We start from the raw sequence: 58,137 nt of genomic DNA on the forward strand, positions 1-58,137 counted from the left end.
ACTGATAAAAAATAAACTAAAATGAAGCATTTTACACACAAAAAAACGGAGTGGGACGCGAACCCGGGACCTTCTGCTTACAGGGCGAGCTAACCACTACACCATTCATTCAGTACGGTTCAACAGTGCAGAAATTTTACTAGTTTACACAAGTGTCAGCCAAGGAACTTCTGAGAATTTAAGACGGCCAATTGTCATTGCACTTTGGCATTGCAAATGTGAAGGATAATTGATTGCCTTGAATTCATTTGGACAGAACGTTTACTGATAAAGGCTACTTTTATCACTATCCTGCGAGCATGGAGGTCTCAGAGAAGGTGGGCGTGTGTTTAGTCCGCATAGGCGGCGCAGGGGTGGGTCCGCACCTGATGACGTCAGAGCAGAAGTGGGCAAACTTGGTCCTCGAGGGCCGAAGTCCTGCAGGTTTTTCCTCTTCCAACACAAGCGGATTCCAATCAACAGGATCGTTATCAGGCTTATGTAGAGCTTGCTGATGAGCTGATCGTATATCAGCAGCGTTGGAGAAGGGAAACATACAAAACCTGCAGGACTACGGCACGCGAGTGTGCCCACCCGTCATAAGAGGGAGCACCCGCTCGTTTTCTCGGGTTGGGTCGGGCTGGTGCTTGCAGAGCAGAATGACCTCGAATTTCTCATAGAGGGGCGAATGGAGGAAAACCCCACTTTGGTGATAGTTTTTAGTGAGGAACTAGCATTTTAACATGGCTAAAAGCTCCAAAACGTTGATTTTTCACATTACTGTCCCTTTAAAAATACATAAAAACTAATAAAAAGCAACAAACTTGCACTAAAACCTAATGACAACTGAATTTACAAAACAAAAATAAAAACGATATAAAAAAATCCTTAACTATTATAACCCTGGTACAACATATCAAACCATGTATGCACCAGTAACGCTACATTTATTTTATTTTATTTTTTTTGTAACTGAATTTTGGGGGGGAAACAGGGAAGATAAAATACAACTTGTTTTGTTTCCATTCCATTTCATTCTACATCAGAGAATATTTGCATTATATTGTATTGTTTTCTTTTACAAATGAATGAATTGAATGAAAATACTTTAAAGGCACCTTCGTGACTTTTCTCCCAGTTCGACAACATTTCCTCATGAAAACCGTTTTGTTTGCAATGATTTATTCACATTTTTTTCTACATGAGCAGATCAAACAATACAGCCAGGGGAGATCTCATAAAAAGGACAATGAAAAAAAAAAACATCTGCACATTTATCCATAAAACAAAACTTAATGTATAGTTTGGTTAAAAAATAAAAATCACAGTATACAGAATAGATTCCTCCCACAATTCGCACTTAACATTATGTTCACACAAAAGGGTCAACATAAAGCCAGGGATGCCAACAAAAGGAACAGGGGCAAAAAAACAAACAATAACAAAAAGGGGGTTGTCTTTTGTAAAGTACTGCTGATAACTACAACCGGAGGTAGCTTCCTAGAGTAGCATCCCAGTCTTGATAGTATTATTCAAATAATTTATAGACAGCTATAAAAATAGACATTAACACCTAGATTCTTAATACACATTCACCTACCTACAAAAAGACCTGTACATTTTCAACAGTTGTGATAGGAGATATGTCGAACAATCAAAGGACATTTTGGCAGGCGCGACAGACAACAAAATCTAGACCAGGGGTGCTCAAGTTCGGTCCTCGAGAGCCCCTATCCAGCCTGTTGTCCATGTTTCTCTTTACCAACACACCTGATTCATGATCAGGATCCGCAAAGCTTGCCGATTAGCCGACCATTAGATTCAGCTGTGCTGCAGGAGGGAAACATGGAAAACAGACTGGATAGGGGCTCTCGAGGACCGAACTTGAGAAGATTCACTTAAGGACACAAGATCTTGATGGTAGAGACAACGTTCATTGGCTACATTCCTGAGCACTTGCAGATACATGCTCTGAGGGTGGAACCCACTTAATGTGTAAAATGACTTCAGCCAAGTCCTCGCACAGTCGGTCACATTTGAAGATGTTTGGAAATGAGAGTACGCATAACACAGCAAGAGATGAGACAGAGTGGAAATAAGCTAAAAAAATTAATTTAAAAAATCCTACAGTATAATAATGTTGCTGGTACAGTGGAGTAGATTTGAAGAGCCTTGTTTGATTATTATTATTATTGTTCCTGTTCATTTAAAACTGCACGCCCCAAACAAATATTTAATTTTGTGTTGGCTGTAATTCACGTCTAATTAAGGAATTAGCTAATTATCTGTAGCTCTGTGTGATGAAAGCATTTAAACAGGGATTTGCCCAATGCAATTACACTTAGCTTTAATAAAAACTATTTTTTTTTTTTAAAGTGCCAACTGAGTTGAAAACAAAAGTGCACCTTACTCTGCAAAGCAATGAAACGTTCTGCATTAAAGCAACCTGATCTTAGCAAAAGGTCTTTAAGCATTTGGAAGCATCAGATGAGCAAACAAAACCTCTTTACATGTACCAGTTGATGTATTTTCAAAACACACCATTTGCAACAGCCTAACAAAAGCTGCTTATTCGTTACTGAACCAGTTCACACAAATGACACGACCTCCATCCAAACATTGCTGCCGCTCAAACAATAAATAAGGCAGACAAGCGAGGCTGTCGCGCAAAACAGTGATATCTGCTACTTGATCACATTCTTAGTCTTGCCGACTTAATACAAGCAAGTGTTGAGTAGAGAATGACAACCTCCCATACCATTTTTTCACACTGTACAGGCAAGCAGCACAGTCCAGACATTTTTCACTTTTAAGGTGGAGACCACCAGACGTATACATTCACAAACTTTACAATTGTTGGCTACGTTTATGTAAAAAAATAAAATGACAGTATCAAGCGAACATTGTGGAGGCGCACATTTAAAATAATTGAAAAGTCCACAAGTGCACATAGCGAAGTAGTCTCGTCAAAAAGCGAGAATCAGGCACATGTGGCGAGACGTCTTCCGCAACGTCCGTTTGTTGGCCGACACAATCTTCTCTTCCACATACGCTTAAAGTTCCCTTTAAATGATTGCTTGTGTCTGTTTATATCGACGACCAAAGCTGCCAACATTATATGAGTTGTCATTAAGAATGGAACATATTGTTTGTAATGTATGATAAAGGTGTTGATCCCTAAGTAAATAAACAATAAAAATCAATACAAAACGATATTCCCAAAAAATTTAAATATATGTTGAAATACAAAAATAAATATATAAATAGATATTAGAATTAAATATCAATCATAATCCTCACATTTATTTATTTCATGCTGCAGACACTTTGTCAGGTTGAAATCGTATTCAAATGAGAGGGCGGTCCTAAGCGCGTCTTACGTTAGACATTCTGCAGAATGAAATAAATAAATGTGAGAGCAGAGCGTTTTTGATTGATTTTTCATTCTATTTATTTTTGTATTTATTTTTATATATATTTTTTTAATCTTACGGATTTTTTAAACTTAATTTAGGGATTTATATATAGTATTTATTTTTTGACTTTTATTTTTATATCAGTTTTTATTTTCACTTTTATTCATTTATTTATTCATTCATTTTGAATTTTGGCAGTTTTGGTCCTCCATATGTTTACACTTTGAAAACAAACCTAAGTGCTTGCTGTAATCTTTCACCGAGGCCACCAATCGTTTGTCCCCTTGTGAACTGATGTTCCGAAGGCGGCCTTAGTCTTTGACTCGAGGTATGCTGTATGAGTAGTGTACTAGAGGGAGGCCTTTGCTCTGACAGAAGCAGGCTCTGCCGCACGCCTGAACTTGGTCCGAGCTGTCGGATACAAACGAGTCGCCCTCGTCGGCGTACTCTGACTGAGCGGACGGCGTGGCGCTCTCGGGCCAGAACCCCTCGGTGCGCTGGCACGCCGTGGCTCCCGTCAGGAGGGTGGGACAGCTGTGAGACTTGGCCAAGTGTCTGCAGACTGTGGAGGAAGAGCGGGAAGAACAGGTCTTGGCATGCAGCGTTGCCTCACACTCTTCGCACACGAGCATCTCTCCGCAAAGCTGAGAGTAAACTCCACAGTCAAAGTTTAATTGAGCGGAGGAGCCGCCGGCCGTGAGCTCAGAGTCTCCGCCTCCGTCGTCTGCGCGACTTTCGCCTCCTGTTTGCTTGGTCTCCCTGGTCAAACGCCCGCAGCTGCGTAACCTCAGCCAGTCCTCCTTGAAGGCCGGGCTGAAGAAAACATAGAGAACCGGGTTGAGGCACGCGGGCAGGGGGAAGAAAATGAGAGTGACGGACTTGGCGATCTCAGGGCCTCCGACGGCGGACCCCGTTAAAAGGGGGGCGAAGGAGAAAGCGGCCACAGGGCAAAAGAAGATGCAGTTGGTGAAGATGAGCCAAGCGACATGGCGCAGGGCACCCGTCTGCTCCGGGTCGACCAGCTCCACCCTCCCGAGCTGGCAGTACAGCTGAGTGTACACGGCTGCCGTGAACAGGTAAGCCAGCGCGTTGAGCAGCACCAGGACCACCGTGACGCTCAGGGCCGGACTCTCGGCGCCGGCGAAGGGCAGGCAGAGAGGAGAGGCGGACTGTAGGCTGAACTTCAGGAGAGGCAGGCAGGCGGCAGCGGCGGCAAACAGCCCCAACAGTCCCGCGGCCAGGCCGAAACGGCGATCTCGTCTCCAGCATCCCCTGCGGCCGAGGCTGCTCCTCGTCGATGACATCATCCCTTTGCCAAGAATATCCCGCACAGCCACACTGCGCTCCACCGCTGCCAGTAAGAGCAATAAAACGGCCCATTCTGATGAGAAAACTGCAAGAGAGCCCGCAAACTGGCAGCCAAGTCCCATTTCCCACCACACGCCGAACTCGGCGAAGGATCCCCAAGTGGCGATGTCAAGCACGGTCAACACGCCCACGTAGAGGCCTGTGAGCAGGTTGGCCAAGGCGAGAAGCCCCATCAGCAGCCGGGCTGGAGGGATGGATGGAGTCCACCAGTGGGCATGGCCTAAGGTGCAGCGTGTGGGGGAGAAAGTGGCAACCAGCACTAGACTGTTAAAAACCAGCGACACCAGGCAGATGAACCAGACGGTCAGGCGAATCATCCAGTTGCCTAAAAGATGCTCACAAGGCTTAAAGGCTCCTGAACACAGAAAGCGGAAACAGAGAAAGTGAACAAAAAAAAACAACTCAAAAATAGTTTTTACAATAATATGTTCTATGTGGCCCCACCAGTCGAAACACGGAGTGTTAATATTAATCATGCGTTTGTGGAATATGAATTGGCAAAATCTTGGGCTGGGTATCGATTCTAATTTCCTACATCGATTCAATTTTGATTCACAAGAGTTCGGTTAAATTCAATTTTGATTTTTTTTTTCAAATTCGGTTACAGTAGATTGACTTCAATTTAAGCAGATATTGATTAATGATCAATTCTTCTTACATATCTAGGCCATGATTAAAAAAAAAAAACTCCACAAACATTAAATTCCAAATAAAATTTTGCGGAAGCACTAACTAACTAATTTAGTTTATTAATGAAAGTAACAATTGTTATTATCACTTAAGTGTTACCTAAACATTGACATCAGCAAGAATGAGATGAAAATATTTCCATAATTCAAATTCAATCATTGTAAATCCAAATGAAAATGATTGTGAATTGTCTTAAAGACCAATGTCTGGTCTTTCATAAACGTAAGAAAATACTTTTAAATTCATGTGAACACTAAATTTCAAGAAAACCGTAAGATACAAAAAAAAAAAAAGACAGCTTTTCAAATTCTATTTTCTTGTGAATTTATGGCAAAAGATTTTATGAATCGATAGGCTCAAAAAGGAAATTCGATTTGATATCGATTATTTGATTTTTTTTAACCCAGCCCAAGCAAAATCCAGCCATTTTGATTCATCTCAACCAATTTTGTCACTTGCTGTCGACTGATAATGCCATTACAGTTGCTCAATGCTCAGGGAACAAGTAACAACCAGGCACGGCTCAGCTTGCAAACTTCACATGAGCAAACAGGTGAGCCATGATTGGTCGTTACCTGAACCCTCAGCAACTGTGATGCCGTTTTCAGTTGACAGCAAGTGACAAAATGGCTACCTCCTGAGATGGATAAAAACGGTTGGATTTTGCTGCTTAAATCATATTCTACAAACATAATCTTGATCAGATTACAGTGTTTAGACCAGTAGGGCCACATACAACATATTGATAAAAAAAAAGAAAGAAAAAAAAAGGCATTGGCACATTGAGGAAAAAGCTTAACTGGCTTGCCTGGTGACGGAGAGCAATGCATAATCATTGAAATTTGTTCCACCTCCTCTCCACCTAAAAGATAAGTAACAAATGTTACAATACAGACCCGCACAACTAGTTACATATTTAGATGCATACATATTTTAAATTTGCAGTTTACATGCCACATTTTGGAGGCGAAGGTTGTGACTGCAGCATTCTCACCTGCTGATCGCTTGACGTCACTTTCCTCACAAGAACTTGTCACTGAGTCACATCCCACAAATGCACAACATTGGTAGGCATACGGGACGGAAATGGATCTACAAAGCAGGCACAGAGGAATATTTGCTTTGCGAATAATATTTGCGTGTGAAGATATTTGGGGAAATTGTTTGTATCCAACTTTGTTCATTTTCAAATTGTGTCATTTACGTTTAAGCCACCGTGGTAAAATACAACTTGACACTGGTACACACAAACAAACATATTTGCATCCAAGTTGAGTGACATGAATTAAGCGTGAGAGTTTCCTCACCTGAGTTTGGGTAACTGGCTGACAGTCAGCACATTTTTCATCTGTGGGTTCCCTGAGAGTTTCAGTTGACTGAGGGCACTCAGGCCAGTCGTTGGAAGCATAGTCAAAAAGTTCATACTCAGATCTCTGCAGAGATTGTACACACGCCATATGATTTGATCATAAACAGAGTTGCAGTCTGGCTGTCATTAGGCAATCATTCATACTTACAGGTTAGTGAGAGCAGTGAGGGTGAGAAAAGCATCACTGTGGATGAATTGGATTTTATTTCTACTCAGGTCGCTGTGGAAAACCAGAACCATGAAGGTATGAAACATGTCATGGCATCCATCCATGTTTGCGAGACTGAAGTGACTTACAGTAAACGGAGAGCAGTAAGACCTTGAAAATGTTCCCTTCCTATTTGCTCAATTTGGTTGTGCTGAAAGCTTCTGTTGATTGAAACAAGAGGCCAGCAAGGCTTACATTGTTTTAACAAGATATGAATACATTTGTTCATTCTTAAGCAGATCCAAACTCACATCTCTTGCACTTGGACGCAGCCCTGAAGGGATGGTAACTCCTTGATCTCATTGAAGGACAAATCTCTAATGAGAGCAACGCAGACAGCTAATTAGCACACCGGGATCCTCTGAAATGAAGGCGTGACGACAAAGGCAAGTCAACACGCAAGGAATGGAAAAGGAAAGTTTCTTACAGCGTCCTTAGCAGCTTGAGATCGTCACACAAATCAACGGGGACAGATGATATCTTGGTCCCTGACAGCGTCCTGGGAATACAAAAACCTCATCAAGCACCACTGTGACGCACACAATCCAATGAGCGGCCATTATTCATTCAGGTTTCCTCACAGGCTCTCAATGTTGTTTGTCCACGTGAGGATTGGGAAGTCGTGCATCATGCCGGCCCCACGCAGCATCCTGGGAAACACACGGTGAGAAAATATACAATGTAGCAATAATTAGACCGCAGCAGAGTGCGGCAAGGGAAATTTTACTGAAACATGCGAACACAGTATCTCACAAAAGTGAGTAATACCCTGACTTTTTTTTGCAGATATTTAATGATATCTTTTCATGGGACAACACTGATGGACATGGACACATTGAAAAGTAGACTGTGCAGCTACATAAAATTTATTGTTCCCTCAAAATAGCTTGAAATGCAGTCATTAATATCTTAACCCCTAGTAACAAAAGCGAGTAACCACCCCCCAGTTTGCTTTTAATTGTCTTAGTTTAGTCTGCCCTGTAAAGTGTCCTTGGGTGTCATGAAAGGTGCTGATAAGTTAAATGTATTATTATTATTATTTAACTCATTAGTGTGACAAGGTATCAGGTGTGAATTGGGTATTACAGCTCTCACACCTCCAAGATGACCACTGTCTTGCTAAAGAGGCTGAGGGTAAGAGGCGATGGACTGGCCAAGCATGTCTCAAGACCTAAACCTCAAGAGGCAACCTTTGAAGCTCTGGTGAACTCCATGCCCAAGAGACACGTGCTGGAAAATAATGGCAGCCACACTAAATATTGACACTTTGAACAGTTTCACTTAAGGGTGTACTCATCTTTGTTGCCAAGGATGTAGCTATTAATGGCTGTTTTTTGAGGGAACAATAAATACATTTACACTGTTATATAAAGCCTCGTTTCCATTGCCGGTATCTACTACTCTACTCGATGTAAACCGACTACTTTTCATTATATTATAGTGCAATTTGTTAAGTGTTGTTCCATGAAAAGATATTGTTATACATTTGCAAAAATCTGAGGGGTTTACTCACTTTTGTGAGATACTTTATAACGCACACAAAATGACATGTATGCAAAACCCTCACAACACATTAACATTGACTAGATTTGACAGGGCTTTCTTTGTCAGGTTATGTGCGACTTACAGGGAGTGGAGGTCAGACAAATTCTGGAACGCCGAAGCACCCACAAACGACAGCGGGTTGTCATAAAAGTGTCTGCAATGAGGGACAAACATTTATTTCAACATGAATCCATCTTTTGGACAATGTCGGCACAAACTAAATAGTGGCATTTGTCTTTTCAGAGGTGGATGAGAGTGTGTGTTTAATCTTACATGGTTCTCAGCAGGGGGTTGTTATGGAAAGCCCCTTCTGGTATGGAAGCAATATTGTTGCTATGGAACCCCCTACAAGAAGAAGGCCAATTACATTGGATGTATTTTGAGACTTCGCATAAATGAATGCATACATGTCAGGTAAATAAAAAAACAAGGAAAGTCAAAAATAATGACCACAGTGATTTTACCATGCAATTCCACACCATAACAGCCAAGTTATGGTCAAGACACATTTACAATTCCCATGATATTTTACAACCACACTCATTAAAATGTAGATGTTTGGTCATAGGAGGGTTAAGCAGTCACGAAAATGCATGGATGGATGTTTTGTCATTAAATAACAGACATTTCAGGAAAAAAAAGAAGCTTAATTTGACACACGTTGGTAAGTGACACATTCAAGCTCCGTCTTGTGTAAGCATGTGCCAAAAACTGAAAGGACCTTGAGCCAAGAGCCACATTGACATTTTTGTTGTTATATTGTGCAGTATATACACAAATACTACCCTACTCACAGTCGACTACTAGTATTCTATTGTAGCCTCTCAATTATTTTCTAAACGTTTCTGGAAACTTTTCTGCTTGACTAACACACACATGGCACAAATTGGCACATTTCTTGAACCGGCGAAAAACTATAAAAAAAAAAAAGAAAAAAAAGGTACCAGGCGTTGACTGCAAAAGGTGAGGAGAAGGTAGGTAAGAGTGGTATCACTATTCCCGGCTGCCATCTTTGAACATGAACATGGAAACTTAATTCACAACATTCCCTGGACAAAAATCTTCATCTGGAGCTTTTCTTTTGTGTGGCCAGACAGTTGACTGCAGATGCCACATTCCACCTCAATTTAATTTCCCTATTATGACAATCTTTGTTTCCATTGAGATTGTTTGGCGGTTCTTAGCACTGCCACTATCATCACTTGCAATTAGTCCTGATGGATGATGATGATGATTTTAATCACAAAAACAAAACAAAAAAAAGTTACAAACAGCTAGCGCATTTGTTAGCAAACTGACGCTGTGGGTAAGCCGTGGTATCCATTTAGCTGGCATGGATTGCGACAAAATGGCGTACTACACTGAAGGAATGCATTTAAAAAATTCAGACTTGCATAACCATTACCAACAAACACCACAGTGTGTTCATATGCCTTGATGTTCGTAAGTAAGCTAGTGTCTGTATAGTGAAAGAAACATTGGACTTGGCAGAGTTTAGAGACATGTCCCAAAAAATCTGAGCACTAATAAAAAATTATAATAATAAAAAAGATATACTTACAGTTCTTTCAGTTTGGGCAGGGCTTGTATTGCTTTGGGGAAAACAATCAGGTTGTTGAAGTTAAGATCCCTTCAGTGAGAGAAGACATAGAAAAGCAAACAGTTACTCAACATTTTTAAGTGACAGAATCTTTATCTTTAAGTACAATGACATTTTACAACTTGTTGAAAAGCAAATCACTTGTGGAGATATACTTAAAGGGGAAGTCAAACTTAAACATTTCTTGTCAATGTGGAATATGAGCTATGAAGCACAATCCAGCCATTTTTATCCATCTCGGGGGCGGCCATTTTGCCACCTGTTGTCAACTGAAGATGACATCACTGTTCCTCAGGGATCTGGCTACGATCTAGCACAGCTCACCTGTTTTCTGAAGCTGAGCTGTGATTGGTCGTTAGCTGAGAAACTGTGATCTTATTTTCCACTCGACAGCATGTAACAAAATAGCCGCCTTCTGATAGTGATAAAAGCAGATAGATTTTGCTGCTTAACTCATATTCCACAAACACAATATTAACCAGAATACCGTATTTAGGCTGGTGGGGCTGCATAGAACATATTCTTGTCAAGAAAGAAATGATGGGTTGACTTCCCCTTTAATAGTTTGGAAAAAGATGCTACTCTCTGTGGGAAAACAAATCTGATTAAAAAGTTTACAGCAGTGTTGTAAAAACATGCAAAGGCACCCCAATTGGCTCATCATTATACAGCGCAGCTAACAGTTGAACAATACAGTAATAAAATAGAGCCCGTTAGCAAACTTTGAGATGATAAATCTAGGGGTAGTAAACATTCCTGTGACATTCTTGGACCACTATCAGCAATAAATCACACAATTTAAAACACAACTGACAAACATAACTGCAAATGTATTAGATTTAACAAAGGCTGATATGAGGTCAAGAGAGAATTCTGTGATGCACCGATATGTAGGAAAATGCAGTTAGCACCAACTGACACACAAGAGAGTCATTGTGACTTCTCAGTTCACCAGTAAAGGAGGTTGCCATGCAATAAGGGGCCGTGGCGGTCATTAAAGCATTTTCATGGCTGTGTGGCAGGAAGAAGCAAACAGTGGGAGGGCAGATTTGATAAGAATCATGTACTTTGCTCTATTTATCCTCAGCAATTACAGGAGGAAGTGGAGACAATGATGTCTGGAGGACCAGAGCAAAGGTTGGGGTCGGGGGCGGGGGGTGGCGGGTTATTAACACATGCACACGCATACACCTGAGAACTTACAGTGTTTCCAGGTTCACAAGACCAGTGAAGCAGTTGTTGCCAATCTCCTTAATTTTGTTGTTGTGAAGATGCCTGAGCAAGACGGAAAAAGTTGGAATCACGTTCAAAGACCTTGTCATGCAGTACACATAAGGCAAATGTGCTTTGCCAGCCGGTTGTATGCAATTTATTTATGTGGTTTTGCATTTTCTGGTCCACTGTCTTTTCTTTCAGATTATATAAAGACATGTTCACGATTGATTTTGAAAACTCAACAGATTAACAAAGATATGAAACGTATCACTGTACAGTATTTTAATAGGCTGTTTATTTATTTTTACACTTTAAAGACAAAGTTATGAAAATGTAATACTAACTAACTGTTAGTTAGCTGAACTCAGAGGCCTTTACCCGCTTCAGGACATTTTATTAAAGCATAGAATGTTCTTAGTCACTTTGTCTCCTTAATTAATGTTAACCAAAGTACACAAGCAGGTTGATCCTGTTGTGTCTATTATCGTATACTGACTGGAAAGTTCCCTAGCTCTGCTAAGAACGATAAAAAGATTGCTTAAATTAGGTGTCAGGTGTCACATTATAATAAAAGCACAATCCGTACGTTTTGTATACCACTTGACCTCTTTAGGGTCATGGGTAATGATTACAATATAGAATATGCTGTTTAACATGAGGTTAAAATATGTTACCTGTAAATTCCTTCATTAACATTTATTAACAGGTTTGACTGTAACATGCTTTTGATTATTTTTGTCAGTTTCCTTTATTTAAGACATGAATGTAAATAATGAAAGGTGTTTTGCTATCAATTGTAAAGGTTTGAGAGCTTCACAGTGCGAAGGACGACTGAATTGAATACAGTATAGTTATATACTAACCAAGGGAAGGTAAAACGCCATGATGGTCAAAACCTTACGTTTGTTTACTTTGTACCTCAATTTAACATAACAATTTTAACAGTTGCATGATAAAACTTACAGTACAACTAGACTGGTGAGGTTTGCAAAGGCGTTGTCTGGTATGTACAAGATGCGGTTCAGTGCCAAAGTCAGCGCTTGAAGGTTTGCCTGGTGCCGCAGAGACCCAACTGGGACCTCTGTTAGGTTGTTGTCATCCAACCATAGATGCCGCAGTTGCTGAAGATCCTCAAAACTGTTATCTGGTACTGTGGTAATATGGTTGGCATCTAGGCGGCTAAAGGAGAGAGGAGACGGGAGGAAAATAATTAAGACAAGAATTAGATAAAATACTATATTTGGGGTGATGACCATCCAATGGATGGTTAATGCCAGATGCGAAACTTGAAATATTAACTTGCATTTGCGAACAGACAAATTCACTTTAGGGGTTAAATTGTGCTTAATTAATTTCTGACTTTCTCAGAGAAGCCCAGTGAGTTGGCTAAAATTTGGAATTTGACATTCCCAACAGATTATTATTTTTTTGAATATGTACAGGTAAGTGTTTTAACACCATCACCGAACTGTTTTCTTCCCGATATCCTCCCTCTCACTGTGTGTCTCACCCTCCCTCAAAATTCCTCAAGTGTCTGGGCTGGAAGGAAAAACAGTCTTGATTGACATTTAGCTCTCTGGGGGGCTTTATGCAAAGTGAGTCCTGGCTCCACAAAAGCATATTACTTCAGCAAGAGACACTTTTAACCCTCACAGTGAAGAGAGACTAAAAGAAGACGGGAAAACACAGGACAATGGGATCATGGAGAGAGCCGTTAATGGATAAATGTTACATTTTTAGCATGTTTTTCCTGATGGACCCGTTCGTACATTAATCAATGTCAAACACAAAAAGGGGTAAATAAAACTTAAGTACAGCACTCAATACAAAGCCCATGAGCTAATTGGCAAATAGTTCAAAAATTCGTACAAATTAAAACACATGTTGCTAGGAATTACACAAAATAGCCAAGAAGTTATGTAAAGTGGAGCTGAAGGATACTGACATTTTGGCAGGGATTTTGATGAATAAAACTGCAGCATGACTAAAACTACAGGAACGAAAACCCGCCAATGATAGAAATGTCTTAGTTTATAACTTTCACACCACAAAAACATTCAAAATAAAACAAAGTGTCAGGCAGCAGTAGTGGCATTACTAGCTTGAAGGTAGATACTGTCCAACATTTTTCCGTTGCTGTTTTATTTGCTCGCCACCTTCAGCCTGATAATGAATGAATGCTTTAACATGACAATAGTCATATTCTTATTAGAACTATTATTCTTATTGTTGAAACATGGAATTATTATAGGTTGCCTGTAAAAAATGAAATTGAGTCAGTTGAATTTACAGAATACATGCACGTCTTGGCGCATGGTCAGGATTACGGATGTTCAATACCACTTTTTGTTTCCAACCGATATGCAACTCTTTAGTAGTCACCGCAATTTACCATTAGTTAATGAAATTCCCCACCCATAAATCACAGATCATTTTAAAGAAAGACTTATATATCCCAATATATTATTTGTACTTAAAATTGCATGAAGTTAATGGCAACTTGTATTCATATAATTTCTAATTTCTTGTCCCTGATCTTAACGCGAGTACCGATACCTTAAAATAAAACTGGTATTGGCACGAATACTGATACCTGGTATCGGTAGTCAGCAATTACAGTCAGGATGATACCACATCCGCTTTAATTTGAGCAAGGAAACACCCTGAAAGCCAACTGAAAATCGAAATAAATTGTTTTATATGGATTTAATATCAGTCATCAGTTTTTTCAAAAGGCCGATACCGATATTCATCAAAATGCCAGATATCGGCGCCGAGCCGATAATCGGTCTATCCCCATTCAAAACTGAGGGCTTGAGGAGGCCGAGGACACCAGCTAACCAGAAACAGGCCTAAAACCAATCCACCAATCGGGATCGAGGGTTCGCAGACTTCGCACAGCAAAATTTGCATATGCCACTGATAGTAGCTTGCTTCCGCGGCTTGGCTGGAAGGAAAACGTTGAGGCTCCGCACAAACGTCTCGGACACGCCAAAAACAAATCCTTCGGAATATACCTCTAACCACACTTTTGGTAGTGTTGGGGTTGGTCGGTGTTTGTATTAATTTTTTCAAGGCGAGCCTACCACATTGATACAAATGTTAGATCGGTGACACAGAACAAAAATACTCCTAAGGTTCAACATTACTAAACTAGAATCTATAAGGATAACAACTCTAATTGATAAATGAAGCCCCTCTTTATTGTGTTTGTGTGTGCATGCAAGTAAAAAGGTTTTAGTAACTCACAGAGACTGAAGAAAATGAAGATTCTTCAGGGCAGCGCTAGGTACGGTCTTAAGTTGATTATTCTGGAGCATCCTGATGATAAAAAGCATATCCATGTTTTTAATCAAACTCAAACCAATTGGTTTACCAGATCAAATATACAACCAAATCTAACTGTATTGGTAAGATTTGTAAGCTCTCTTCAATTTGTTGACACTTATAATAACTTCATAACTAATTCTTTATGATATACAAAATTACTCTTAACAGACAAATAGATGCAAAATATCTTAAAGGTTTCATAATATAGCTTACCTCTTGGTTCAAACTCATAGTGCTGTGTGATGTAAAATATTACACTGCTATATTCCAAATAACATACTGCTTGTTGCAAAATTATGGGATATATAATTTGTCAATATACAGGACTACCATTAACATGTACAGCATTAATTTATTCATTAATGCATATATACAAGATGCAATGTACTTTGGACACTACAGGCACACTACCTTGAGGGCCTTGAGCAAAGAGCTCACTTGCATATCAACCATAGCGCTAGGACTTTGCACGCATGTGTATATAATAGTGTACCTTTCAGTGCGAGAGCATATAAAAGAAAACTACAATGTGAAGCCAAATATTAAGTAATATTATTAGTAATATATTAATTAATATTAAGAACTAATCTTTACACAAGGTGTGTTAGCAAAAACATGTGTGGACCAGGGACATAAAATAGCTTTTTACTGAATTAATATTAATATGTTAACAGAGCCACAAAGTTGCACCACAACATAGTGAAATATTTACTTTTCCCCCACCCCATGGGTGGAAAACTTCACACTGTCACAGTGTGTGTTTGTATCCACATGAGAGTGTTGACAGTGGTGGCGGCAAGGAGGGTGCATGCTTACAGGACTTTGAGCTGATGCAGTCCAGACAGGGCTTCGGGGTGGATGAAGGATAAGTCATTCCCTGCAAGTCTCCTGAACAAGACAAAACGAGTGTAAATCTACAGTTATATCAAACAACATTTTAATGTTAAATGTTGACACATGCAGTTTATTTCTGAGAAAAAATAATGGGTCGGACGCCTTAAACTGAAAAGCTCTCCGTGTCAGCACCTCAGATGGGTTCAAGCAATCACACTGAACATGGGGGCCAGGGGTGTCAAAGACACATTTGTCATGGCCTGCTGTCACTTTGTCTGTCACCCAAGCAAGATTAGAACTACTTCCAGATATACCCTCCCCAAATTGCTTTCTGGTCCTCACACCAAGAGTAGTCCATTTGTTTTAGAAGTGAATGAAACAATTGTATATCTCTTAATGATTGGAAGGCCAGCTTGTGAATATAACTGTAGCCATTCATTTCCCTGAAACAGATTTTTTGTTTTGTTTTTAAACTTAGCCTCAGTGTACCCATAAAAGTGGTCGGGCACCTCCCTTTCCTGTTGCCAAAAAAAAGTTGTTCAGAAAGTGTGTGTGTGTATGGACAAGGTTGACTGGGACACATAGTCAAAGTACACCATCAGGCCTGAGAGATTAGCAACAGATTTATCACCCTGCAATATGACCAGACTAAAACCCACTGCTGGGTGTGAGCCCCAAAATCAAGGCCGACTGTGTTAGAGGAACACATACATACATGCCTTTCAGGTCCCAGAGGAGAGGAACAGTCAAAATAAGATCTTTTCCCAGGCATTTTCGGATGTCAATACAAATGGTATATTTCATTCTAAATTCCTTCAAATTACTTATCTTTCCTGCTGCTACAGTGTAATCACATTACGTATTGGGGGAGGGGCCCAATCTGTGCTTTGCTGAACTACACCATCATGTGAGATAATAGTTTTAAAAGTGGAAACAACTTTGGAATTCAATTATCTCTAAATAACACTGTTTGCATTTGATTAGACAGTAATGTTTTCGGACCAGAACTACACATTTTCTCTAAGGAGTTAATGAGGTGAAATAATTGATAACAGATTGAATGAATGAAACATGAAAATTAGAGCACGTGCATAATACCTTTATGTGATATATAATTTCTATTGTTTGTGTTCATTCTAGAATTAAGGCCAAAACCAGGTATTATGTGGTTTCTGTGAATTTGACCATAAATCACCAAAACCAGACCAAATCACCAAAGGGGATTGAGCATTAGGTCACCAACCTGCAGAAATTCAGCCAATTATATATATCGTATATACATTAGGCATGGGCTGATATTAAATGATGGTATGATAACCGTGTAGAAACTGCTCTAAAATGACTTCTTTTTTATTTTTATTTTATATTTGGATACATTTCCCCATTGAAGAAAATATATTGTATTTAGGGCTGGGTATCGATTCAGATTTCCAAAATCGATTCAATTAGATTCAGAAGGGCCCAATTCGATTCGATTCACATTGATTTTCAATTCAGTTAAGGATTTTATGCAGTACCAATTTGACTTTTATTTGGAAGACATTTTCACAAGTACCAATGTTGAAAATAGTGGTAACTTCTTTCTCTTACTTGGAGCCTTAGTTAAAATATGAATATTTACATTTATAATTGAATCCAATGCAATCATGTATACTTTATTGAACATGACCTGATCAAAACAATAAATAATAATTCAAATCAGTTACAACTACAGCGCTATGTAAATAAAGTGGGGGGGGGGGAAAACACTCTGGCAAATTACGACATTCACATTACTGTGACAATTTTTATGTGACGGTTTTTATGCTAAGGTTCCAGTGGTTAATAAAGAAATACAAACAAATTGACATAAGAGACACAGTCATAGCATAATTATGCATCCACATTTTGTGTTTTTATGTCCAATTTTTTACCTTACTTTTTTGGGGGGTTATTTGTGTTCAGTCTTTCGCTTTTTCTTTCATTTAATGTACAGTTAAATTACTGCCACATGCATGCACTCCGTTTAATAATGTGGCAGTAATGCACCAAAAGCACCTGCCAACCGCGTATCTATGCTAAGGAAGGGGGCGCTAATGAACCAAAAGTATTTGACAAAAATCAAATGGAAGTAGAAGAAGTAGTCCGTAGTCTTGTGTAAGTTATAGTGTAGTATGACTTATTTACTTTTTAGAGCAGCAAGATGCACAGTAAACGATCAGAATTATATTTTTGGCTCCAATGTGACGCATAATTTTAGTTAAGGTAAGCCATTTAAAACTACTGCTAAAGGAAAAGCTGTCTAAACAGTGTGTGTTTGCGTGTGTGTATTTTTCGAGAGGGAGACCCACGATATGATCCGCTTGCATTAAAACGTTTCCTTTCTTTGTAAGCACTGGGCTCCTTTTGGGGTACTCTGAATAACAGAAGGGCACATTTGAACAACGCTAAATTAAATGGGGGCAATTAACTTCAACAGCTAGTCATATTGAGCCCTGCTTATACATTCCCTCAAAAAAGAAAAACAGAGATCATTACCTTGACAGACAGTATTAGCGGATATTGAAACCTTAACATTTTAAAATCACAGTAAAACGTCAAACCGGTAATCAGCCCACGCCTTATACATATCAGTATAAGTACAAACTATGCAGGTGACACTGACCAAAAAAAAAAAAAAAAACACACATCTGACAAAAATGGCCGCTTTATTGTGTACCTTTCCAATTCAGGTTACTTAAAAAATAAATTAAAAAAACAAGTTTAAGGAGACAGGGCATATCTGTCATCATGGGTTGTTTTTTTTAGCGTAATTTGTGCATTTGGCAAGGAGGAATAGAACAGAGCAAAGTTGCGTGACAACGGAAAAGGGAATAATCCTTCTTGTTGTCAGTGCCTGTCTTGCACGGGTATGACCTGCCTTCTTTTCTTTCCCTGATCGTCTTTTCTGTCAACTCTTGAGCCCTCAGGGCCGCCGCTCTGGTTCATTGACACTGCAGCAGCCCTAAAGCAAAGAGGCTCTCCACCAATGTTCAGTAAGACGAGTCGTCAGTCAGGTTAACTATACATGCACAATCTGACATCATGTCATCCAAGTTACATTTCTTAGAAAAAGGACACGGCAACAAATAGTTTGTTGGTTTACTTTAAGAAAGAAGTACTGCTTAGAAAAGGTAGGTTGTTATGGAAACAATTGTTTTCTCAATTCATTTATCCAATGTACTGCTGCAGCTATGAAACATTTTGACATCAAGACATTCTTAGATCTCATCAAGACAATATTTTAAGACTATAAAAAAAACCTGTGAAAGCAGTGTCAGTTTAATGACGGGATCAAAACAAACAAACGTGTAGTCCACACCCCGTCTCATTTTCAATATGACGGAAATCCGTCGCCACAACAGAGAACTTAATTGAACATGATTTCGGGAGGACGTTGAGTTGATGGGGACAGTTTGTAAGGGCAATGTAAACTCCAACTATCCCGTCACAGGTCAAGTCAGCCACCACGCACTGACAAGAACAACATCAAAATGCAAGCGTACCATGGCGTTGACATCCATGTATTATTTGCAGAGGTGTTCTGATCAGAGTTTTATGCTGCCGATTCCAATTATCCATGAGTGAGATCTGCCAGGTTGGCCTTCTCACAGTGTTAGCAATGCGTTGCCGTCTTGCATGGCGCAAGTCGTGATCGGCTATTTTGCACACGATGGCTGAACCAGAAGATGCTAACCTGTGTGAAGCTAGCCTCCACCACGCGCAAAATGTGGGCGAGGTAATCTGTTTCGTTCGTTTGTGCTGCTGCCATTTAATATATATTACACAGTTGAATTTAATAACTGATCAAGACCATAAAGAAGCCTTTTTATGAAATAAATAGCAGCACCAAGCTCAGCAGCAGTTCCTAAGATACCTAAATAACACTGCAAAAAATGTGTGAAATTGCTAACTTAGATGGCATTTTGACCACACAAAGAGGAAATAAATATGGATTGTACAAACGTGTAAAGCCTTTGTATGATCACATTTGCAAGCACTCACCAGTGTAAGTGAGGGGGACATTCCACATACCAGTGTAGCCGAATTGAAAACAAGCACTCCTGGCACTTCATAGGCAACAGTAATATCCTCCAACCTGTCCGTCTTGTGCATGTTTATATCCTATCCTTTTCATCAAAGTGAGTGTGAATTGTCTTGGACGGAAAGTTGACGGATAAACGCGAGTACGCCCATTGCAAGGAATAGGCTTCTATCCTGGCAGAGGGGTGCATGTTCGGGGAATAGTCACGTGACGTCCGGATCTCTATTTATTAACAAAGCAGATTGAAGTGGTGGATGAAAACAGAGGGTGACGACTTGCTGCAAGATCCAAAAGAGCTAAATTTAAAAAAAAGCATATCCGCAAAAGCCATTTAGTCATTTCGCTTTCTCAGGTAGACTGATGCTATCACCAACTCCCTCCAGCATTGAGCCAGAACGAGAAGCATTTAACAAACACTCATAGAGATTAGATGTTTGCCACTTTAAAAAGCCCAAGATTACACACAGGATGTCACATACTTTATTATGGATTCAAGCCCTCACTTAATCGTTTTTAATTGTATTTTATCTGCTTATCTTTGCTCGGTGAAGTGCATATTTTAAACTTGTTTATTTTTTTAACCAGGCGAGGTAAACACAGTATTGCCCGCCATAGTATACTGGAACTCAAAGAAGCAGTTCCATACCATAAGACCCAATCCTCAAGTCAACATTTTGGTGTGTTCAACATACCACTAATGAAAGAAAAGAAGGCATGCACTCACAGCTCTTCCAGATAAGGGAAGTTCTTGAAAACATTCGCTGGAAGCTCAGTGATGTTGTTCATGCTCAGATCTCTGTAACAAAAGAAATGAAAACAATATCAGTTTACAATTTTGTCTGATACTTTTTGGCGACTGTAGACAAAAAATGCATTGACATGGCCATGTTTTAAAATACACAAAACAACTGTTTGCAGGTCACTAGCAGTCAGAGAAGGATTGTTTTCAGTATGTTTTCAAATGCATTGCATTAAGGCAATTTGTACATCTCAGTGACCTTCTGTTTCCAATTCAGTCCTGATTGAAAAGGACTGGCGGTGATTTGAACTGTCAAATTTTAATCACCTTTGTTTAGCTGACGCACAAGCGACAACACTGGCTATAAAAAAAAAAGTACACAAGGCATGAAAAAAAACATGTAGGCCTACATGAGCCATAGGATTTAGTTGGAATGGTGTCAGTCATGAAACTACTGCAACTGAGTGGAGGCCGCCAAAATTATTTTCAGAACTGATAGATACACTTAATGAACTTGTGCAGACTAGACAGACTACTAAACATAATATAAATATAAATAATTTAAAATGGGGGTACTCAAATCTTAAAGGGCCACAAATGTTTCTCTCCAATGAGTCAAAGATCCATTTATTTGGATTGGTCAGGGCAATTGGATATGTGAAGACGATAACAGGCGTGTGCTGACTGGATTATTTGACAGAAGAAAATGTCATAAATTAACCAATTACTAAATGGTGTGTTCCTTTATTTTGTAAAAATGCTGATCACGTTTTTGTGAAAACATGAAACAACTTGACTAGAATTGATTATTTCTACCATGTTTTGCATGAGGAAAATCACAAAAGCTTTGTCGAGAAAAAGTTTTTACTTCACTTCAGCCCCAGGGATCTTCACTTTTCAATCCACCTTCAAGATAAGCATGTAGCAGCATGACAAATATGCACTTAGGACTTGATTTGCTTCCATACAAAAGCTAATATCAGGGCAGGTGTTTAATGGTCGCAGATGCATGCAATTGTTCCAGAAATGAAACCAAGAGAACTGACAAAACAAAGTACCCTATATTCACATAAAACGGTCCGAACTACTGAGAAGGCAAACATGATCATTTTTACTTGGGATCCACAAAACAGTTTTAGAGAAAAGTCACCAAACATAACATGAATTACAAAGAAATAAAGCAGCAGCCTGCACCCCTCCTTCATTTTCACTCTCCAATTGGTCATCTTGAATTTCATTGCCAGATCTCTCTATGACCTGTGTGGGCCCCTGAAATCCAACAAGGATCATATTGCTCTTCCTCTGCATTCCCAACTACACTCATATACACACGGCAGCATTACATGGCGGACCCTTGCCAGAACGCTCAGCGTCCGTACGATCAACGTCCTGTCCACATGTACCCAGTTACTTTATAGAAAACAGCCCGATTGCGGTTGCTCCCGACTGAGGTAGTGCAAACATTACTGTGGATCTGCCACCACTTGTAATAGTCCAGACTCATTCCTGAGCAAATTTTAGTATGTCCAGTGAGTTAATTTGCAGGTTTTTGTAATCACACACAGAAAACGAGTGTATGGGAGGGCTGTATAACCATCCGGCTTCCTCCCTTCCTCACTTTCTGGCTGCTTTACTCATCAAGGTCCTTGGCCTGTCCCTGCTAAGATAGATTGAAGCGGACACTCAAAATGCAGCTGTGATAAATGATGACAAGCATAAATGGTTATACAATCTGGAATTGCTAAATATCAATCCCATGTGATGTTTATTCATGTAGAGAGGAAGTCCTAAAATTAGCAGACCTATTTGAGAAAATAGAACTGTCACATTCCTCGTATCAAACTAACACGGTAATTTAATACTGTATAGTAGACCTATTTGGAAAAAAATGGAACTGTCACATTCCTAGCATCAAACTAATAATTTAATACTGTATCTTAAATCTGAGGATGTTAGCTAGCCGGCATGGTTTTACTTTATTTTAAAAAACTGTGACAAACTGTGGTCCTAACACTTTGTAATGGGAAAATATGCTCAGAACTTAATTCCTGGCGGTAAACGTGTTGAATGCAATGTCACAGCCGAATTCCCGTCAAACACTTGCCATTGTTCTTGAAAACAAAAGGAAGCACTGTGTGATCCGGCCAAGCTATTAAAATGATCGACTAAGCGGTTCAGAAAATGTTTGAATGAATGAGTGCCTTTCAAGAAGTGTGTGATAGTGAATTCATTAAGATTTTAAAACAAATTTTTGTTGAATTAAAAAAAGTTACAAAAGAGGTACAGTAATCCAAAAGAATGCAAAAACAAGAATGCACAATAATTCAAGGGCATTGTAGACAAAAGAAGAATACCTCAAATTCATAGTTCATAGACTTGGGCTCTTCTACCACAGGTAAGTATGTTTTGTGATTAAATAGTGTTATTTTGTCATATTTAAAGGGATACTTGACCCATTGAGCCATTTTCAGCAGTAAAAAGTTAGTATTTTGTCCAGAATTAATTTAATAACTACATTATTTTTTTGTATACAAGTAATACCTTTAAAAACTAATGTTTTCACTTGCTGTCGACTGCAGATGACATCACCTGTGCTGAGGAAGTAGGTAACGACCAATCATGGCTCACCTGTTTTCTGGGTTTGACCAGCAAACTGAGCTATGATTGGTCGTTACTTCCTCAGCACAGGTGATGTCATCTTCAGACTCAAATTATTTATTTTACTTGTGGCGTCCATACAGAGCCCGTTCCGTATCTGTTTCACAGTCGGTGTGAACTGGGTGTTAAAAAAAAATTATTGGGACATCACTACACACCGCCAGACAAAAGTGTCACAGTAGGAATATACATTGCACTTGCGTTATGATGGCTACACAGGTCGACAGCATTTAACGGTTTTGCCTATCAAGTGAATTTGGATCATTTCCCACGGCAAATCTGACAATCTCTTGCTGCAACTAATGTGACACGGAAGTGGTTGGCAATCATTGCACGAACATAATTTGATGTGTGGTGGTGTCTGCGCGGTTGCTGATGATTAGTGATTAATGTTTAACGTCACACACTGGTCGTAATCTGCTACGACTGATATGACAGGAGCAAGTCAATTTCTGGGTCAACTTCGACTCCCATCCTGCATTGGCCGCTTACAGAGGACAGCAACAAACTTTAGCTGGTTTAGATGGCCATCTGTAACTTAAAGATGGCCATCAGCGTACGAGGCTGTCAGTACATCAACAAAGATTAGTCAAGATAAACAACAGCAAAGCTAGCTGATGACTACTGCGAGACAAGTATTGATGAGCAATGGACCTAGAGAAGGAACAATTTTGGCAATAATTGCTGTATTCCTTTTGAATATTTGACATGTTTAGCACATTATAGTAACTGTATCACCTACATTTTAAAAAGTAAAATTCCAAACATTTGTCAGCCAAAAGAAACTTCACAATAGTGGTGACAAAATACAAATTATCATACTAATTGACATCTATTTTAATTATCGAGTACAGTAATTCCTGGACTAAAAAGCGCACCTGATTATAAGCCGCGCTAGCTAAATTTGGGGAATACTCGAGCTTGTTACACATATAAACTGCACCCGACTGTTACCGTAATGAGGGTGCAAATTGTCTTGTGCCTTTGTATTAGCCTCAGGGTCAAATGCAAGTGAAAAAAGTAGCGGCTTATAGTCCAGAAATTGTAAATTGTCAAACTAATTATTTTCTGATTTCTGTAGTCCTTTGTGTAAGCAGAACAGATTGATTATCTTGTGTGTTTAATCCAAATAAGACATTTGCAAACATGTGCCTTTATTTTAGAAAACTAATTTAACTGAATCATTTTCAAAAACGTTGGTGAATACATCAATTATGATAGATAGATAGATAGAGTTATACTGCTTAATAGTTTAGTTCTTAAAAAAACCCCATCAATAATTGGTTTGAGAAGAAAAAAGCAATTGGGGTGGGGGAAACTCAAATGTTCCTTCATTTGTATTATCCATATGAGCATTCCTACAACATGGAAAGTGTCATAAAGCACGTACTTTTTTTATTGACCAACCTCTTAGCAGCTGTTAAAACACTGCCAAGACCTCAATCTTAACTTCTCAGTATCAGCCACTGTTTTAACAGTGATAAAAACGTGAACTTACCATGCTATGCAATTTTGTGGTTCAAGTTGAAAGAGAACATAAACAGCTGGCACAAGAAGGAAATTAACAAGGTAGATGATGCATACAAAGTGTTCGGAAGTCAGAGGCTACTGCAAGACTGCTAATATTTTTCTTTCACAAGTCCTCCTCTTTTTTTCACCTCCGCAGACCAAGGACAAATGTATCATTCATTTAAAAAAAGTACAGCGGTCACGTGTGGTGATGCAGGCAAGCTGCATGGGCAAAATACAGGACGACTTGTACCATAATTCCTCCCCCTCCTCAATCTTAACCTTGGTCAAGAGAAGGCCCGGTTTTTGCTATGGGCGACCACCCAGGGTGCAATCAATGTCAGGGCACATGGGCGCCCTCAAAATAAAAATAAAAATAAATAAAACTCGCTAGTTTTCTAGACTACCGCACATTTCCATGTCAAGTTAGTGGAGTAGGTTCTGGAGCCGTCACCCTCGTCACATCAACTTGCTGTGGAGACTCAAATTGGAAGAGGCAAGGGGGAGGGAGAGTGAGAAAGAGGTCAATTTGTGACTGTAGAGGTAGACAAGGGGAGGGGTGATGGATAAACAAACTGCTTTAAAATACGGTATGTTATATTTCATAATTAACGTGGACCTATATTCTACACGTAATGGTTAGGTTTATGTGAAAAAATATATTTTTTAAACAAAATACAAAGAAATCATCTACATAAATAGAGTTTTTGTTCTATTCATTCAGAAGTGGCGCATGGATGATGAAAAAGATGACAAGACATCATCGGGAACATCGCCGGTCTGTTTTCTTCAGCCACCCGCCCCTCTGCCCTTCCACCGTCGACAAATATTAATCGGCACGTCGATGGCCGCAGTGCACAGTTCACATGGCCTCGAACGAGAATCGTAATCGCTGAAAGCAGACATGCAATTGACACGTCGTGTAAATATCCAGGACTCGACACTGCGAGCAACTTGACAGTGTTTGCGGTTTAAAAAATCAAATAAAATAAAAAATTGATGTGGTCGCATGGCGTGAGTGCATGTTTTAATTTGTGGTGCCGTTAGCCGTGATACGTTTGGCTCAAGTGCGAGGATAATTCAAGATAGCCGTAACGCCAAGGCCAACTTCAAAATAAAAGCCTCCCAAACAATACATGGATGTCAATGCAATAGCCTTGGTGGGCTTGTATTTTGAAGTTGACTCACGCAGCGTGATGGCCTGGCAACAAGCTTGACTCGTCTTCTGCCGACAAGCGAAATCAACTTAGCGCCATCCCGAAATCATATTCAATCGCTAATTAAGAATGCCAAGAAGCCGCTAGTTTATTACGCTGTCATTGTATGATACGGCACAAGTCTCCGGGTTGGCTGGCAAGCACTCAGCGGACCAGGCTTACAGAAATGGTTCTTGTACGCTCTAAACAATACGTGTGCTTAAAATTTAATCTTACGCGCTTGTAATTGTGCCACAAATCTAACACTTAGCCTCTGCCTGCATGCCACAGATTGCCTTGCAAATCAGAATCTGGTTTTCTACCTATTTTGTATCTAACATCGTATTGAACAGTCTATCAAATGTATTTTTTTATTGATAGTGACCACGTGTCTATTGCTATACATTCACTGACAGTCACAACGTAAAGCAGTTTTGTCGAGTTCAGAACATATATATGCATTTGCGTGTGAATCGTGTCTGTTAAAACGAAGGAATGAGACCCACTTTTGCAATTGTTCTTCCTGGTGAGAATCTCTCAGAGATCATTTTAAAGGGCTTCTCATGGGACAAGAACCAAAAACAGATTCTTGTTTACTGAGCCATTGTGCTGGTGCGGTTCTTTATTTAAGACTAATCAAAAGACATTAAGATGCATATTATGATCCTACTCCATCTGACAGTTTCTATTCATGCCCACATCAGGTTGCATTATGAGTTAATCATTTACAGAGTTGAATTTTAGAGGCAGCAGACCATGAAATCAGCTAAATAAAATGTCAGTCTCTTGGATTGAGAGGCAATTGAAGTTGTGAGAGCTGAATAGAGACTTTTAATAACGCATAATCTCCGCTTTTCTGTACATGACCACTTACACCAACAGGACATTAAAAAACTGCCGCTTGGGGTTATGTGGGCTTATGATGGACAAGTGGATCACTTTGAAATATGACATAACCACAGCCACAAAATTGATGCAGGCACAGGATAACAACAATCTGTGCGTATGTTTATGTACTATTCATGCACAAAGCTGAGTAAATCATTTTGTGAACCATTTCAATCTGTTAAATGCTGACGTGTGAAACTTTAACAAATACAAAAAGCAAGACAAGAGTGAATAGGGCCCATGACAGGATAATATGTCTAAGATGACAAACAAAACGTGCAATTTAACCATCACATATGAGCAAATGATTGTTGGAGGCATTAGCCCAGACAGAAGGAGCTCTTGCAGCTGCAAAATGTCTCACTAATCCATCACGATCCCCAAACCCCAGCACTCCACATACAATAGGCATAGGGAGTGGTAGAGGACAACTAAAGTTCAAGACACTGGGAGAACAAATGAGGAAAGACAGCGAGTGGGGACAAACAACCTTTCACAGTGCTAAAATAGTTTCTTCTGCATTTTTAAGTAGCTTAGTGTTAAATCTGCCAAACTGTGGCGAAATAGCCATGACTATGCACATAAGAAGTTCACATAACCATGCAAACAACATCAGCAAGACAAAACAAACAGTTGAGTGCTTGAAAACACAGTGATATCATGTGAAAACTCTGCTTCTTGTTAAGATTGCAATGCAAGACTGAATAATACACAGTCGGGAGCCTTTTCAAAAAGCAAAAACTGTGGAAAAGAACTTTAACTCTAATGAGTGTGCCTACTGTGATATCATGTCTTAATGGACGAGTGTATAAATTCACTTCCTCTGTTTACTTTTCTGAAAACATTCCTAACAATGGTGACTTCAATTAGCCTAGTTGTTGGTTCTGCTGAAGAGGGACAAAAGCTGCATTTCTTGTAAGTAATGTTAAGCAGCATCCATATCTATATCTATGTCTAATAGGGCTGTAACTAATGATCATTTTAATAATTAATGTAATTATTTTGGTGATTAATTAATTAATCAAATTTAATTTTAAAAACATGTTTTATTTTCCATCAATATGACATTATTTAAAGTTGTCAATGCAGAAAATGCACAAACTTAATTACAATTCATTTATTGCTTTTAGGCCGTAACTTGTCAGAAAACAGGCAAAAATGTTGATCAAGTAAAAATAACACAAAAATAATCAGTCTGCTTTAATGGAGGACTGAAATCGCCCCAGCGTTTTATTTGGGTGGAGGGCCGCCAGGCTTTCCTGCATGTTTGTTTCTTGCACTGGTTGCACTCTAGACTGTAGTGTGAAATATGGCAATCGCGCAGCCAATAGGTGCATTAAATGCCATTATTTATGGCATTGTTTTGAATTTGAACACTCCAAACAATTTTTGATTTTGAATCTTTTCGGGGTGTACAAAGTACGGCCATTCGTTTTTAGTGGCTCACAGTACAGACAAAAATAACATTAGGCCCATGTCATTTACCTGCATTGTACATACCGGTAATTACCTTATACACTGACTGGCAAGTCAGGACAACAGAAGAGTTTGCTCAGTGTGGCAACATAAAAAAAACACAAAAAGAAGAGTTTGCTCTGTCATCATTTGATAGGGCCGCCAGCCACGCCGAAACCTTGAAAAATCATTGATGTTTTGCTTTATTACCTCAGTGATTCTCCAACTACGCTGCTCTCCTACTGATCAGCTAATTGTTAGCTGTTGTGTCGACAGACAATATATTGTAAAGGAAGCATAAATGCAAATAAATGCATTAAAGTAATGGCCCTGCATTTTTGGAATTTTCCCAGAATCACTAGTAATTGGTTTATGAGGTACATTCCTAACCTCAGCAATGCCAAGTGTTCTCAATGCACCTACCAAGGTAGTTAAACAAGTTAATGAATAACAGCGAGAAGTTGTGAAACAAACTGGAAAACTTCCTTCCTGGAGCAATCATCAATAGTGTCTTTGGTGTTGTGTAAAACAGACCTGCCAGCTGTGCTGCTTTTTACCAACATGAGTTCTCTATCAAGTTATAAGTGCTAAAATGCGAGAGAGAAAAAGGCTGGTGGTGAGCATGACGACACAAGTTTGAATTTTGGTCAAATGCACATGTAATACATTGAAACTGCACTTGCTGAATTCTGATAATCAAACATCTAAATTAAATCAAACATTCCCAGCATATTCAATAAAGTAGTAACAGGTGTTACTGTAAATACCATGGTAAATCAAAGGATTTATTAAATTGTATTTCCTGAAAATACACCAATCACTAAGATTTTCCATAATAATAATATAGTAGTTAGCATGGTTACTATAGGGTTGGACTGGGCTGGATCTAACTTTGAGACCTGTTTCCCCAATGTTAACCATCTGACACAGCTAAATCAGGTAGGCGGTGATTATGTTGCCGGCAACTCTCCTGCTTGCGTTATTTTTGCCACGAACAGCTCTGATTGATCAATCTCCAGAGTAATGACAGTAGGCACTAGGGGTTGGCCGTGAATAGATTATTTTAGCGTGATAATGTCACGCTAAAATAATCTGTTGTGTTACAGTTTAACTGGCTTCCCGATTAACTGGCTTCCGATTCCAGCTTTGGCCATTTGGGCTATTTCAGTGCAGTGGTTTTGGGTTTCCTGTCTGCAGAATTGAAATTGTTCAACTGCATATCTGTTCAATTCTTCTCACAACGACTTGTTTACAATTCCTGACTGGCTGCAATAAATTGTAAACCTATAATTAATTAATTCATTAGGTACAGATTTGAACTAGTGACTGAGGAATAAAGCAGCACCCTCAAGGCCACTACACTATGAGCTAGTACACCATGGGCTAGTACACCATGAGCTAGTACACCATGAGCTAGTACACCATGAGCTAGTACACCATGAGCTAGTACACATTCACTGCCGCAGAATTTGTACTTGTAGTTCACTGCAAAATATCGCAAGATGGCGAGTTGCCGATTACTGCAAAATAGCCACTGTAAGTAAGGTAACCAAAATAATAGCAGCACCTGTCAGTGTTGCCATATGGTATAGAATAATTAACACTATTAGCATTATCATATTTGAATATTTATTATTATTATTAATCAAGTCTTACAATGAACCACAATAGCTTGTGCAAGTTCACCCAATGTTGTCACGTGTATGCTTATGGGAGGGAGCATTTTAAACTAAATGATGACACATTTTGCATAATTATATTATTTTCTTTTTTTGTATCCTCCCTAACCACAATAATTGCAAATACGAGCATGAAAACTACTTCCTCAATGCTCTTGCGGTGGAAAGTTGCCAGTTCAACAACTTCACTCAGTGAACCCCGAAGACGTGAAACAGACTAAATAATCGATACACAACCACAATCAGTGAAGCTTTCTGTCAATTGTATCCCGAATATTGCGCGTTGCCTGTGCTTGCGGTGTCTATCATACGTGATTGGGTCACGAAATTCTGTGTGGACTTGGGGCGAAAACTTACAGGTAGTAGGTGAAAGCACTGAGGCCAGACGGGACGGTGGTCAGTCCTCTCCCGGAGCAGTCAGCACCTCCATCTTCATCGCAGCTGCATGAGGGGGAACAAACAGCCGAAGTCGACTGTCCTTGGCCGGTGGCTCCAGGACGAAGAAAGCACCACAAACACATCCAGAACAAACCCAAAGGCATTTCCAACCACGTAGATTCAGGTGGCTCCAATACAAAATAAAAAAAAGAGGGGAGCTTTGTTTGTAGTCTTATCGACGTCGACCTCTCATGTAGTGGTTCGGCATGAAAGCGAGGAAGCCTGATCGAAGTTAAGCGCTCGCGCGCTTTGTACTTAAATAATGCACGTTAAATGAGAAGACTCTGTTTAAAAAAACAACATGGTCCTCGTAGACGTGCGATTTGTCTTGCCGAGAGACAACTACACACTGCCTGTGCGTCGCATTATTCCGTGAAGATAAAGTTGTAATGCTGGCGACAGCCGCGGTAGCCTACCTTGCTGCTCCATTAAATAACCACAAACCGCACAGCGCTGGTTCGTGCCAAATGCTAAAAGCCTCGCTCAAGTGATTCTGGAAGCTTCAGTAGAGCGGAGCAAACAATCATTTGCTGTCCTGCTTTGCCTTTGCACCGCGAGCCGCGGATTCCCTTCCTCACGCTCCTGAATCCTGATATCAACAGTCTGCGTGAAGCTCTACAGGCACCCTGCCGGACAACCTGGAGCACTGGGCCTTGCCTTGCCTTGCCTGCCAGCCTGCCTGCTTGCTTGTGTCACACTCAAAGCTGCACCGTGTGCCTGCGCGTTCCTTTTAAGCGGCTTCAATCCTAACACTCTGGTGCAAGTTCACTGTTAGAAATATTACACATATGCCACATCAGGGGGGCAGTCTAAAACGCTTCATGTAAATAAAATAAAAATAACATCTTCCTCTCGATAGGCCAATATGTCAAACTTAAGGCCCGGGGTCCAGACCTGGCCCCACATCATTTTGTTTGGCCCGTGTAAGCAAATCAAACATGTCGAATTCCATAAAGTTGATCAAATCTGTCCAAGCCGGGAAAATCTACAAACCACGGAGGCAAGCGATTATCACTGGCATATGCAAATGTTATTGTGTGAACACCCGCTCCTAATTGGTGGACTGTTTCGGCGGTCCTTGAGCATCAGTTTTGAATGTTGTTTTTACAAACAGCAACAGAAAATCTTCGGACCATGCCATTAAAGGCAGCAGCATGGTACCACTATGCGACCACTACATGAACTTGTTTTATAATTTATCCCATGCTAACCCTATCGTTGGGCTACGTTTATATGATGACCCAGTGCAAAAAAAAAAAGGGAGGGGGGGGGGGAATGATGACCCAGTGCAGGAGTGTCCAAATTCCGGGCCCAGGGGCTATTTGTGGCCTGTGTCCATTTATTAGCAGCTCACAGCATACACTGCACTTAACAACAAGGCCACAGGGATGGTGCTTGAGTTTTTCAATTATCTAAAGGCTGGCTTTTCTGCGAGTCACAATTTCTGGGTCTGATGGTACAGTTTTACGCAGGTTGAGCACTCTGGTCAAGTTAATAGATTTGATAGATTTCCAATTTTACCAACATTTCGTTTTACACTTGTGGTGCTCTCCCAAAATTTCTATGGTGACAACCATCGGGTCTACCTTTAAGCACAGAATCACATTGCAGTGGTCACCTGCACAATCTTTGAGTGAGGGGACACATTCATTTAGAACCCGGTATTTTGGATGAAAGGTCACATTCTTAGCAGATGACACAATATGCCAACTCTAGTACCAACAGCGTGCACAATCTGTTAAAGTGAACAAGCAATTTAGATCAATTTATTTTATATCTGTTTTCTATTCAGATGTATCTAATTTAGAACAAATTATTTGTGATTTTTGTAAATAAAAGAAGTGTATTTATCTTTGATACGTTGACGATATTATTTATTTATTTATTTATTTGCAGGTGTAGCTCTCACACCTGTGTCAATTAACCCTCTGGCCTCTGTATGGGTTTTGTTTTGTTTTGCTTCTGTCTCTGATTGAAAATGTACCTATAACTGTTCAAAGACCAACGGATGCATGTTTCTATGTGCACCTGTGCAAATATGGTGGGAGCAAAACATTTTGGGGATTTTTTCAAACTTCTCTTAGAGGACCGTCCCCAGTGTCAAGTTAAATTGAACATATAGCTGTACATAGCTTGCACTCTTCTACTTTTGCAAAACCCTCCATGATTCTTCAAAGACCAACAGATGCATGTCTACTGTGGGAGCCTGTGCAAATGTGGTGGAAACACAAATGTTTCAAGCTCCCTCAGTTTCTTTATTCCCACCATAACTACCATTTTCCTTGATTTAACACACTGGTAAACTGAAAATCCATTTTAGTTGACACAAGTCAAGTTTGACAGGGAATAGCCTCAATGTATACAAACTTTATAGCCCCTGTCCAAACAATGACATTTTCTCTTTTTTTAACCAACCAATTGTTTTCTTTTCGAAAGCGGAGAAAATGTGCATCTGACTTTTGATTCTTAGCCTGGTCTGTAAGAGGTTGAAATAACAGGGGGGGAGGGGGGGGGTGACAACTAACCTTACAAGCCTATTGGCAGGTGTGTAATCTTCCTTTTGTGATCTGTCCAGACATTAAATGGCTTATACTTCAACCCGAGCCAATGGCACTACTTCTCTAGGGTGAGTTTGCCAAAAGTTGAAGCCTGCTTATGTCATCATGTCTATCCGCAGATGAATTGGAAAGACAAATCTATGCTAGCAAGCATGGGAGCTGATTTGATCACACTTTAAGGCCCTGCAGGCACTACAGTGTCTCCTTCAAACACAAGAATGGAATCTTGTAAAAGCTGAGGGTTCAGGGTCAGTTTGTGCTGTGTTCAGTTGGAAGTGACAATTTTTGGACTGCAGGATCAAACTCCATCTGTCAAGAAACTACAAGAAAGTCAACTTTAAGAACATGAAATTCAGATTTCTGGCAAAATGTCAGAAAAATACAATGATAGACATGGTTGAAATGCTCTATCTGAGACCACACATCACAGAACCTTTCGTCACTAACTACACAGCCCTTTAGACTCTTATAAAGCCAAACTGAATGGGGAAAAAAAGAAAAAGAAAATAACCCGTAACATCACTTAATAGAGCAAAAACTTCTGTTCACCCACTTGGCTAGTGGCAAACATCTTAAACTGGCATGAGGCTTAAATACTCGTTATGATGCTCAACAAAAGTACACCAGAGCCCCATAGTAGGCCACTGTGCTGCCAGCACTGCCACCAGTTGTTGTAAAAAGAAACACAATGGGTCCAAGAGTTTGGCCATCCATCCATCCATCCATCCATTTTCTCTCAGTCAAGAGATAGTCTCTCCAGTGTGTTCTGGGTTCGTCCTCGGGGCCTCCTCCCGGTGGGACGCGCCCAGAACACCTCACCAGGGAGGCATCCAGAAGGCATTCCTAACTAGAGCCAAATTCACGAGCCAACTCATTTGCCTCCACCTGACGTAGAGCAGCAGCGGCTGGACTCTGAGCCCTTCCCGCTTGACAGAGCTTCTCATTTTCATTATTCTCCTATCACTTGTAAACAAGACCGCAGATACTCAAACTCCTCGTGACCTACACTTGGGCAAGGTCTCTACCTTATCCCGGAGAAGGCACTCTATCCTTTTCAAATTGACTACAAGTGCCTCAGATTTGGAGGTGCTGATTTTCATCTCAACGGTTTCACACTCGGCTGTGAGTAGGGTTGAATATCCCAACTCAATGAAGTCAACAGAACCACATTATCTGCAAAAACCAGAGGCGTGATACTGAGGTCACCAAACCAGACAACCTCAACACATTGGCTGCACCTAGAAACAGACAAAGGGCAGCCTTGGAAATGAATCCAACTTACTGCCAGCAACGCAACCCAAACTCTGAAAACTGGTTGTACACGGATAGAACAGTCTATATCAAAAGCTCCGATACTCCATATTCCCGGAGCACTCGCCACAGAACCTACAAAGCCACGTAGTCTGGGACAGCGAACTCCATGCAACCTTGAGGACTCCGTTCAGGGTGTAGAGCTGGTCCATTGTTCCACGGCCAGGACGCAAGCTACACTGCTCCTCCTTAATCTGAAATTTAACTTCTCGACTGGCCCTTGTCTCAGAAACCCCAGAATAAGAACCCTCTATAGTTGGAGCACATCCCAGACTGTTAATCCAGAGGCACTGTCTCTGATACCCATTTGATACCCATTTGATGTCGTAGTGGTATGTCAATCATTGCAGCCCGACAACATCCAGTGCCTTTAGGAATTCCAGGCAGATTCCATCCACCCTCAGAGCCCTGCCAGGGTACCACCAAGGAACTTTTTAACCACCATGGTGAATTCAAACAAAGAGACAGGAAAGTCCAGCGTTCATTGTTCAGTTGAATTGATAAGGTTTTCAAAAATTTCTCCCCACTCCTCTATTCAGCCCTGAGTCAAGGTCAACAGTGACCCGTTCCCACTAAACACAGTGTTGATGGTGCACTGCTATTTCTCCTAAGACATCAGTAGGTGACCAGAATTTCCTCAAAGCCATCCGGAAGTGGTTAAATTGGCCCACCAAACTACTCCCCTTCTGACTTTTTGCCTTAGCGACCACCAAAGTTGCGTTCCCACTTAGTCTGCTGGTACTCGTCAGCTGTTTCCAGAGTCCCACAGGCCAAAAGGACTCCTTTTTCAGCTTAATAACGGCCACACCACTGGTTACCACTAACAGGTTTGCGGGTTACCACCATAACTGGCAACTTACAGCCTCAGCTCTGGTTGGCCACCTCAACAATTCAATTCAATCCAATTCAATATTGCAAAAACACATTCAAAAGGACGAATCACAATAAAAGTTGTCTCATGGCACTTTAAAACATGGAGGAGGTAGGTCAAAGACCACACTCCTCGCTTATCAAAAGACTAACTGAGCCCCAACTGAATCCCACATGAACAAACACTAGGTGACGGCGGCAAGCAAAAATTCCCTCATGGGAAGAAACCTCGAGTAGAACTGAGACTCAATGTGAGGCGGCCATCTGCCTCGGCGGGATTGGAAAGTAGAAAAGGAGAAACACAGAGAGAAACGTGAGAGAGAAAGCCAGAGAGAGAGAGAGAGAGATTGGGGCGGGGCGGGGGGAGCTGTTCAAGGCATTATGCCACAAAAATGAATAGGGCTATAAATCATCCCTGACCATGTGCTTTATAGAAGAGAAATTATTTAAATGTGCTTTTAAACAATGAATGTAACAGCCTTCCTGATCAAATTAGTGAGCTGGTTCCATAGAACAGGTGCCTGATAAGCGAAAGTCCTACCTCCTCTTCTATTATTGCAGATTCTGGGAACCAAAGTTTGGCAGCGAAGCGCTGTAGTAGGTTCATAGGGCACCAGGAATTGTTTAATCTATAATTGTGCTTGATCATTTAACATTTTATAGGCAGTGTTGGGGAATCCAGGTCCAGAAAGTAAAATTCATGAAACTGTTTGGCTTTAGCTGCTTATACTCGACAGGTGGTGATGAGCATAGGTCAGCAGAAGGACTTAAATTAAATTCTAAATTTTATGGAGATTTAATGGAGGCACAGAACAAGGTCCACTCGGACTCAACGTCCCTCACTTTCCCCAGGACATGGTCAAAGTTCTGTTGGAGGTCGGTGTTGAAGCTCCTTTTGAGACGGGACTTTGCTAGACATTACCAGCAGTGCCTCATAATATGTTTGGGTCTGTCAGGTCGGAATGGCATTTTCAGAGCCAACACACCAACAGGTGGTGATTGGTTGACAGTTCTGCTCCTTTCTTCACCCGACTGTCCAAGACATGCAGCCACAAGTCGGATAACATGACCGCAAAGTCCATCATCAAAACATGACCTAATACGTCCTGGTGCTAAGTACATGTATGAACACCCTTTAACATATTGTTCGTGACGGACTGTCTCTGATGGGCACAGAAGTCCAAAGCACTGCTAAGGTTCAAATCGGGGGGCTCTTCTTCCCATTCATGCCGTTTCCTTCCTTAGTCCCTTAACAGAACAAGGGAGTCCCCAGAGGGAGCATTCTACAGCACTACCTCCAAGGACTTCAAGAAGCATGGGAACCCTGAACTGCTGTTTGGTGCATGGACATAAACAACAGGGGGAGAGAGTCTCCCCTCTCGTCCATTGGGGTGAACCCCAACGTACAGGCCCCCGAGCCAGGGGAAATAAGTATGCCCATACCTGTTCGGCCCCTCTCACCATGGGCAACTCAAGAGTGGAAGAGAATCCAAAATTGTAGCTTACCATCCACAATGAGCCTTATATTTTGGTTTTACAAACACATGAACAAGCTTGCCTCATAATCCTTTAATTGATTGAATTGACTCTCTGTACCTGCCTTTTTGACCTAGTTACAAATATTTTTTACAATAATTAAGGAGGAATAATAATAGAACATTAGCAACGCCTTGAGCAGTGTAGCTAACTTATACATCAACAATGTTTGGGTTAGAGGAGAGGTGCATAGTGAACTGATCGCCAGCCAATCACAGGGTGCTAAGACAAACAACCATTCACACCACAGGACAATTTAAACTTTAAAATTGAAGACGTTAAATTTGAACATCTTCAGTTAACCTAAGAACCATGTTTTTGGATTGTGGAATGAAGTACTCTGAGATAACCCACATAAACGCGGGGAGAACATTCAAAAGCCAGAGCCCAGATTAAAACTTCCAACCTCAGAACTGTGAGGCGCATCTGCTAGCTACAACCCCCTTTTTTATTTTCATTTATTGCAATTAAATTAATTTAATGCAAAATTTGTACGTGAGTGGCAGGCAACATGTTTGTTGATCTTTTAGTACCAGGTCCTTCTACCTATAAAGAGGTAATAGTATAATCTACCTACATTTTATGTATGCATTTATTACTTTGATATAGTATTATATATGTGACTACAGTATGTATAAAAGGTAATGGGAATGATTAGTATGAACAACAACAAAAAAACGTCAATTTTTTTCTGTGTCAGTTTTGAAAGGCAGAATCCCAAAAAGTAGTAATCAAGATGTAAGTCAGTGCTTCTCAACCTTTTTTTCAGAGATGTACGGAAATATATATCTTTTTTCAGCCAACTACCAGGGCAAAGCATTTTTGGTTGAAAAAAAAATAAACAAGACAAGAGTGATGTGCCATCATTGTCTAATTGAATAAACATTGGAACTTCATTTGTACAGTTGTCTCTCTTGAACAATTTGGAAAATCTAAATATATAACTCAAAAAAAGGAATTAAAGCTGCCCAATGCAGAAAATTTAATTTTGAATCTCTACTGCTATGTGTGGCCAAAAAATGAAACTGCACACTTACTTCTAAAGTACACAATCCGCACATAACATCGCTTCCGCAGACAGAGGATGGGAAATTCAAACCCAAATCCAGTCTGAAAACTATTGACCAAAGGCTTGCAGGCGTACCCATTGTGAACAGCTAAGGCGTTAATCTACTAATTAGAAGAACAATCAGATGTAAATGGCCAAATAAAAAGGCTATGCAAATATTTGTTGTTGTTGTCAAATTGCTAGATAGGGCATCTTTAAATTAATTACAAATAAAGTGTCGTCCTTTGGGATCATAGTAAACATATGTTCTCAATAAGAAATTATTAACTTAATTTGAAATGCAATTTTCAAATGATTGACAGTTGATGCTAGGTGGCATATGACAGGTTGGATCGAACCATTCTGGTTTGCGGACTGGGTTTTTAGGACAATGAAATAGCCTACTGAATATAAAATTAATTTTGTGTTCTTATATTTTCCTGAAATATTTACATAATTTAATAGTTATTTTAAAGTATTTTTGTATGGATGCTGCTTTTTAAAATTATTCTTTAAATGGCACGTACCCCCTCGAGTGCCTTCACATACTCCCAGGGGTACACATACCCTGATTTGAGAACAACTGATCTCAGTAATGCACACTGTGTAATGGAAAACCGGTATACTGCTCTGTAATATGCACTTAATATAAAAGTGGGCTTTTAAAATGTTGTTGCCGTTTCTTGACACATTTGCAGATGTAGCTGGATTTGTATGAAGGGAAACACTACCCCACAGTGGTTAGAGTTTCTCAGTGCTTCACACTGTTTTTCTTCTCTCGTGCTCATTCAACTTAAGTCCACATGGAGTCCTCCTGCACAGCATCGGCCTTTTGACCCTGTTCCCAACTGGAGGTTAAATATACATAAAATCGTTTATTTATTTATTTTTTAAATCTCTCTTTTGAACATCTTGTTCAACTCTGGCCCTGGTATTGTATTTGCAGTAGGCCTCACTAGGTGATTTCCAACACATTTAACTGCAATTTAAATAATGTTGTCATGTTTTGGTGCAAATTATTAGCTTTTTTTGCTTTAATTTGTTATATGACACAGCAATTTATTCAACAAGATTGTACTTTTAGTAAAGCAACAACATTTTTATGTTTATTTTTTTATTTCAAGTTAATGAAGGTAAGGTTTGCAGAGTTTTTTGTTAACACCTTTTTATTATTTTATGTAGTTTAAATTGGTTATTGTAAGGTTGGGTTGATGTTTATGATTCTTAAATTATTTTGACAAAGTAATTTTCCATTGTACAACTAATATTAGAGCAGAGCACTAAAAACTAGCTCATGAATGCGCTGAATGAAGTAGTCGTTATTTAAATGGGAGACTTGCTTTCCATAAATCAGCCAACTGGCAGACGCAAACACTTGAATCCAAAATGAGCAGTTGCAAACCCTCAAGGGGTTTGTGACTATTTCACAGTCCTCAAGGGAAATGTTCCACGATTAGACTCACTGTTAGAGAAGATTTTGTGGAAATGGCACACTGTTTTGCTAATTTAACGTGAGTTATATAAGCCTAACTATTATTTAGCTAGAGGTGGCTATTTCATATATAATATAATATAATATAATATAATTTAATATTTTTTTAGAAATCAATGTTCCTGAATGTGTCACCTAAATAATTTATTGCTGCGCATTCTGCATATAATTGCTGTTTTGTTTCCTATTACTGTCCCAGCGTCACGTGCACAGGTAAATATTTTGAGATCAGCCCTCAATAATAAATTGATTTTTTCTAGTTATAAAGTTTTCTTCTCATACCAAGATATACTGTACAGTATCTGCTCTCTCACCATAGAAACTTCATACCCAGCCATTTTGGCTAGGACTGAAATTAGCGTAGGTTTAAAAACAACCTTTCTAAATCTGCTACATCTCCAGTAAAATTGCCTTACAATTTTCATTTTCTTGGCCTTTCTCTACCCGCTTGTTACTTTTTGCTGGTAAATAGGACCATAAAAGTCCATGAACCAATGTGAGGCAAAGGCTTGTTTGTACACGTTATTCATTATTAGCCATTAGGTTATTCCGACAATAACAGAAGATAGAGCTGTCTGTCTGTCCATACATATGTCATACATATATTGGTCACCTTCAAATCCATCAACCTTGATGATTTTTTTTCCCAGTAAGTAATAAAGATCTTTTTTTTTTCTGATGACAAAAACAAGCATCTCAGGTAAGAAGATCAGTGCATCAAAGAGGGCCACCGTCAATGAAGGAAAATGAAGACTTCATTGTTTCAGGGCAATCAAGTGCTATTTTGTATTTCTGTATTTACATAACCTTTGGATAATGCTGTGATCTTGAGCCAGTGAAAGAGCCTTCGAGGACAATACAGTACATCGCCATGCAGTCCAGTCTCAATGTGCTGTTGTTGCGCATAGGTGTCATTTACACCAATTTCATATCTCGCAAATGAGAGTCTCTAGTCAAAACTAAACAGACTTTAATAGAAATTGGAACAGGGTGTACTGACTCAGATAACGCTTGTGAACATGGTGACCCAGAAATTGAAAATATTAAGGCCTTCAGCTAACTTGATCATTTTAAAGATTACTCATGGATGTAGGGCTGACACAAACAATTATTTTGCTAGTCGACTAATCACCAACAGTAGTCTCGATTAGTCGACCAATCGGAACATTAATGTAAATTCTTTAAAAATATATATGTAAAAATTGATAATGAAGACCATTAAGATTAAAGCACTTTGATTAGATTTTAAAGCTTGTACTTGTGCTTCATTCCTGGCATGTTTATAAAGGAAGGAGCAACTTCAATTGGTGGCGATGCTGTGGCTTTAGAATTTATAAACATATTTCACTCTTCCTGGGGACTAAGCCTTTTTAAATGTAGAAACTAGAGAAATCAGATGAGTAAAATTAGGAAAATACTCTGTTCAAAACGCAACTAAAATGAACACTTTTAGTGAGTTTTATTTTGTTTTATTTAAGCTTTATCCAAAATATTTTATTTTACTTCACTAGTATGTGTAATTTAAAAATAGTAAATTGATCTACACAAACAAAATGTGGTGCACCTGAAATGAAAAAATAAATAAATCCTTAAAGATTAGGAAGAATTTATTATTTTTTAGCAGTATAAATGACTAGTACTGCATATCATAACCAGGGTTGGGGAATCCAGGTCCAGAAAGTAAAAACCCTGCCACTGATTGGCTTTAGCCACAGGTACAAACTATTTCTACTACGAACTATTTTGGGTGTGTGTTTTTTTTTTTAGGGCTTACAGCAAATATGTCATGTTTTGTTGAGTCTTGCTATGTCTAAGTTCATAAACGCAACACTGTGGGTGGTCGTGACTTGTCAGTGACTGGAAAGAGACTCTCCTTGAGGGAGCGCGTTCAATGTCAACATGGGCAAACAAAACCTGTTTCGGTTATTAATAGAGCTGTCAAACGATTATTATTTTTTTGTCAGATTAATCACATTTTAGAATTTTGATTAATCACGATTAATCACTTAATTCTTTCAACATTTAATGTTATGAGGACATCTTCAACATTCTTTTATCCACTGCACACACGAATCCTCCCCTTTTTATAATCAGCTAATTACTTGCATAATTTAAAATGGGGGGGGGAGTAGTTTGACATGAACAAATATTCTGAATATCATACACAAACATTTTATTAAATGCTTTACTTAAATGCATGTAGTTATATTTATTGCTTCTTTGTGAGCCTTCTCCAACTGATCAATTGCAGCTTCCAAAATGTCAAACATTGTGTGCCTTGATTTTAACAGGAATGATGGGAGCTGCTTCGATTGGCCGTGAGTTGGCCGTGTTCCATCCCACAACGGTGCAAAGCACCCTATTCTGTCTCCGTTAGTCAAGCAAAAATTCCAATAGAAAGACTAGACTTGCGCTGAGCATGGAAATAGGGTCCATAGAGATGTCACATTAGCGGGAAATGAGGACAGATGATTCCATGTGTTTGAAATACAAATGTGTTTCGCAATAATTAAGACACATGCTGTATATGAATTTCAGATGTGATTTTTCCTCAGCCAAAAGGTAAAAATTTTGAGTCACAAATTACCCCTATGGTGTTGCATGACGGTCCATTGGCCCTGTCATTCATCCTTTCTGCCTGTATACTGTAAATGCACGTTGTGAAATTGTGCCCTCAAGCTATGTTCTTGTATTGGCAATTGCGTCAGCACAATGTCCCCCAGTTCATTCTCACTATTCCGAGACGTATGTCTGATGTCCTGCAGATGAAGACCAAGTGCCTGATTGAGACCATCTGTCCCTCAAAAAGTACTTTCTCCGCAGTAAAGTGCAGAAACATCCAGAGTTGGTGAACTTCCAAGTCCAGGTGGGCCCAAAATCTGAATTTGCTATTCTTGTTCACATTAATGAGCAAGTCCTGAAGTCAAAATCGGTTACTGATTGAACTTTTTCCGAAAAAGGCTTCATAGTCCAACAAATGAAAAAAAATCCAATTTAATACAAATTAAATGGGAAACGAAGTGGATTTATATGGCACTTTATTTTCATCACATGTTTACAAAGCAAATATTATAATTAATATAACAAATCTTCATGTGAGTGTAGCCTTAGCCTACACTGGCTTGTTGACACAACATTTCAACCAAGGGAAAGGTTTTCCTTTTCAGTTTAAAATACCTTACCATAGCCTCCAGGATCCCGCACCATACCTTGGCCAATAGCAGAGACTTGGATGTTATTTCTCTTTGGTCTCATTTTAAATCCATCCCCAATGTGTTGTAGCCTACTACAAGCTAGAGCTAAGCTATTTCATCTTTCAGGTCTTGCAAACTGCAAACTCCCTTTCGCTTGTTGCTTGAATGGCGTGAGAGACCAACAGTGAGGCGTTAGCCATAGATGGCCAACAGCAACGCGTTAACCAGCCAAATATTCGCTTTGCAACAATGGCTTTAGCCAAATATTCCCCAACACTCACGACGACTTCCTGCCAACCACTCAAATATAGCGCTTCTGCACATATGCAATCCCCACATAGAAAGCGAAAGGGACGACCCATCTCTGACGACATCGATTTTTTTTTTCATTTTTGTTTTTAACTTCTACCTCTAAGTTCCCCCATGTTAAAAATACATAAGAATGGTGTGAAATCATTTCTTTTTTGAGTGAACAAGTCAGTGAGTGAACATGTTGCTATTTCCAGTTCAGGAAAGATTCAGTGAATGAACGTGTTGCCATTTCTGTTTCGCGAACAAGTCAGTACTCGTGAACGACGTGCCACCATTTTCCGTTCGCGTGCGATTCATTGAGGGTATTACTGCCAGTTCCGGAAGTGAGCGTAGTCTTGCATTGAGTGATTCAATATTGAACCAATATTTTGATGAGTTATTTTTAATGAACTGATTCTAATGAGCCAGTTCATGCCCATCATTAACGGACATGTGGCGATTACTACTCGTCAATGTGGGGGAGGACAAGACGGACAAGCGCCTAATCCCATTCGTCGACCAGGGACGGCAGGAGGGGGTAGGCTTTGCTTGCCTTGTGCCCCAAATGACTAGCTACGGCCCTGGACGTAGCCAGCAATGTCAACGTTTAATTAGCGGCTGGTGCATTGCTGAATAAGGCAGCTTCGTAGCTGCGAGAACGCATGTAAATTGATTAAAGCGTTTTACAACTGTGCATGAGAGATTTGTACTCACGTCTGAAAGAAAAAAAAGAAAAAAGGTGTCTCACGTGTGGCTGTGATAGTAAAAAATGTCGATTGTGTGTATGATAACGTCTCATTAAGAAAATAACATTTCATTATAATGTATGCTGCATAATGTTCCTCTTCATACTAATGAGCGCCTGAAGCGTTCAGTTTGACTCTTGGTGGATGGTAGCACCTCAACAACTCTCATCAATTGATATTTTACACCCACTGATCTGCCTGTATCTAACTTGAGGATGCAATAATTGATGTTTGGGAGTATACTGCCCTCCACCGAAATAGATTAGATTTTTCTGATGCTCCACAGGTTTTCAATGGGGTTCGTATCAGGGGATGATTGTGTCCACATCATGATTTTTTTTTTCTACTACAGGTGTCAAACAAATTTTTGTCATATTGTAGTTACTGTTTTCCTCGGAGGGTCCTTATAACTATAACAATATGATTTCATATCCTGTACATAATTGCCCCGACAATGGATTGCTACATGCATTGTCAACAATGAATTGAATTTGAGATCAGAATTCAGAAGTCCATGTTCCATTTTAGATTAAAGACAATGTTAAAAGCTTGGTTTATTTTTTCTCTTAAGTGTATGTAAATTGTCGATTGGGTGGGGGCCACTTAAAATCTCACCTAAGGCAACATAGAAACACATAACGGCATTGCTTGTGCTGTAGTCGCAAGCTGACTTTAAAAAATCAGATAATTTTTTTCAAGCTGAAAGTCCCGCTGATGGATAGTTTCTCCTTATCTTGGCTGCTAATTCTGAAACTACATTTGCAATAAATGGGATCACTTTTGTATGCCTGTAACCTCTGCCATGTTTTGACAATAAAAAGAAAATAAAGCACAGCATAACTTTGTGAAATTGAAAAATATCTATTGAAATGTAACACACTGCAGTCGGAGCATTTTGAACAATGCCATACGTTTTTATGTCCACACATTACATGACCTTTTGAGAGTGTATGTGGTGCACGGCAGTCATTCTCTAATGACCTTGATAGGTACTGGATAAGGCAAGTCGTTCTTACTTTGCAAATCGTCCTATTTCATCTTTTCACCTTGAAGAGTTAACCCACTCTCCAAGAAGAAAAAAAAAACGATTTTCTATCAGTTGTCATGATTCACCGTTGGTTTATGTAACACAAACCGTCATCGTTTTCTAAGCTCTCCTCCCCTGTTCTCTCTCTTTGTGTCGCTCTTCTCAGTCTGTCTTTCTCTCCCCATTTTCTTCACCATCGAGTAAAGTCTCAAGGGTAAACTGAATGTCCTCTTCCATTTGGCTGCTATTTTGGTCTCCATGTCAACAAGATATGAGTCACTACACCCTCCCAACGCGTGGGCACAATCACTAAAACATGTTACTATCAATAAATCAATCAACCGATTCAGTAACAGCTAAGCCATTGCTGTGCATCAGTCATCCTCAGTTAAAAGTGCTGGCCTGATCTCGGGACAATGAATAGAAGTACAGTAACATGGAGGATAGAACAAAGCCTTGCACTGTATGCAACTTCTTGGCTGATTAAAAATTCTGACTCCTCTCACCCTATTTTTGCAGGCTGCTATTAAAGCACTTTTCAGCAAACATAATGAGTTGAATATCAGGCACGTTTAAATACTATTAGAAGAATTAAGTGAGGGTTATCAAATTGGACTCGATTAATATCAAATATGTACCTCATTTGTCTATAAGTCAAGTCATCTTTATTTATATAGCGCTTTTAAGACATCTATCTTTCAAAATCTATGAATGTAAATACGTAATGCATTACGACTGGTTTCTTTTTGCAAATTGCTCTTTACTGTATTCCTACGACAGCGTATTAGGGCCACGTATAAATATTTTGTATTGTTATTATTATTATTATTATTATTTATACTTGGGTATGAATATTTTTTTAGAGGGTGGTAATATTCTGAGAGAGAAAAACTCGTCAATTTGCGACTTTATAAAGTGGCATATTTGTGACTATGAAGTGGCAGATTTGGGAGAAAAAAACTCAGAAACTTACGAGAAATACTACTTGGATGTTTGTGCCAATAATTTTCGGTCGGGTTTTCAAATAAGGAGATAGTAAATGCTTTAGCAGAGATTAACCATATCATGTTAAGCATTCACACTTTGAAGCGTTGTGTACGACCAGCGACAAAGATGCCTCGCTTTGCGAAGGTCCACACCCTGAGGATCAAGCATTTAAATTAATTTGTTAAAATGTATATTTACTTGTACATTCATGTTTCTAGAATGATTATTTACACATTCATACATTTTGGTATTTTTTTTGTAGCTAAGTTGATATGTCGAATCTGATGTTCTCCGTCATTCACTTGCATTTACCTAAAGTATGCTAACTTCTGATTGGTTAGTGTTAGTTAGGTGATAAGGGGCTAGGATGTGTTGTCGCTCTAGCTGTTGAATATGATGAGTAAAGTAAATTAAGAAGAAATCCGTCTCCATCTTACCTTTTCATTTTATAAACAGTGTTCCATTAACCGGCAATGAATTCTTACGTTAGACTATAGCTATGCTATGTGTACAGTAATTGTTGTACCTTTTTGGGGGGGGGGGGATTTTGTCAGTTAGGTAATAGCTCTCAGCCTCAAATGCCTGTTTTGCTTCCCTTAAACTGGAAATTTGAGATTAAATTTATTTTTATTTTTTTAAATAAAGCATTTAATCGGTTAATGGATTGATGGTTCATCATGAAATGTAAGCCAGTCTTGACATGTGGGCATACTGTAGTTCCAACAACTGGAAAATCCATTTGTAAACAATGAAAGAAAACCTGGCAAACTCATTTCCTCACTCTTCAGACTCATCATCTGAAGAAAAATTCTGGCATACATAAACAGAGTTGGCAGAGGTGCATTTTTCATTGGTCCATTCTTTGCATATGTGACAGCAAACCCCAAAATGACTGAGACAAGTTGCCCCAAACTACCATGTTGGCTAATACTTGCTCTCGTATAAAGTTAGCTTAAAAGAGAGCAGTGACTGAATCTCTCCACTAACGAGTCCACATGATTAGCTGCTAAAATGTGTCTATGTACGACATCTGTTTAAAAATATATGAAGCTGAACATTTTTACTTTGAGTTGTGCAAAACAGATAACTGGCACTCATGTCAGCTCACAATGTGCTATTCTCTTCTCGGACAGTACACAACCCTTGACCGTTTATACGAAGAAAACTAGTATTCCACTTTTTCGTTGCACCCTCTGGTGAAGAAGAAAATTGCAATGTGACAACTTACTGAGGATTCAACTAGCCCCGGTCTCTCCTACTTTTTTCCACTAAGCAATTTAGCGGAATGTGTTCGAAACATTGAATGATGTTTCTTTTCAATATATTAGCAGTAGAAACTGTCAAGTGTATATCCTTTTTTTAAATGGTATACAGCTGTGAGCTGGATTGAACCTTGTACCAAATCTACACAAGGCATTGTTAATGTCCCAGACAACTATTTGGGTCAAGTGGTACGTCAGGTCAGTTGGCAAAACTGTTTCTGCACTTATACCTAAAGAGCATTTTTATGGAACACGCTATAAAAATTTAAACATGCTTTAGTCTGGTATACAACTTTGCTATATTTATTTGTCTTTCACAATGTTCACGGTGTTAAATTAGAATGTCATAAATAATTGCCATGAATTTGCCAACAGGCATGGCTGACTTCACACTGAACTGAAACAGCAAAGATATTCATCAGGAATGAGCTGAAGCTGCAACGGCCTTCCCATATTGCATATCCAGTCTGTCAGATATTGCAGAGGAAAGGTGGACCAAAGTGAAGTGAAGAAAAATGTAGGCTAATGCTGCTAACAAAGGTATGGGGATTTTGTGAGGCTATCACAAAACATCATGACTAACATATCAATAGATATGATTACCGTCAATGTATAAAAGAAGAAAGTCTGGCAACCCTATTGTGAAATCAAACTCTTAGTTTTTGTGAGAGGCTGAGAATGTAAGCGAAAAGCACAACATTTAAAAGATACATACTGATTAGGGCTGGGTATCGGTTGCAGTTTCCTCAATCGATTTTGATTCACAAGAGTTCAGTTCGATTCGATTTTGATTTTTCCTGATCGATTAATTATGGAACATCAATTCTTAAATGTCAAGGACAAGATAAAAAGTCCACAAATATTAAATTCCAAGGTAAATTTTGCGGCGGCAGTAACTGGTCAAATGATTTGGTTTATTAATGAAAGTAACACGTGTTATAATCACTTAAGTGTTACACAAACATTGACATCAGCAAGGATGAGATGAAAAGATTTTCATAATTCTAGTTAAATAATTGTAAATATAAACGAAAAAGATTCTGAATTGTATTAAAGTGCAATAAGTCAGTCTTTCAAAAATGTAAGAAAATACTTTAAAATTCATGTGAACAGTAAATTTCAAGAAAACAGTAAGATACAAAAACATTGGCCTTTAAAATTCTATTGTCTTGAGAATTTATGAGGGGAAAATTAGATATTTAAATAATTGATTCATGGTTTTATAAATCGATTTTAAGCTCGAAAAGGAAAATGATTTGCTATCGATTATTTGATTTTTTTGTTAAATCTAGCCCTAATGCTGATTAAAAGTCCCAATTGTTGAACTTCAACATGTCCTTTTGAATTCTCTGAAAAGAGGTTTTGTCGGAATCTGGCATTCTTGCTTTATTTTTTTTAATGATTAAATTGCAAACTTCTAATAAAAAACAAAAGTGTATTAAGAAGTAGAGTAAAATAAAGCGACATATTAAGACTTCTTATACAGCTGGCCCATTTTGGAGTCCAAGGACCTCCAGCGGAGATAAAGAAACAGCAAAAAATGAACAAAATATGCAGACAATAAACACATTCAAATACTACAACACATTACAATAGCGCTAAAATAAGAAATTGTGTTTCCACAAAATTGAAATGTTATATCTATAATACACAGTAAGTGAAAAGGAAAGGAAGCACAGTTGATCATAGGATCTTTCCTACAAGTCTTGTGAAAAACTAATGAATAATTTGTAAGCCAATGTCCTCAATGAGAGACATCAGAGGGTTGAATCGCATCACTGGATGTCTCCAGTGCGCATATTTCTGCCAGTATAGTTAAGCAAGGCTTTCCTAAAGACCTTGAGGCGCTTGTGTGTTCAATGAGATGCTGTTAATAAAGGAGTCATGAGGCAAAGGAACATAGAGCAAGTGAAGGCGAGCAAGTGTATGATCAGCACTGAAGGAGCAGTAACATTATGTCCCATATCGTCTGGAAACATACCTTCTTCTTACTCAATACAGACGTTTGATCATTTGCACATTTCATGTGAAAAACAGCTTGAATGATTTATATTTTATAACTGCATGATGGAAGCTTGTTCGGTTGTTATTCACACAAGGTGTGTTTATGTTTCACAACTGATGACCTGCTGCATCCCACTACACAAAAACATCCACCCACGGCAGAGGAACACAAGAGTGCCTTATGTCACACAAGGTCACGGCACATGTTGTCTTGGTCATGTGTCTACAGCATGTATTCTTTGTATTTATGTCCAAAATGTAAGACTGTCAGACTAAGGTAAAACTACTATTCAATTTTAAGCTAATGAGGTGTAACCATAACCATAACCCCTATAATCTAATGCTGCATTGCAGGAAAGTCGGAGGTTGGATTTATCTGAGTTGGCTTTTCCCAGTCACTTGGCGGGGCCAGAGGGGAGGCCGGGGTGGCACGTGTCCCTGCTCAAATGAGATTGGACCCCGCAGACGCCAAATGATTGACATAACACGGCATCGGCGCAGTGGCGCCGCATGTCTTGCCAGTGCAGCCTCCCATTTTATTTTCAATCAGACATCGACTAATTGTATGCCCCTCCTGCACAGTAGGTGGCGCGATGTACCACAATATGTTGTAATCCACCTCAATGGGAGTCTGGAGAAGAAGAATCTCCCGAGTCCCATCCAGACACTTCAGATCAGTGCATCAAGATGACACGTTTATGGCAATGATATGTTGGTTTCCCCGTGAGATGTGAGTGACCGTTTAAAATATTTTATATTCAGATAGATTGTTTTGAACGAACATCAATAAGTTAAAGTTGTTTTGCACAAGCAAAAAATAAATCCATGAGCAGAAACGAAAATGTGAAACAGGAAACAGAAGTAAAAAGCAGCCTTCCAAATTAAAAGCATATAATTCAAAATACTTATTCATTTAGTATATATGCCCTAACGTTTTTAGTCTAGAAGTGGGGGCTTTAATAGCATGATTAAATAACTTTATTATTAAATAATAACATTAGTAACATTATGTGGTTGTAAATAAAGTGCTAGGAGTAACACATTTCTTTTTTTTCATAGGGTGTGTGAAAATATGACATGTTCCTTAAACAAAACAAATTTCAAACAAATTGCAAATTGTATTCATGTTAAACACTGTTAATTGTACATTGTTTGAATGTTGTATATTTTGTCCAGCACATTATGGGCAAAAATCTCCTGTGTGCTATAATCCATCCATGTATTTCCTGAACCGCTTACATGTGCTATAATATGTACTTTAATATGTACTTTAATATAGTTCAACATTTAGAGACTCCGTTTGAAAACAAAAGTATTTGACATGATCTTTGGATACGCATACTAAGTATCCTTGGCCCCTCCCCATTTATAAAAGTCTTGCTCCGCCACTGTTCCCAGTTCTGACCTGAAAGCGTTTAAGGTGAAAGTAAACAACCAAACTGGAGGATTGTGATTGTTTTTAGTTTTGGTCCTCAAAACTCATTTTGACCCCCAGCAAACGTTCCTTCTCGCAATTTTCCGATAATTTATGTATTTATTTTATTTCACTCTGAGAAGTCCGACTTCCCACTTTCCTCGAATGCAGCATAATACTCAAAATCAAATCAAAACCTGTTTATATATGCATTTGACAAAAACAAGTTTCCCCCTCCCTTTTAATTATTGATTTATTATGGAATGATTTTATTTGTATTCTTGAAACGTCATGTAGCTGTAAAACACTTTGATTTGCCTCATGTACAAAAATAGGCCTGTCTTGTATATGCGTATTTGTATTTAAATGTCTAACAAACATGGAATGTGTTATTAAATAGAAAACTGAAATAAATAGGCAGAAAAGGCAAAATAAGTAATGATGTTGAATCTGAGCTTTTTTTTTAAACTGAGCGATAATTTGTGTAAGTGAGCCACCTTAGAGGTAATGTCGACACATTTAAAAATGCTGTTGATCATCACGACTCACCTGTTTTCTGGGATTGGTTATGGGATGCTTGCAAGCCGAGCCCTTAGGCAGCGGGATGTCAATTTTTTGTTGAATAGTAAGAGCCAAAATGGGCGCCTCTGAAATGTTTCTTTTTTTTTTTTAATGATTTTGCTACTTTTCCCTTATAACGGCAAACGTATCATATTAAATACAAGACATCCCCCCCATTAAAACCCTGACGTATATGATCTGACACATGCATTGCACTGATAATCCATTAGAGGGCAGTATCACCCATCTGATGGCTTTTCCAGCGACCATGCAAGATCGCCACAATTGAGAAAGGAGAATAGTATGAAATGTTCTTTCTGATTTTTGAAAATACCAATATGTTTCATATGTCTGTTTATTACTATATTTTTGACAGTTATAAATAGTGATGCAATGGATCATCATTGATCCGTGGTCTGTTCGGATCGCGTATGATCCGCGGATTGGTTGATGTTGGGGGGGGGGACAAAACAAAGTGTGCATTAACAGTCCATTCTGAAATGTCAAGGAAGCTGAAACATACTCAACGGAGTATACACGCTAAGCCTAACATCACAATAAAGTTGACCAAATACAGTAATACATTGGCGGCGAGGCAAATAGCTTTAGAACACTTTTATTTTGAAGCTGGCCCACGTCGTGGTGTGATGGCTAGCTTGACTTCCCATTTTAGTGATTGACATTGTAGTTGTGAGCAACATCAACACAACGATATCCCAAACTCATATTCAATCGCTAATTTAGGACGCTGAAAAAACACTAATTAAATACGTCGTCATTTTATGATACGGCAGAAGTCTCCGACGTAAGTGGCTAGCGGCTAGCTGTTAGCATGACCAACAACTGTCTAGCTGCCTGGCTGATGGTAAGTATAACAGCTTACTTTAATTATTTTTCAATATTCTGGACCAAGGCTACTTTGTAATTCACTCTACATGTTTAAAGGAGGGCGGCACGGTGGAAAATGGTTAGCACGTCCGCCTCACAGTGCAGAGGACGTGAGATTGAGTCCGGGCTTAGGCCTTCCTGGGTGGAGTTTGCATGTTCTCCCCGTGCTTGCGTGGGTTTCCTCCGGGTACTCCGGTTTCCTCCCACATTCTATAGACATGCATGGCAGGTTAATTGAACACTCAAAATTGTCCATAGGTGTGATTGTGAGTGTGGATGGTTTTTCGTCTCTGTGTGCCCTGCGATTGGCTGGCAACCAGTTCAGGGTGTACCCCGCCTACTGCCCAAAGCCAGCTGGGATAGGCTCCAGCGACTCTTGTGGGGAAAAGCGGTTAAGAAAATGGATGGATGGATGGATGTTTAAAGGAAGGGAAGTGCCTTAAAATGCACGTTGAGGTCTTTTCATTATAAAACATTTTTTTTTATAAAACACTTTTGCCTATTCGAAAAGAAAAACATTCAACTCTAAATGTCAAACTTAATATGTTTAGATTATAGGAACACAATTTTAAGCCATTAATAACCTAGTTATTTTTTTAATTTATATTAGACATTTTGTATCGATTTTTTGTTGTTTGTTAATGTAATGGGAAAAGGCCATTTTACAAAATAAATGAAGACACTAAATCCTATACGGCAGTGGCGAGCGGTGACATTTTAGAGTGGGTATGCTTTTTTTGCCATTCAAAAGGCGCACGTACAGAAGCAACCTTTCGGAACTAACACAACTTGATTTCTCATTGCGCATGCGCGAAACAAGCTGTCTGCTTTCCACCTCTCCGCGAGGAAAACAGGACAATTTACACAGGAACTTAAGACCAAAGCAGTAGAACTAGGGTATTGTATAATCGAGGACACTGACAGATAAATATTTCCCCCCAAAAATGTTTAAGGGCTTGGAAATGCATCGCATTAATAGCTTATTATGACTGCTTGCCACTGCTACACGGCTATATTAGACATTTTGAATAGTTTTTTTTTATTTAATGGAAAAAGTGCTATTTATCTTTTTTTTGGACTGATCTGAAAAACGATCCGATCTGTGATCCGATCTGAACCGTGACTTTTGTGATCCGTTGCACCACTAGTTGTAAATGTATGAATTTAAAGCATTTTTTACGGATGTATCAAATATGACACAAATCAAAAGTCATATGTGGATGTTGATTTAAAAAACAAAAATAGGGGTTGTACAAAAGGACCAATAAATACTCAATAAATGTTCTCTCATATTCATGGTTCAGGATTTATAGGGTTAATTCAAATTCCAAAAAATCAGAATGTGTTTAGAATAGTGGGAGCGCATAGAACATATTGTTGAAAATACATTTTTTGACTTCCCCTTTAAGTGTGAATTTCAATTAATATAGATTTTGGTTGATGAACTAGAAAAAACTAAAGTTAATTTTTAGTCAAACTGCTGTGGGTCTCTCATGCAAATGATTCCCTGCTCACTGTTGAGCACGTATGGCTTTGTATTACCATAACAGCCAAGTATGGAACTGCTTTGAGTGTTGAATTTACATTGAAAGATACAGACAGCTTTTTAGAAAAAAGTAACTCACAAAATCCAAACTTGAATGTGCAATTTCACACTCGAAAGCTGACTACATACTTAAACAGCGACTGCTGTTAAAGAAATTATGTTGAATATTAACCTGTGAGCTGGGGGTGAATTGGGATGTTGCGTTGGGTCAGAGCGCTGAGCAAGGAGGAAATAATCTCCTCTCTCGCCTATTGCCATGCACAGTTTAATGTTGTGTGAATCAATAGCAGATACTGTTTCATTCATTCATTCATTACTTAATTCATTTTTTGAGCCACTTAACCTCACCTCTCATAATTAACCATGTATTATGTGCAAAATTATGTAAAAAATATTTTAACATATTTAATTATCCGCTTCTTTGATTTGAAATGTCCATAAGCACTGAAGTGAACGTCCTAAACAATGAACACTAAAGCTATAATATAGGTCAAGTTTTTTTTTTTATGTGCAGGGGGAAAAAAAACATACTTCAAAGCATCTCTCCAGTAATGTGCACTACACTATAATGTCCATGAACAGAGAGGTGCTGGTTCCCAAAAGAAGCACTGACGAGCAGCAGGCAGAAAACGCAGCCCACTGTAAAGTATGTTCAAAGGCTGTTACAAAGTACGAGTAAAATAACTTTGGGAACAGTCAATATCACACCTTTTCCTAATGGTCAGATGTGTTTGGCTGCTTCAGACATGTACAATCTTTCCTCTCACCCTAATATCCTTCTACTTCTGTCCATCGTTCATCATGCAGCTCATGCGTCATCCTCTTATTCTTCAATTGTCATCTTGCAAGCGGCCCGTGTCATGATGACATTTCATCACCAGATCTTCAAATAGTTAATTAGATTTCACTTTTCCCAACTATGTTCACACTTTTATAATGATATAGGATAATGTATATGTAATGTGTCAGATTTCTCATTTTTCAAAGGATACATTCATAGTGACGTAGAAAGAAAAATTTTGGCTATGCCTAAATGACATAGCTTTATGTTAAAAGAAAACTTATTTGTACGTCTCAACATCAACCTATATCAATATACTGTATTTATATATTAGGGGTGCAGCGATACACAAAATTCAATGTTTGGTTTGGAGAAAAATGTCATACGGTTTTTAACTTAGATTTGCATTCCCCATGATAAAAGACAATTTGATAAAATTTCCTCCTTGTTCAGCGCTCTGACCCAACACAACATCCCAATTCACCCCTAGCTCACAGGTTAATGTTCAGTCATATTCCGGGAGTTGAAATCTAAGCGTGCTAACAGCTAATTCTGAGCCAGTACAAATTAAGTGTCCATGGCCATTTTTACACAGTAGAAGAAATGCACTGAGTTTCAAAAATACAAACAAACAAGGTAAAACAAAAACGTGACAACAGAAAAGCCGATAGCAGACCTGCCGCCCTGTAGGAATTCATTTCCAGAACAAATATCTAAATTTCCAGTTTTAAAATTTTAAATCAATTTCATTCATTAATAGAACAAATGAAACTTGAAAGTTAAGGTACCACTCAATGTAAAACATTTTATTGTAAAAATTAGTGGTTTATTGCAGCAGTTTTCCAATAAAGTACTGTAATGTTCTACAGTATCTGTATACAGTACCATATCTGTAATTCACATTATAATACTGTAAATGTATATCCAGTGAGTTGATGTATTTTGGATGACTAATTACAGTATTTTACTGGATCACTGCTGCCAGTGAAATACTGTAATTTATGGTGATGCAGCTAAATATTTTTACTTTTGTTTTACAAATTATTTGTATAATTATGCATAATTATTAATGTTTTATTATTTTATATGTTTTATTATTTTTCTTCTAAATTTCCAAATAAACACCCAACATTTTGATATATTTTTCAATTACCTCTACTACATTTTTTGACCGATTCATACTGTTTTAGCTTTAAACTGCTCAGCTCATCCCTCCCTACCTCATTTCGCCCCAACATTTCTAAATAAAAGCCGATAATAAACATTTTAAAAAAAATTCCCCCCCTCCAATCCTATTTTTTTGGGCTGATTCAAACGTTTCCAACTTTTAACTATTCAGCTCAACCCACCTGCAAATTTTCCTCAAAATTTCCAAATAAAATTCCCACGGAGCCCCTAAAGTGACATGGGAGGAAAAACAATTAAATATGTTTCTTGTCATAACAATAAATCTTTCTCATTCTAACAAGTAAATGGAGCCACTAAAGTCACCTGGGAGGGACACAAATTTAAATACGTTCTCGTCTGGACGAGAAACATATTTTTTAAAAAAAATGCCTCCCATGTCACTTTAGGGGCTCCGTAAATTCCAAATTAAGATTTATTTATTAATTTTTTTCCCCCCTTGAATTTGCAATTTTTTTACCAAACAGTTCCAACTTTGGACTTCTTGAGCTCATTCCTACCACAAAATTTAGAAAAAATTCAAATTAGAAGCAAAAAATTTTTTCCACTAATGTCCACATTTTCTTGACCCTTCCAATGTATAAACTGCTCAACTCATTGCTACTACAATTATTTTTGTGCAATTCCAAAATTTAAGCAAAAAAAAAAGATTTTACTTTTGTTTACGTTAAATTTCCACATTTTTAACCAATTCTGTTTAGATCATTCCATTTATACCACATTATTCCATATCATTCCACATTATTCAATGTCATTCTACATCTTTTTATAATTCCTAATCATTCCCTATCTTTTAATATTGTTCCACTTGTTTCTATATTTTTCAATAAGCATTCAGTTTTCTAGTCATTATTATTATTGATAATGCAGATAATGATTACTATAGCGGGAATGTTGAAGGATTATGTATGCATTGTCACTTGTTTTGGCAGCACACGTCACAGACTTTAAGTGAAAGAAGAGCCGAGCCTCACGTGCAGGTCATTAAATAAAGAAATGCAGCTAATGTAACACACCACACGCTGACTTTATTATATCAGTCTGGGTCCTGGCATTCACAAACACTATATGCCTGCTCCACTTTGGAAATGACTAATTCACAAATAGCTACATTAATCCAGGTACGCAGAGAAACGCTACCTGCCCAGCACCTGCAGCAGGTGAAGACTGACGAGAGCTAGTCCCCACCGGCTGCCTGCCAAGAAGCAATTTTCCCCAGGGGTTTTATTAATTATTGATGCCCAAATTGGCTATCACGTAATAAAACAAAGCACAAATATATTGTCAATCTTAAAAATCATCAAATAATATACAAATGATCCAAATGAGAAGGGCTGTTAATGTACAAATTCTTGCTAGCTCTCATAACATAATTGAATATTCCATATACGTTTCCACTTGACCACCACGGAAGGAACCAAATTTTCAGTTTCACACAAATTGACTGAGCCAACTGACATGTTTTATGCAGGGGGTAGACTTCGAGTGGAAGTTGTCCAGTGGTGACTGGATGGGGAACATTTTATTTTTGCAGTGGCCAGAATTTTTGTCATCCTTTCCATTATGTAATGTTCTCTATAATAAAGTGTGAAAGTGTGATAATTTGTTTTTTTGCCTCCCGTGCGGCTTTGCGCTTTACAGTAAAGTACCGGATAGCAAAATCTAAGTATTCTACTTTGACATATTTTACAGCAAATGCACCTAGTCTTACAGCATTTTTTACAGTGTAGTATCAACACTGTATGGGTGATTTACTTGAGTAATAAAATATGTACCATATCAGACTTATTTAAAATAATTTGACACATATTTTTTTTTAAATATCTGGAAGAGTTACTGTTCAGGATGAAATCAGTTAGTGTTGGGTGATTTCCGTATCAAAATAGTGATGATCCGTAACATTTGGCAGCTGGAGCTACTGATAAAGGCTTCTGATCTTGCAGTGCCACCGGTGGCGAGAGAAGAAAAAAAAGGGCGTAAAGCAAGGGATAAAGAAAAAACTGTGGCAAATTTGCGTGAAAAAAAATCTGAAACTCACGAGAAATACATGTAGCGTACTATTTGGATGTTTGTGCCAATACTTTTCGGTCGGGTTTTCAAATAAGGAGATAGTAATCGCTTTATCAGAGATTAACCATATGGTATTTGAAGCATTGGGTACGGCAAGCGACAAAGACGCCTCACTTTGCGAAGGTCCACACCCTGAGGATCAAGCATTTAAGTTAATTTGTTAACTTAATTTACTTGTACATTTATGTTTCCAGAATTTTTATTTAGACATTCATACATTTTGGTATTATTTTTGTACAAGTAGTTAAGTTGATGTGTGCTGCTCTTCGTCATTCACTTGCATTTACCTAAAGTATGCTAGCTTCTGATTGGTTAGTGTTAATCAGCTGATAGGGGATCAGGAAGTGTTGTCGCTCTAGCTGTCATGTATGACGAGTAAAGTTTAAATTAAGAATGAATCCATCGCCATCCTGCCTTTTAGTTTTATGAACAGTGTCCTATTAACCACCAACGAATCCTCACATTAGACTATAGCTACGCAACGTGTATTTGTCGTAGAGTTTTTTTCTTGCAATTTTGCCACTTTATAAAGTAGCAACATTTTTCTCTGAATGTTATCCCCCCTCTTGGGATTTTTTTTTTTTATGTATGTGGCCCTAATACGCCGTTGTACCATTTTGACATGTTTATGTGCATGTTTATTCGATCTGTTCAAAAATGTTCATTCATTAAGACTGGATCACTTTTGGACTATAATAGAAAAGTGTCTGATGCACAATGGCTCCAGCAAATAATTAAAAGGAGGACTTTTTAACTATGAACTAGAGATACAAGAGTTGGAGCATCAAAACAAAAAAATTGTCTTGATTATTTATGGATGAAAATAGCTTTCTTGAACTGTGGTGCGTCATCACCAACCAATGTCACCAGGCACACTGCAGTCTACAGTTAGCTATAAAATGGGTTTATAATTAAGATGACCTTTTCTGTCCTATTTGAAAATAAAGGCATGTTGGCAAAGACTAAACACAGACACCGGAAACGCTCCTGTCAAGATGATATTTGGTGGAAGTGGAAGGAATGTAAGAGCCAGTGTTTTACAAGTGAGGATCATCACTCAGGTTGATAGGAACTATGCATGTCACGGTTACGTATGCTGAAGCAGATGTACATGCATTTTGCTGTAATATCATTTAGGGAAGATTGAAGCCTGGTCAGCCACCCAGAATTCCTGCTTAAGGAAATGT

At 38.9% G+C, this 58,137-nt stretch overlaps 1 protein-coding gene across 1 annotated transcript; it reads right to left on the minus strand.

Annotated features, from left to right (window-relative positions):
• Positions 1 to 1,814: 1,814 nt before the first annotated feature.
• Positions 1,815 to 30,866, minus strand: lgr4 (leucine-rich repeat containing G protein-coupled receptor 4). Its single transcript, XM_086071947.1, has 18 exons — positions 30,099 to 30,866; positions 20,342 to 20,413; positions 15,537 to 15,608; positions 14,640 to 14,711; positions 12,354 to 12,569; positions 11,379 to 11,450; positions 10,137 to 10,205; positions 8,849 to 8,920; positions 8,658 to 8,729; positions 7,612 to 7,680; positions 7,458 to 7,529; positions 7,282 to 7,347; positions 7,120 to 7,191; positions 6,971 to 7,042; positions 6,761 to 6,886; positions 6,448 to 6,545; positions 6,262 to 6,315; positions 1,815 to 5,118 (listed from the first exon to the last, which is right to left on the minus strand). The coding sequence occupies exons 1-18, from the start codon at positions 30,281 to 30,283 to the stop codon at positions 3,707 to 3,709; spliced, it is 2,943 nt and encodes a 980-aa protein (XP_085928073.1). The 5' UTR covers positions 30,284 to 30,866; the 3' UTR covers positions 1,815 to 3,706.
• Positions 30,867 to 58,137: the final 27,271 nt, after the last annotated feature.

This window comes from Leptonotus elevatus, chromosome 3 (genome assembly GCF_054856555.1).
Source record: "Leptonotus elevatus isolate MCC_2025b chromosome 3, RoL_Lele_1.0, whole genome shotgun sequence".
NCBI lineage: Eukaryota > Metazoa > Chordata > Actinopteri > Syngnathiformes > Syngnathidae > Leptonotus > Leptonotus elevatus.

Bases quoted from the DNA above. Each gene is read 5' to 3' on its own strand.
- lgr4 (XM_086071947.1), bottom strand. From the start codon at position 30,283: ATGCCTTTGGGTTTGTTCTGGATGTGTTTGTGGTGCTTTCTTCGTCCT. The intron at 20,414-30,098 runs GTAAGTTTTCGC...CTTTTGTTACAG, and splicing joins AGTGCTTTCACCTACTACCT to AGATCTGAGCATGAACAACA. The intron at 7,348-7,457 runs GTAAGAAACTTT...TGCTCTCATTAG, and splicing joins CTCAAGCTGCTAAGGACGCT to AGATTTGTCCTTCAATGAGA.